Source organism: Ictidomys tridecemlineatus, chromosome 3, assembly GCF_052094955.1.
Source record: "Ictidomys tridecemlineatus isolate mIctTri1 chromosome 3, mIctTri1.hap1, whole genome shotgun sequence".
Lineage (NCBI taxonomy): Eukaryota > Metazoa > Chordata > Mammalia > Rodentia > Sciuridae > Ictidomys > Ictidomys tridecemlineatus.
The window spans coordinates 168,231,193-168,303,281 of record NC_135479.1 but is presented as its reverse complement, the minus strand read 5'-3'; the positions used below and the strand labels follow the sequence as shown (position 1 = coordinate 168,303,281).

At 33.7% G+C, this 72,089-nt stretch overlaps 5 protein-coding genes across 5 annotated transcripts; all 5 read left to right on the top strand.

Annotated features, from left to right (window-relative positions):
• Nucleotides 1-14,376: 14,376 nt before the first annotated feature.
• Nucleotides 14,377-15,309, top strand: LOC101965376 (olfactory receptor 5AC1). The gene has a single exon (XM_005336771.3). The coding sequence runs from the start codon at nucleotides 14,386-14,388 to the stop codon at nucleotides 15,307-15,309; it is 924 nt and encodes a 307-aa protein (XP_005336828.2). The 5' UTR covers nucleotides 14,377-14,385.
• Nucleotides 15,310-33,686: 18,377 nt separating this feature from the next.
• LOC101965670 (olfactory receptor 5H19) lies at nucleotides 33,687-34,616 on the top strand. Its single transcript, XM_005336772.2, has one exon. It carries the CDS (start codon nucleotides 33,690-33,692, stop codon nucleotides 34,614-34,616), a length of 927 nt encoding a protein of 308 aa, XP_005336829.2. The 5' UTR covers nucleotides 33,687-33,689.
• Nucleotides 34,617-43,201: 8,585 nt separating this feature from the next.
• Nucleotides 43,202-44,170, top strand: LOC101965963 (olfactory receptor 5H18). Its single transcript, XM_005336773.2, has one exon. The coding sequence runs from the start codon at nucleotides 43,235-43,237 to the stop codon at nucleotides 44,168-44,170; it is 936 nt and encodes a 311-aa protein (XP_005336830.1). The 5' UTR covers nucleotides 43,202-43,234.
• Nucleotides 44,171-52,524: 8,354 nt separating this feature from the next.
• On the top strand, nucleotides 52,525-53,463 carry LOC101966260 (olfactory receptor 5H8). Its single transcript, XM_005336774.2, has one exon. It carries the CDS (start codon nucleotides 52,534-52,536, stop codon nucleotides 53,461-53,463), a length of 930 nt encoding a protein of 309 aa, XP_005336831.2. The 5' UTR covers nucleotides 52,525-52,533.
• A 7,203-nt stretch (nucleotides 53,464-60,666) lies between these two features.
• LOC101968269 (olfactory receptor 5H17) lies at nucleotides 60,667-61,623 on the top strand. The gene has a single exon (XM_005336778.2). It carries the CDS (start codon nucleotides 60,685-60,687, stop codon nucleotides 61,621-61,623), a length of 939 nt encoding a protein of 312 aa, XP_005336835.2. The 5' UTR covers nucleotides 60,667-60,684.
• The last annotated feature ends 10,466 nt before the right edge of the window (nucleotides 61,624-72,089 follow it).

The following is a 72,089-nucleotide window of genomic DNA, read 5'->3' as shown; positions in this document are numbered from 1 at the left end:
CTGCTAAAGCAAAACAGGCTGCACTGAAATGTGTTTATGTAAATTTCCCCCCATTGATTCTTTTTCACAGTTGTTACACAAACTGGAAAGTTTAAGGAAAATTTGTAAAAGTATCTTTTCATCCTAAAGATTAAAGTCTAGAAAGGGTCCTTTTAATTTATCCTATGAGTGAGCCAACAAACCATTTATTTTAGTATCAATGTTATATGAGGAAATATCAACTTATATCAATATATACTTACTAAAGAAAAGTAATATATTTGACAATAGAGTACAAAAAATACATGTATATTAAAAACTTAATGGGTAAGGAAATCACACTATATGGTAAATTGAAGATTTAAATATAAAAGTTTATATTAAAGATGAAAGTCTGTATTAAGAATATCCATATAACACAACCTCTAAGTACATTTTTTCCTCCTCTTTATTGTCACTAGATTTAAACGTGATAGGTTACAAAGGACTTAAAAACAGCACACTATAGGGACACAGCCACATAAATGTTTATAGCAGCACAATTCACAATAGCTAAACTGTGGAGCCAACCTAGATGCCTTTCAGTAGATGAATGGATTAAAAAATGTGGCATATACACACAATGGGATTTTACTCAGCAATAAAAGAGAATAATATTATGGCATTTACAGGTAAATGGATGGTGCTAGAGAAGATAATGCTGAGTAAAGTTAGCCAAGCTCCAAAAAACAAATGTGGAAGGTTTTCTCTGATATAAGGAGGCTGACTCATAGTGGGGTAGGGAGGAGGAGCATGGGAGGAATAGATGGATTCTAGATAGGGAAGAGGGGTGAGAGGAAAAGGGAAGGGGCAGGGGCTTAGCAAGGATGGTGGAATGTGATTGACATCATTATCCAAAGTACATGTATGAAGACACAAATTGGGTGTCAACAGACTTTATATACAAACAGAGATATGAAAAACTGTGGTATATACATGTAATAAGAATTGTAATGCAAATAAATACATAATAAATACAAAAAAAGGATAGGGTTATATAACATTATATTGCACTTAATTTATTGGACTTAAATTAGTACAAGTCTGAAGGTGATTATAATGTAGTATGTATTATACACCTTAGAACAACAACTAGGAACATAACTGAAAAATACTTTTAAATCATGATTAATATGAAAATCGTAGAGTAGAAAATATCCACTTAATGTCAAAAAGGCAATAAAGGAGAAACAAAGTTATAAAACCAAAAACAATGTGATGGATACATCAGAACCATTCACCTTAAGACTTGTTAACCACATTAGGAAAAAATGTAGACTATTAAGTATTTTTTTAGATATAATAAATAATATAGGAAGTAATAGGTGAGCTAAGAATATTGATCTCTCTTAAAAGAGCCATTGGAAGCTCTTCAAAAGTAGCAGGTGTGAGAACACTAGGGACCTCAGCAGTATGACATTTTATCAAGATGACATTGGCCCAAATTTGAGGAGGGTAGGAGAAAAAGCTAGACAAACACACACCAATTATCAAAAGCTTATTTTAATACTTTAGCAGGAGATAGAGCTTTCTCGAATTTGAAGATAAGTAGTTGGCTCAATAGACATCAAAAAGAGAAATAATAGTTTTGATGTGGGTTTGAGGGAGAGATCAGTGTAAAAATGATTCTTAGTGTTGTTTCTTTAATTAGCTTGATTGTGCCATTTCACATTGTGCACACATTTCCAAGCATTAAGCTGTATATGATAGTTATATGAAACTTTGATCAATTAAAAAATAAAATGATAAAAATGGGATAGATAAAATGCCATTAATTAAGAATTGGAAGACAGTTAGGATTATATTTGGTGATGTCTTGAAAAGACTCTCAATTTAGCTTTGGGCATATTGGGTTTGATATCACTGAGACTTCATGAGGGACTTTCATGTGGTTGGAAATTGGCAACATCAGGAGCAAAAAGAAAAAAGGGAATGAACATGTCCTAAAAATTGCTCCAGGGCAGTATGTCAAGTTTCCTTCAGAGTAAACCCTCGGGACACAAAGTAGGACTCTAATTGTTACACTTGGGTATGTGGAGTGATTCACTGATAAACCTCCAATGCCTAGTTGAACAAATTTGCAATTATGTTTCAGGGAATCTGTTGGTAACTTTCACTGAGGGAATTCCTGGTTCTGTGTTGTTGGCAGGTGGAGATCTATTAAAAAAATAGTACAATAACTATTATCTCCAAGGAAAATCTTTGCACAAATTACACTGTCTCCTTCCACTAGTCTTCATTTAAGTGAGAAGGCAGTGGTGGATGTCAGAACAGTGATGACCTCATCAGTTTGATGCAGATGAGTCTGCCATTAATGAAGAATACGGCAGAAGGAAATATACATTTCTTTTCCAATTTTATATTCAGAAACAACCAGCTTTCCTTTAGGAAAACTACCATCTCCTCAATATCCCAAAGATATACAGAAACTGTGTGAGATTATGGGAAGCATGTCTAATTTTCATGGCTATAGTTTTGCCTACTTGAGATTGAAATATCTAGGTAAGCATAATTCTGATATCTGAGATTTCAGGACAGACAGTTGTAGACGGTCATTACAAATACTAGATGATTTACTGTTAAGGGGACATGAATATTAAGAATTATTACTCATATTAAACTCAAATTAATAGAACAATGAAACAAATGTACAAAAAGTAATTAAAATGACTTAAAAGTTTCAGAGGTTTTTTTCATACTATAGAACAATTTCTTTGTTAAAGCATGGACAACAAAGGAATGCTGTTCAAACTTCCTTTATTTTTTCATGGAATCATAAGAAGTTTGGATAAAATTATAAATGATAACTTTCCAAATTAAGGGGGAGATAGAAAAGGAGATTGATCTATTATCTATGTATGTATCTATCTAGAAAAAATAAAAAATGCTAAAATAGTCTTCACCTAATTACACAAATTGAAATATCAATAGGGCATTTATAGTTGGAACCAAACTAGTCTGGATCACTAAGGACAACTCCCACTTTGTGAAACTTGAAAGGATATTACGGTGTCTAAAATTAAAGTTTTATTCTAGAGCTTATGAAATGTGTTTGTAGGTTATCTAGTTTAAAATGTTATTAGAGTATTGGTTTAAAAATAATATTTTAAAGTATATATCTTCAAGTGCCTTGGAAACACAACAAAAAGTAAAAAGACTGGCTGATATGTCTCTGATGAAAACGGAACTTATGGGCCCAGGCTATTGAGTTTCCAATCTGAGGCTTCAAGCATTACTTCAGAGTAGATATACAAAACAGACAATTTTAGATATCCTAAAAAGAGGCAATATTTACTGTCATTGATGAAAAATGTTTCATGTTACTAAATTAGAAATTGTTTCCCTCAAATTTAGAGATCTTAAAAATATATATATATATATATATGATTTCATTAGAGACAAGCTACTTCTTTCATTGATTAATGTTGTTGGTTGAATCTTGGATTCTGGTAATCTGATTTTTTTCAATACTCTCCTCATTCTCATCATATTAAATCCCCTAGTGCCTGTATCTTCTTAAGGGTTGTATTTTATTCCTTTATCCTTTAAATAACTTTATTATTTTTTAAGTGGTGCTGAAGATGGAACTTAATGCCTCACACATGCTAGGCCAGCACTGTACCATTGAGGCACAACCCCAATTCTATTCATTTATTTTTTAAAAATAAACTTTATTATGCATATATGAAGTTTACAACATCGTGTTTTGGGGTACATATAAATAATAAAATGGTAAGTAGAGTGAAGCAGATTAACGTGTAACTTCTTACTATTTTTTTCTCTGTGTATATAAAAAGAGCAGGTAAAACCTACATACTCAGTGATTGCTAATACAACACAATTTTATTAACTTTAGTTCTTATATGTTACGTTGGATCTTCTCCTTGCTCACCCAGCATATCTACTATTCTCTGTCCTTTGAACTACATCTCCTCATTTCCTCCCCACCCCTGATGCATGCCCCCAAAGTAATTAATGTAGTCTACTTTATGTATGTGTATTTGAGTTTTTTTTTAAGTTCTACATGTAGGTGAGGTAACACACTATTTTTTTTCAGTGTTTGAATTAATTATTTCACTTAGCACAATTAATGTCCTCTAGTTTCATCCATGTTGTGACAAATGGCAGGTGTGTTTTAGTCAGCTTTCCATTGCTGTGACCAAAATACCTGACTAGAACAACTTGAAGGGGGAAAGGTTGATTTTGGTTCATAGTTTCAGAAGTTCAGTTCATGGTGGGCTTCTGCATCATTCTGGCCAACGTGAGGCAGACAGAACATTAAAACAGAAGAGTGTGGTAGAGGAAACTGCTCAGTTCATGACAGTCAGAAAGCAGAGAGCTTGAGTTCAAGTAGCCAAGGGTAATGTAATACCCAAGGGCATGTCCCCTGTGACCTACTCCTTCCAGCCATTCCTTACCTACCTCCATTAGACCACTGACTAGATTACCATTCTCATAATCTAATCATTTCACTTTTGAATATTCCCGCATTTTCTCAAAAATGAGATTTTGGGAGACACCTCATATTCAAACCATAACCCAAGGTCTCTCTTCTTGTTCTTTTTAAAATCTGAATCACATTCTGGTCTCTCTCTCTCTCTATCTCTCTCTCTCTCTCTCTCACACACACACACACACACACACACACACACACACCCCACACACACATTTTCTTTATTTATTAATCCATTGATGGACATTTAGTTTATTTCCCTCTCTTGGCTACTGTGAATAATTCTGCAATTAACTTGAGAATGGAGATATATTGCCTAGTGGTGATTTATTCTCCTTTGGGTATTTGCCATTGGGTATAATGGTAGTTTTATTTTTAATTTTTTTTTTTTAGGAAAGTTCATACTGTTTCCTAAGGTCATAAATTCCTTCCAGCAGCTGCTCATTCATCAAATGAAAGCCACCAATAGTCATTCACACATCAAATGAGAGCCATCAGGAAGAATTCAATGTCCTCATGTATGATAACTATGCTAACATCAGTAACAATGACTAATGAACCCCAATTCTAGAAACTAGACTACTCATGATGACAAAGGTGGTAATAAATGAGAATAATGCTGTACTATTTGGTCACATCCTTGGTTTGATGAGAAATAACCAAAAGAGAAAATTTACTAAAATAAAATAAATAAAACAACATGGAAACCAAGTCTGTGAATTCTTCCAGCAAACAAAACAAATGAGGGCACATAACTGAAGTTTGATCCAGTTTGACTTTTTAATATAAACGAAATACAGAGGATTTCCTATAAATGCCTCTAAATAATCATAAAGAAAAGTTAAGATTCCTTCTAACAATGGTGCAAGACAATCAATTTTAACCAACCCACTACCATCATCATCCTTAATGCAATGACATATCATTGTAAAGGTTAAATAAATTCCTCATTGTCAGTTTAAAAGCTATCTTGTAATGACATCTTTGAGATTGTCATTGTTGCCTGTTTTGGTTAGTTTTCTAGATCAGGACTTATATTTATGTTTTGTATAAAAATAAACTTATTTTTTATACTTAATTTGACATTACATTTGACAAAAGGCATGAGCAATCTATGAACATGTCCACAGAGAAATAAATATGCCCATTTACTAAGGGAAATTGATGCAAGATTTCCACATCCTAAATTTTTTTATAGAGGTAGTCTTTACAACTCAAAAACAATGTGTAAATCCATACATTTTTTCAGATACAGTTTATTCAATATTTTTTTAAAAATAGTCTATTCTTACAGATTTGGCAAGTAAAAATACCACAGATAAGGCCAGAGCTTGATCATATTTTCCTCTGTTGTTCAAAGGACTTGCAAACTCCTGTGTCCTTTAGCATAGACTTTTTTCAAAATGAGTAGTTCTGTTCAGTCCTATAGGGGCTTCACCACAAGAACTGTGGGGCCTCTAGCTTCTGTCACTGATGTGGTTTATATCTCATTTTTTATGCAATGCCAGGAATTAGTTTCACTCAGAATGGAATGATGGTGATTTCTATTATGTCTCTATTTATTTTACAACTCTGGTATCTGCAAAAACTATTTTATTCCTAACAGTTCATGGTAGACAACCACAAACCTAGCACATTGTAGTGCCTATTATTGTAATTTTCTAGCTCTCCCAGCCTTAATAGAACAATCGAATTAATACAATATCTAATTTGGGATATGTGGCTACTGATTAGGAAAATTTATTGTTTTCAATTCTGATTATGAAAAAGATTCAGAAGCATTTTACATTCATCTGGGATGGACAACAGCAAACACTGATGATCTTGGCAGAGGGCTTTGCAAACTCTTCTGCTGTGTCTTCAGAAAATTTTAGTCCCTGGATATTTTGCATAGCCTCACCTTTGTCAATTATATTTGTCAGATTATTTGGACCATAAAAGTACTTTGTAACCCTTTGTAAAGGTTCTGAGATTCATAGGATGACAGATAAATTTTACAAAATTATACATTGGGAATATTTATTTATAACATGAGGAAAAATTATAAGCTTTTAAAAACTATATTTTTTTAAAAAAATTCTGGGTACCTATAAAAAAACCAACCATGGCTAGATTTATTGTAGGAAAGTCTGGAGATCAGTTTTTGTTCAGATAGTGACTAGATAAGATTTGACACCCTTGCAGAGAGGCTGAGAGTTACTTATTTGTGGGAAGGAGGACAGAATAGGTAAAGGATAAACAGCAAGTAATGTAGTTATCACTAAATAAAATTTCTTTTCTTCCTAGACACACAATCTTGTTGTTTCTAACTGTGGTCCTACGATTGAATTTAGAATTGAAAATTAATGTATTTCATCTGCATTTCTGACTCATTAGCATGTCATAGTCAGAATCCCTTGTGGACTTTCTCCTTTTGACACTAGGATCCAGGATCTGAGGAGGTCTCCCAGACATGAGAAGGGAACTTCAATATGGACCTTGCAGAGCCTTCATGGGCTTCTAAGAAAATTTTAGGATTTTCAGAAAGAGGCAAAAGCAGAGATTTATTTAGGAAGCCAAGGGATACACACCTGAAGGGAAAGAGTGTGTGTGTGTTGCTATCTTGATAGTGATACATGCTTTGGGGATTTCAGGCTCTTCTTTTAAAGGAAACTTTGTAAACTGTGAGCATGAGGGCTTTGTGGGGAAGGTATTGTGGCAGTTTGGTGAACTCAATTCTTTTGATCACAGAGCACAGGATGAGTCACCATGGTCTCCTTGTTCTCAGGATATTTAAGATAATGTATGTAGTCAGTAGAACAATGTTCGGAATATACTCATATCATAGGTCACTAACAACACATTTCCCTGGCTTTAATTGTCCTAAAGATACATTGTACAAGTTAGTAATGCATATAGACATTAATTAATTGAATTCATGTTCCCTTTTTACTTCTTGTTTATCTCTTTTCTATCAATCACTGCTTTTTTTTTCTTTCTGTCCTGTCTCATTTCTAGCTTGATTCAAATGAGAACAGAAATATTGAAGAAAGTCACGTGTGGAGGATGAGAAGATGGAAGGCATCTAGCACTCTGAAGCTCTGAATGGAGGATTGTCTTACCTTTAGGAACACATGATTTAGCTGTGCGTGAAGAAGAACTTACCTTGTACTGTGTCAATTCACTAATATATGGGTGATTGTGGGGACAAATGCATGGAGTACTGCAGACATGGCATATGTTAAGACTGGCAGACTACTCATCTTGAGCTAGGCACTTGAGTGGCAGATCACTTACCCATAGGCACAGCCCTGGGTGTAAGGCCATGTGTTGCAGTCCCTGAGCTTTCTCCATTGGCCTACTTCTCGACTGGTTGCTGCAAGGACAGTTAGCAAGAAATTGTATTGGTGGCTGTCTGTAATCTGCTTAGCTACTACCTGAGTATACATACATGGTAACTGTGCAATAAAATCAGACCTGCTTCCTGCTTGGTCTCTGGAGGTCTAGAATAGTGACAGGTGCAGGAGGAAGAGAGGCAGGAAACCGTACCGCTAGCCTTCATGGTGCAGGAAGAGGTGACCGAAAATGGTTCAAGTGTGCCTTCTACTGACAGGCAAAGGCTATATCCTTCCCTAAGTCAATGGCAACTGCCTCCTTATGAGGCAATGCCAAAGCCAGCAAGGGACTATGACAGCTTAGAAATGATCAGGCCGCTGGACAGGCCCAAGCCATGGTCCCCCAAAAACCTATCGCAAGAGGCCAGATATCCTTTTGAAGATCTGTGTAAGATAAGAGATGAGAAGTAGGGTAAGGGAATATAAGCCTTCCCAGTTAACACAGTCCCCACACCACAGTGCCCTGCCATTTGGTATCCACACACTTTGGGTACCCTGAAAGAATTGAAAAAGGCAGTAAAAGAGGATGGGCCCCAGGGGTCGTTCGAAGAACAAATGCTCAAATCACTCAGTCTTGAATTTAATTGCCCTCAAGACTGGAAGGACCTAGCCAGAGTAGCTCTTGAGCCCACAACATTTTTGAAGTGGAAGGCATTCTTCTATGATGAATGTGAACAGCAGGGGGATCATAACCACACCACAAATGTTAACCGCCCAGCTGAATGCTTGCAGGGAGAGGGAATCTACAGTTCACCTGCAGAACAAGCCACAGGGCTGCCAAATTATTTTGATCAGGTGCAGCTCTGTGCTCTCAGAGCCTGGAGGAAGTTATTAGCTGGGGGAGGTACAGTTTCTATATAAGACCTAAGGCAGACAGCCACTGAGATCTTGCCGCAGTTTATTGACAGAGTAAAAAAGGAAGTAGAAGGAAAGGTCTGTCATGAAGAAGCCAGGGTGGCCTTAGCCAAGAAGTTGATCTGGGACGGTCTATATAAGGAGCATAGAGCAGCAGTGACACCAGTACGAAATGGCACATTGGATGACTGGATTTTGGCCACCCAGGATATAGAGACACAAGCCGCTCAAGCATCTCTGGTTTCAGCCATGGCAGTTGCATAAAATCAGGACTAAGGAGGCTTGCAAACAGCTAGTCAGAGACTGCAAAAATGTGCACTCTTTCTCCCCAATGACCCTTTACCACCTACTGGAGTGAAGCCCAGAGAGTTAAAATCTAATGCTTTACAGAAAATGGATGTCACTCATTATGTATCTTTTCAAAATTTAAAATATGTTCATGTAATCATTGATATCTATTCAGGCTATATAATGGCCACAGTCTCCACAGGAGAAACCACAAAAAAGGTCATCTCCCATCTACATAATGTTTTGAAATTATAGATATTCCCATGTCTATTAAAACTGACATACCTACTTTGCCCATTAGTTTCTCTGTAGTAGATAATGAAACTAGAGAATCCCCACTGTTTTGCTCTTGCCAATGAAACTATCGTCAATAAATATAATAATTCATATCTTGGGCTGTCTCTTACTGACCTTAGAGTTATAGTTAATGGCACCTATAATCATAGACTCCCCCACGGCAAATGTGAGAAACACTTGTTGCCAACATGCCCAAGAAATTTCAAGTGGATTGCAATGATTGGCTTATACAGCATTTAATTAGAATCCCCTGTATCCCTCAGACTCAAGGCATCATAGAAAGAACACACAAGGAATTAAAGACCATGTGACAAAACAGAGAGAGGAAAATATACCAAGTCCCCTCATGATGCCTTGAACAAATCTTATTTACTTTAAATTTTCTTTCAATTTTAAAATTTTCTATGGAAACAACAGCCCATAAACACTGAGGCCCCCTCTACCTATGGTCTCATGGAATGATCCCATAACATGCATGGAATGGCCCAGGGCCCCTCCATAACATGGGTTGAGAGTTTGCATATGTTAACAGGAGCCTCACCCCACTTGGGTGCCTACCAGAAATGTCAAGCCCTGGACCCCCAGGACCACCAACCAAGAAGATGAAGGAACTAACTCTGGAGGAGAAACCTCACAAAGGACTCAACAATACAAATGGACCTCATGTAAAATAATCTGGGGTGATATTAAAGGTCTTGTTGACCAAGCCACCAGAATGACTCCTTTGCCTAGTGGCAACCTCATTCCTGGGCCTATTGTGTGTAGCACTCACTGCTAACAGTGAAGCCTCCCATCAGGTAAGTTGGACCCTTGTCACTAGATCACCCCTTTTGGCCATAGCTAATTGGAAGCGGCTTTACCTAAGCTCTTCTCTAATAACTCCAACCTATTGATCCTGAGTTATACATCCAGGAGGTGACAGTACCCTGGAATACTGACATCCCCATACCTACTCTGCTCATTAGTTTCTCTGTTGTAGATAAAGAAACCTAGTATATAGACAGTCCCCTCTATTTTGTTCCTGACAATGAAAATATTGTCAATAAATATAAAATTCATATCTTGGGCTATCTCTCACTGACCTTAGAGTTATAGTTAATGGCACCTATAGACACAGACTCCCCAATGGCAAATGCAAGAAACACTTGTTACCAACATGCCCAACATCACTTTTTGGAAAGCCCCCTTCAGATAATGATAGCATCCTGTGGAATCAGTGTGTCACAGCCATACCTTATCTCCTTAATAAGAGGAATTTCTCTGGGGGAGAACAACATCTATGCACCTCGGTGGGTGCAGCCCCCTGGAAAGTAAGGAATGTGCCCCAAAACCACATGGGCTACTTCACTATCTGCTACATGGCACAAGCCATTACCAATTGTTATGTAGGAAATCACTAATGGCATGATGAATATCACAACAATATTGCTGGCTACTAAACCCATCAAATGGGCAACAGCCAGCTAGATAAATGGATTGAAACTGATTCCAGATGCTGACAATGGACTTGTCTTTATCCAGAATTATACCCATACCCACTATAACCAAGCTTGTGTTACACCACTCTTTACTATGCTAATAATCAACAATACTGATGGCATAAATATCACTCATACAGAGATCTGTTGTGCAGTCAATACATACTGCTGGCTCATAAATTATCTAACCCCTGCTATAAAAGCTAAACATATATTTATCCTCAGAGTGCCCCGAGCAATCTGGTTTCCAGAGAACCTGTCCAAAGAGTAGAGAAGTCCATGGGACATGGAGATGAAGAATCTTTTGAATGAGATCCTGCACCAAACCAGGTGTGCACTTAGCCTCATCATCACTGGGATTATTGCCCTGGTAGCCGCCATTGCTGCCACAGTCATTGCTGCTGCTTCGCTCAGAGTATCCAGACTGCTCAGAATGTAAACAACTTGTCTACTGCCATGGCAGAAGACTTTGCCATTCAAAATGACTTAAATAAAATGTCCTGAACCACTATTTTAGTTATTCAGCAAGAACTAGACCTCTACCAGGAACAATTAGATATTCTGTTTATGTTGCAAAGGCTCACTTGTGACCCTGAATTTTGTAGTATTTGTGTAACCCAATATGCTATATCTGAAAATGTAATCTTACACTTCTCCAATTTTTCTCAGATTATTAAGGGTGCTTGGGATGCAAACTATGTTATGACTATGCATAACCTTACTAAGGCAATTGTCAAGATCAGTGAGACTAAGGTATCTATCTTGACAACCTCTTCCTTCTTCCAGAGACTAACTAACATTGGAAAAACCTGATATCCAAATTAACATCCTTATAAGGCTATTACCTTGGTCCTACTATTTATAATAGTGAGAATTTTTTCTTGTGTTGTGAGATGCTTATGTAATCATGTGAAGACCACCAAACAAAAAACATCAATGCTGGCTGAAGTCCTTGCAGCACAATTATAGCAGGGAGATGTGGGGACAAGTGCATGGAATACTGCATACATGGCATATGTTAAGGGTGTCTGAGTGGCAGGCCACTCCCCTCATGCTAGGTGCATGATCGGCAGATCACTTACCCCATAGGCAAAGCCCTGGGCATGAGGCCTGTGTTGCAGTTCCTGTGCTTGCTTCATGGCCCACTCCTCAATTTGTTGCTCTATGGATAGTTGGCAAGAAATTGTATTAGTGGATGCCTGTAATCTGCTCAGCTACGCGAGTATATATACATAGTAATTGTGCAATAAAATGAGACCTGCTTCCAGATTGGGCTCCCAAGGTCTTGAATAGCGACTTAGGAGCCACACTGTCCTCTACTCTGTTCCGTGGACCTTCTTATTGGACAAGAGAGAGTCCACTCAGGGCAGGTGATGATCTCTCTAATTAGTTAGCATTAGAGTAAATAGTCTACATATACAATACCCCAAACCCTCGAACTATGAATGGGAAATTATTGGTTATATTTTTAAGAATAGGGACAAGGATATTAAGGCTTAAGAATTTTAACCATTATCCCATGTGGAATGATAAATTATTCGTACATTTTAAGTGAAAAGAGCATGCTTATAAATTGTTCGTAAAACAATGCAGTCTGTTTTCAGTGTGGAAAACAGAATTGGACAGTTCTCTCATCACATGTAGATAGTGTTATTGAAAACATATTTAATAAGTCCAGGCAAGAGATGAACAACTATTGGATTGGTAGGTTAGTTTTAGAGACATAAAAATGGCTGGATTTGGGCTCGGGATGTGGCTCAAGCGTAGCACGCTCGCCTGGCATGCGTGCGGCCCGGGTTCAATCCTCAGCACCACACACAAAAAAACAAAGATGTTATGTCTGCCGATAACTAAAAAATAAGTATTAAGATTCTATCTCACTCTCTCTTTAAAAAAATGACTGGATTTAAGACATCTTTAGCAGATAAAACTTACAGGACTTGGTTGAAACAATGAAGTAGAGGTGAAGTTAATATTAGGAAATTTCCATAGTTTATTGCTTGCATAAAGAATTGATGGGTTTCCTATTCCCTGAGATAGGAAATGCTGAAAGAATATCAGGTAAAAAAAGGTCCTAATCTCAGATTTAAAAATGTTAATTCTAAGGAACATTTGCGATTTCTAAATGGAAATTGGTTTATCAGGCACTTTAGTTTGTGATAACTTTAAGAGAAATAATAGAAGTGAAAAAAGCTTATAATAAACTATGTTGAGTGATTATAAGAAAGCCCTTACAGTGAACCCGCAGGACATAATTTGTAATTTTAATTGTTATAGCTAGCTGTGTGGATGATCTGCTGATTAGCTCACAATGCCCAGTAGAACAACTTTAACTTCATCCTACTGGGAATCTCTTATAAACATTCAGGGAATTTCAAAAATTTTTAAAGAATGAGTTTAAAATAGAAGAAAGAAATCCTGTGTCCCTTCAGTTTGGAGTTTTTGCTGAATATTGCTGAACAAATAATACTGCTTCTGTGTATACCGTTGTTACTTTCAGAAAATGAGCACATTTCTAGTTTTCCAGTGTTTTACAGGAATTGGGTGAGAATGTAGATTTTTCACAATTTTCTTCATTATCATTTTGCAATGTGTCTGTCAGAACACAAAATATCTAAGTAAAAAATTAAAATCGTGAGCAAGATTTTTTTTTCAAAATCAGCAATCCAAATCAGAATAGATTAAAGAAAGTAAATACCATTTGAACATTTATGATGCAGTTAAATTTTTTACTGTGTGTAGTTTGCAAAATTGTTTAGGAGTTTTAAAATAAACTGATAGAAAAATGGAAAATGGGAAATTAATTAATAGTAATCAGAAAAATCCAACATATTCAGAGTTTATTTTATAATGTGAAAAGTTTCTTAATGAGATATAGGTTGTGTTGATTGAATCTCACTTATTTGTAACCTTGTAGAATGAAAATTCTGGCTTAAGGTTTGTACAGCTGAGTGCAATAAAAATGTCATAATTTCATGGAATCATAAGAATATTGACTAAAGTCATTCCTTGTGTCTCCTTGCATATAACATGACTCTTGAGAAAAAAATCTATAAAGCTTACTGGTTCTTGGTTGAATGATACATTGTAGGAACTAAAAGCAGGAATATTAATAATTTGGTAATTGGACTTTATGAAGAAAATTGGAGCAGTATATTCAGGGCAAAATCTTTTATGTTTTTTAATTTTTCAACAATTTATTTTGATTTGTTGTGTATATTAGGATTCTCTGTATTTAATGTTAGAATTCTAAAACATTAGTTCCTCATTTATTTTCAATGAAATAAAATAGCATGGTGTCACAATTGTTTCTTATGCTCATTTTTAATTTTTTAGAGAAACAGCCTAAATTTTTATTTTACATTTAGATAAATAATATTTTTAATGTTTTCACACATTAAAATATCTCTTGTTCCCTAAGTATTAAATTATCAGTTTGATAATTCATTGTGGAGAATTGAAAATAGATATAAAATAGACAAAAGTAAAATTTTAAAACTACTAATCAGATGAGAAATATCTCTTAGGAACATATAATCACAAAAACAATCACTATTGTTATGATTCATTTTTGACTGTTCTATTACTTGATCTTACATTTTAGTGATTGTCCAGATCAAATATGGAAGAAGAAAATACGACTCTGGTGACTGAGTTTGTTCTCATGGGACTTACAGACCGTCCAGGGCTGCAGGTGCCCCTGTTCCTGGTGTTTCTTGTGATCTACCTCATCACCATGGTGGGCAACCTTGGCCTGATTGCTCTCATCTGGAAGGACCCCCACCTTCACACCCCCATGTACTTATTTCTCAGCAGTTTAGCCTTGGCTGATGCAAGCACTTCATCTTCTGTGACCCCCAAGATGCTTATCAACTTTTTATCTAAGAATCATAAGATATCCCTAGCTGAGTGCTTAACACAGTTTTATTGTTTTGGCTCCAGTGCTACCACGGAATGTTTCCTTCTGTCAGTGACGGCCTATGACCGCTACGTGGCTATTTGCAATCCCTTGCTGTATCCAGTGATGATGTCCAACAGCCTCTGTAGTCAGCTTATAGGTGCTTCATATTTAGTTGGTTTTCTGCATTCAGCAATTCATGTGGGTTTGTTAGTTAGATTAACTTTCTGCAAGTCCAATATCATATATTATTTCTATTGTGAAATTTTACAACTATTCAAAATTTCTTGTACTGATCCTACAGTTAATATACGTCTGGTTTTAATCTTTTCAGCCATTATACAAATCTTTACTTTTATGACTATTATCATTTCATACTGCTATGTCATCTTTGCTATCCTGAAAAAGAAGAATGAAAGGGGCAGAAGCAAAGCCTTCTCTACCTGTGGGGCCCATCTGCTCTCTGTCTCTTTGTTCTATGGCACGCTCTTCTTGATGTATGTGCACCATGGGTCTGGACCAACTGAGGACAAGGAAAAAATGTATTCTTTATTTTACACAATAATAATTCCCCTGCTAAATCCTTTTATTTATAGCCTGAGGAACAAAGAGGTTATAGGTACCGTAAGAAAAATTATGAAGAAATAAACGTTTGTCACAGAGCTTTCAGACTATTTCTTTCTAGTCTTAAAGGAAACACTCCAGTGCTATGAATTAGCCACTACTCTGCCATTTTAACACACAGTCCATAAACTCTGCATGAACAAAACCAACTTTACATTATGTTTCCTTGGATATGGCCCCAGTGCAAGTTTGGTAATATTGCCCATAAGAAACTTATTTGAAAACATTGTGCTCAATTTTATCTAAGCTTTTAGCTTCGGCCAATTAGTTAGATTACCTAGGGATTTCCATATTTACAAGAAATAATTGGCAATTTTAAACAGTGAAACAGTGAGAAATGTTTATTGAGAAATAATTTTAACTGATGCTGGCATATATATTTACTTATATATTTAAATGAGCATAGCCCACTCTTCTTGATTTGCAAATTAATAAGTCTTTGTGTTTCTCTGCCATGCACAGAAACTCTAGCTGAGTTTTAAAAATGGAATTCTCTTTTTGTTAGCATACATTCTTAGGAAGAAATGTATTGCTTAGTTATAAAAATTAGGAAAAGTTGGATAATAAAAAATTATTGGTGGATCTTTAGAAGAAAATTGGAAGCTGGAATGAATCAAGTATGAAACATCAAAATGATTCATAGATCATCTATACAACTGAATGTATTTTATCAAGAATATGACGTTACATTATATTTATTAATGTATAAATATTAAAATATTTTGTGTAATAAAGGTGGTTTCAGAGATCAGCCTTATGATTGCATTGTTATTCCTATGATTTGAGGTAGGAATTGACTGGGCAGAAAGCAAGGAGACTAGCTAAGAAATAAGAAACAGATTTACTATTAAAGATAGGAATAAAAAACGTGACAATGATTTCTATGTGTGTGTGTAGAGAGAGAGAGAGAGAGAGAGAGAGAGAGAGAGAGAGAGAGAGTAAGATAAAGGGGTGGGGGATTTTTTTCTTTATTAAAATGATCATTTTCCTGAATAGGAAGTAAATTAATGAGTGAGATTTCATTGGCACAATATTATATTTTACTATTATTATATAGAAATAGTTATCTCAGCTTTTTAGTAAAACAGTCATATTTCTTGAGCAATGTATTTTTTCAGCATATTTACTTTGAAAAAATAATAATATCAAATGAAAATTTAGTTTAATTTTTTTGAGGAATGAATGTATGCTTTTGCTTGAGCATTTGTAAAACACTTTAGCTTTTAATAAGTCAACAGTTCCAAGAAAAATACCATGAGATTTATCTAAAGAATAGACATACAATAAATAATTTTTATCATACATCTATCAAAAATGTTTCTTGGAAAAACTCAAATTGTCTACATTGTCTTAAGATTGTTTCCAGTAGGTCTTCAATAACAAAACAAAATAAAAATGTCTTTAAAAATAAACCACATGATTTAATTTGTTGTCTTTTAAATTTCATCTGTATTTGCAGGAAAGTTTCAGCAATATCATATAGTATACATGATTCATTGTGCAAAAGGTAACTAAATCATAATAATCTTAGCATATTCATTATTCTATTTAATATATTATTTTTTATAATTTATTATTAGTATTTTAAAGGTAATTCTTAAATACTTCCAATGATTTATGTCAAAAGCTAAATTTTCTTCATTTACATGGTACAAAATTTTTTAGTCAGAGTACATGAAACAAAAATATTTTTCACTCTTTCTTTAACTTTTAAATTACACATATAATATGTAATTTACCAGGATTATTTTAAACAAAATCTCAGCTATTATAAAATATTATCATGTATGGAAACTGTTATCAATTTAAGTGTAATTTTTTCCTCTACATTGAAATTCCCCCTGAGGAACTAACATTTAGACAACCTTGAAATGGAATTCTCTTTTTGTTAGCATACATTCTTAGGAAGAAATGTATTGCTTAGTTAGAATAATTAGGAAAAGTTGGTTAATAAAAAATATTGGTGGATCTTCAGAAGAAAATTGGAAGCTGGAATGAATCAAGTATGGAACATCAAAATGATAAATAACTGAATCTGACTTAGCTAAGATGAAGAAAATGCATAAAGTAGGATATGACTCATGAGATATTTCCTGGGAACCTGGCAGGTATTATATTATCAATTAAGTGATTGATAACAATGCATAGTAGTCATTTAGTTTTCTGGAATTGGTCTGAACTGATTGCTGATCTGAAATCATCATAGGTATATTGTTACACTTATCAAGATTTTATATGGTATAATGTACTGAATATAGGTGTACTGACAGTGGAGGTCATATATCCCTCTAGATGCAAAGTGATAAACAAATTACTTATGTTAACTCATACTGAGAGACCCTCAATCTTCATGTCTCTGTGCTAATTTGATTTGTACTGATATCAGATTGCATTTAGTGATGGGGCATAGGAAGGTACCTTTGGGTATCCAAGCCTTACAGTGCTGCTACTTTCCTATGTGGTGTTCTTGCTCAAAGCTACATATACCTGGATAATATACTTGGCTAAATAGACATTGGGTGAGTCTATCACTTCTTGTGAGTTTGGTTGTCACAGAACACTTTAAATCTATGACTATAGTCTTATGAAGTAACTAATGTGCTAAAGGATAAGAAAAGAGAATCTTTAAGATTGATACTGGTTTGACTTTGTTTCAGTTGAGACTTTTTTTAGGCAAATTATGGGGGGCAAATATTATGAATGAAATTTAGGTAATATAGCTTCAAACCTGTAGGATTAAGCAAAGTAAATTAATAAAGGCAAACAGGAAAAATGGCTAAAAACATTGTTTAATCTTTATAATAGCATTATCAGAATAGGAACCCTATTAGGAAAATCCAAATAAATAAATTTGACTTAGCTAAGATGAAGAAAATGCATAAAGTAGGATATGACCCATGAGATATTTCCTGGGAACCTGACAGATATAATATTTATCAATTAAGTGAAAGGCAACACATTTGCTGTCCAATGGTGGGAGAACAGGGCCCAATGACCTAGAAAGTAGAGATTTCAGATAAATAATTAGGGCATCTTGCCATCAGATGAACACTGGAAACTTGATGAGTTTTTGCTAACCTAGATACTGTGACTGCATGATCAATGGAGTAACATTGTAACTGGGAGTCAATTAAGTCTAATGGAGGGAATTGTATGGCCTGAAAACTATGAACTTTAGTATGTATTCTCATTCTAAATAATGACACACAATGGTTAAAGTAGAAATTTAACAGGCTTACGCTAAAAAGAGTGCCTGCCTAATTGATTCATCTAAGGGTTGATGAATAATCCCTGCAGAGGTAGTAGAAATGTTCTAAATGAAGATACTTTAGATTTAATATATATAAAACATAGATTTATTCTTGATGGTAAATGACTAATATGAACTATAATGAATTTAATGGCAAGGTAAGCTCATCATGCTTGGTGGCATTACATAGTCTTCCTTTTAGAAGAACAGAGCATTATATAGACAGCCATGACAAACTTGTTAATAATCTAATATTCCTGAGTCTCAATGATGGAATAAAATATCTGTGCTATTAAAAAAAGAAAAAGTCTAGCTGTATAGTCTAGACATGTGGAATTTCTTATGGCTAATAAAATTAGGAAGAAATAGAAATAAATTGATGAAGTTATATATAAAATATGGTGGTGACTTATTATTTAGAAGGTGGAAAAGTCCTGGCAGTTCATTCAATTGTACTTGCCTCCTTGTAAAGACTCTTTTGTTTATTTATTTCTGTTTAATATGTCCAAAGGTACTGGTAAAATAAAGCAGGTAAAAAAGATATACAAGAGGCTTCTAGTTAAGGCAGCAGAATGAAAATTTCACAGTCTGCCTGCAGTACTTCAGCAGGGAAATTCAAAGTATGACTGATCAAACTTGAATTGCTTTGAGGTGATGAAAGTTTTCTGATGTTATAGAAACTGAAACACAATACATGTTACTATGGTTTGGATGTTGTTTGAGGATTCCCCAAGGGTCCACTGTGATTGGGAGGTTTGATAATCAGAGTTGTAGTACTGGAAAATGCTGTAATATATGTAATGCTGTAATGATGTTTAAAGTTGTAGATGATAATTTTAATGGTAGAATAATGGCAGTTAATTTAGTTTGTTGTGGAGAGATTTGAGGCAGTTTGTTTATCATTAATAAAAACAAGTATTTTTTGCTTATCTTTATTTGTATATATTGTTAATTGATTTATAAGAGAAATGGTAGAAATCAAGGGAAAGGGAAAATGTGTAACATGACATAACAGAGAATTGTCCATCAAGAGCCATGTGAAAAGCAATTGGTGCTAAAAAAAATTGTTAATGTAGTTTGATAGTAGGAGAAAAACTGTAAGTATGGGAGAAGTAATATTGTTTTTTTTTTTTAAATAAGTAAGGCATAAAACATGAATATTTGTGTCTGTTAAAGATAAAATTTTAGTATGACCATTAACAATTAATTGAGTATACATATCAGCAAAAGGCAAAATATTATGGACTGAAAGTGAGGAGAATATAAGTATTTTAATACATATAATTTTGATTATAAATAGTAATTATTATTGTAAAAGTATACGTTTTTTTAACAAAAACTACTGATGGTAATGGCATATTAGATATTGAAAGTTGATTTATCATTATTGTTGACAATTTTTCTTAATTTTTTGTAATGTCTGTTTTAAGGAGGGAGTTAAATAAACAATGGAGGCAGAGACCTATCAGTTTTTTAACAATGGAAAAAAAAAGAGAAAGCAGTTAGGCATCAGCTGTAATTTTTAATTTATTTATTTAAGAAGTCATGCTTATGAAGAGCAATCTTATTTATGTTAATTTATTTTAACTGTAAAAAATAAAAATATTAGAAAAATGTAAATGATAGCATTAATTTTTTGTGTTTAAAAAATTTAGAAGCAGGGGCTGGGAATGTGGCTCAAGAGGTAGCGCGCTCGCCTGGCATGCGTGCGGCCCGGGTTCGATCCTCAGCACCACATACAAACAACGATGTTGTGTCCGCGGAGAACTAAAAAATAAATATTAAAAATTCTCTCTCTCTCTCTCCCTCTCCCTCTTCTCTCTCTCTCTCTCTCTCTCTCCCCTCTCTCACTAAAAAAAAAAAAAAAAAAATTTAGAAGCAATGGATATCATATTACATTTTAGACATTTTTTTAAGACTTTGGCCACCTAGAAAAATTTGTGGAAAAAAAAAATGAGTTAGAATTTTAAAGACATTTATATTAGTTGATTTGAATTAAACTATTTGGATTTATATATTTATTTAAATGTTAATTGATGAGTGTTTATTTGTTTAAATGTCAATTTGATATTAAGTATATAAAGTATAGACACAAGATAGGCCTATATAATTGGAAATGTTAGGCATAAAATTTAATAGTCATGATGAATACTGAAATTAAATGTTTTAAAAAGCTGGATATTTTTGTCTCTAATGGTTATTAGATTTATTTTTAACATCATCATGTTTATGTCTTTCTAGGGATTTATTAAAATAAATTTTTAAATGTATTTAAGAGTTGACTTTGGAGAATGAATAAACATGAATGATGATTTGTTGTGATTGGAAAGGGTAGCATATGGTAGCCACAGGGAACTTTTGGACACTTGTTCATTTTTGTTTCCTACCATAAGAGATAGTACTGTAACATCAGTACCAGTATCCAATAGCCTTGTAATTGGCTATTTATTTAAACAAGGAGTTAATTTAGGTCTATCTTTAGTAATTGGTAAACATGTTTCAATGACAGTAGAGTCAAACCTTGTATTTCCCTTTTATTTAAAGGTTATTGAGTTGAAACATAGGGAATCACAATCAACTGAGCAATAGAAGATTTTTTGGGGTAGGCTGGAAAAACAGATTTCCCCTCCTTTTTTCCTGGGTTGGTAGGTCACAAATTTTTAAATACAGTAAAAGGTAATTGCTATATTTTAGTTGGCTAGCAGGAATTTGTTTAATAGGACAAACAGCTGAAGTATATATTTATTTCCTCCTGCATTTGTCATTCACACTTAGTCAAAGGAGATTTAATTGGATGTGGCAGAGGTGGGGGAGGAGAGTGCTGTGAAGGCAGAGGGAATGCCTCCAAAACACAGACTGTCACAGCTGTTGTTAAGGAAGGGGACATTTGAGAGGTTTTAGAAATAGCATTTTGACAAGGATCAAGGATAATATCTTGGATGAAGAATGAAGGATTGAAAACATACAATAAGCAGAATAAAGGAAATATAGTTTCTTATCAATTTTATCTGATGGCTTGAAATGGGTCTTGACTATACTAGTTATATGTTAATGTTTGGACTTTATTATCCTGTGACTGAAATAAGGGGCTGTGGATTAGTGGATGTGTATTAGTAGGACACATTTCAATGGATTAAGGTGTTCATCTTATAATTAATACAATATCCTGGGCAATAAAGCCTAATATGTAGACATATTATATCCCTCAATACTAAGAAAGTAATGGTTTAAGTGCTTGAATTGACAATTTAAGTAGCTCATAATAAAAACAGTTTAGCTGTCTTGACTTGAGATACAGAGGAAGAAATAGAAAAATGGTCCATATTACTTATACTTATTAATGCTGTTGTTTCTTTAATATTTGAGGTATAAAGATATATGTACAAAAACTGCAGTGGACATTGGCATATCTATCATCCTTTTTTCCATTATTAAGAATGACTTGAAATTTTTGTAGATGTTGAGTAGATGCATTCAAATGTGTAAGAAAAATTTTCAAAGGTAAATCTACTTTTCATCCATTTAATCTGTTTCCACAAATATTATATAAACTGGGATATTTAAGGAAAGTTTTCCAAAGTATCCTTTCATCTTGAGAATTAATGTCTACATTTTAAAAAATTAGATGTATAAGTTAGACAACAAATCCTTTATTTCAGCATCAATGTGGAATTGAGATTGAAATAATGCTAATCACAGTACATCCCGACATCATACTTAATATTTAATGACAACTATATTCATAATGTTGTTGTTTGAAAAACAGATGTTTCAATTTCATTGAACTTCCACATATTAAAATGTTATGGTCATTAAATATATCTCATTTAACAAATTTTTACATACCCTATAGTTGCAGAGATTTTATCTAGTGTTTTCTTCTAGATATTTTAGTGTTTTACTTTTAACATTTAGTTCTAAGGATTATTTCAATTTATTTATATGTATATCATGAATAAGAGTTGCAGTTAATTTTTTCAATATAGTTAGCCAGTTTTTCTAGTAGTATTTATTGAAAATACTGTTTTCTCATTGAATCAAACTAGTAGTGACTGAAAAATCAACTGCCCATATGTATCATTCAGAATTCTCTAGAAAAAATGGAAACCAAAAAGGGAGGTATTTTAAGGAGCTCACTTTAACCATTATTGGGACCATGTGTTCAAAATCTAGAAGGCAGGACTACAGGTTGAGAGCTCAAGGCTGTTTGAATTTTTTGAACTTATTTCATTTTTGCAAAATTGTTTGACATTATTTGATCTGTCTACTTACCGAACTATATGTATATCTGAATATACAAACTTTCTACCAAAAATTTATATTGGATTTCATTGATTATGTCAACTAATTTGGGGTAATTTGAAATCTCTAGAAATAGTAAGTTTTTCATATGTAAATACGATACATAACTTATTTAGAAGTGAATAATTCCCTTAAGCAATGCTTTGCGGCTTTTAGTATGTACCTCTGGCACACATCTTTCTGAATACACACCTGAGAATACCATGTTTTTATGCAACTGTCTATGGTGTTTTGTATTAATTTGATTTTCTAATATTTGTGCCAAAAATTTATAATACATATTTATAAGTTGACTGTAGTTTGTTTATTCATTTTATGTATTTCATAACTACAATTAAAATTCTATATTCATGAGTCTTAATCGTGTATGTATAAAAATAGTTCTATTCTGTCCTTTCCAATCTGCAGGCATTACATTTTTCCCCCTTGCCTTAGTGCACTGACTAAGGCCACCAGTATCATCCTGCCTAAAAATAGTGATAATTGTTATCTCTGTTTAGTTCTCATTCTCAACTAGTGGGGGAGAGGGATTGGCATCAGGGACAAGGACTGAGGTATCAGCAAGAACTTTAGCACCTCAAATGGGACCTGAGAGCAGCCCCTGCTCCAGCTTTTCTCCAAGGAACCACACTTCCATGCTGAGGATTCAAGGTGCTGGTGAAACTGTTAGGAGCCAACTGTAGGAGAGTTAGGAGATAGGTGAGTTTGCCTCGGGTTGAACCAGAGAAGCTCTTCCTCTGAGTAAAGGGATAGATGGAGAGATCCTCCCAGCATATGCTGAAACTCCTTGCTTCAGGGAACTCCCCATTTCTCTCCCTAAATGGTACAGGTTGCTCCATCATGGTCCACTTTGAGAAAAAGGAATCTGACCTCAGTAAAGTCATGACTCCCTTGGCCATTTGGTAAGTCCTCAAGTGTGCAGGCCAAGACCCTTGATTCCACACATCCGATTCTTCTTTGTGGGAACTTCTGGTCCCTCTTTCTGAGGACATCTGTGATGCCACTGGTATAGGAGTCAATGGGACTTGAAAACCTAGGGATATTTACTCCCTTTTGGTCTGTTCCCCCTTTCCATCTGTTTGCTGGCCTTGGGCTTGGGATTTCCCTCTGGTTGTCTGTTTTGTTGTATCTGTTACTGTAAGACACGGCCAGTAGGTAGTCTTTTGGGAAAGATCTTGGCTAGTCAATTTAAAGGTTCCCATCTGTTGGCCATGTTTAGGGGCTTCTCTCTGATTGTCTCTCTGTGTTTCTGTTAGTACAATCTTGCAATTAGAGTTGGTCTGTCAGAGGTACAGTGAGTTGAATAAAGAGCCAACTATAGGTATAAGTCTGTATAAGATAATTTTAACTGTAATGATCTGGCTTTTAAACAGGTTTCTGTATTATTGTACAATCTTGCAGTTGGAATTGATATATCAAACATAAAATAAGTGGAAGAAATTTGTACATGTGGGTCTGTCTGTTTTAAAGTGTCCTGTCACCTATGGTTTTAATGATCTTTTTTGTCTGTTTTTTGTCTGTTACTGGACCTTTAAGACATGGGCCATGCTGCATTGATTTTTTTAAATTAATATTTTTAGATGTAGATGGATATAATATCATTATTTTGTTTCTTTATTTTTATGTGGGGCTTAGGATCAAACCCAGTGTTCTGCCACTGAGCCTCAGCCCCAGCCCCATGCTGCCCTGATCTTACCAGTAGTCTAAACCATTTACTGTAACACCATCTGGGATTTGAATGGTTTTTATGAATTATTATACAATCTTGAGGTTGAAGTTGGTCTGTCAGGGGTAAAGTATATGAAAAAGAATCTGCCTGTACAGGCATTTATGCAGTTTCACGATAAGAGGTCCCAACAGGCAGGAACTAATTTGAAGTTGCCAAAAGGCACTGCCTCTTGTGTTTAAGGATATTAGAACACCAGAAGAAAGAGTTTTTATCAATGTTTTGTACCCAGCATGGCACTAGCAGCACTCTTTGCCAGCCTGGTCCCAGGCAGACACAGATGAACTCCCTGTGGGCAAAGGACACCAGCCCTAAACTGGGAAAATTCCAGAAAACCTGCCTGGGCTGTAGAAAAATGGCCAAAGAGAACTTGGCTTCTGCCCTGCCCTCTAGCCCTTTTTGCCTCTGGAGGATAGAGTGTGCTAGCAACAAAGGATCTGGCAGTAGGTTTCAGCACTGTTAGTTTATGACCTGGGGAAAGGAATAGTCTCCCCTTTTAAGATCTGACGGGTCGTCCCATTTTGCAAGGGGATATTCATCACTGGGGCAAAGCAGTTATTGCTATAATAGTATCCCATCAAACTAAATACCTGGGTAGACCGACAGAATAAATAACTACACCCAGAAAAGAAAAAGACAGAAACTAAGGCCAATCCCTGTATTGTAGGCAGTCTCTGAAAAGGGATCTTCAAGGAAGCCTAAAAAGGAAGAAAAGGGCCTCCTCCATTGAATATCAATATGCATAGTATAAGAAAAAGGCTCCAAAGCAGCCCCTGGGTACAATTGTCAGTGAAGAATTCACTTAAAGTTGATGGCATTGAGATAATGATAATGGAGACAGGTCAGGCTCAAAAATATCCTCTGCTCTAACACCTTTATTGTAACTTGGGAGAAAAAAGATTAAGGCAGAGTTTTTTGTATATGCTGGATTGTGCAACCCTCACCTGGGATGAAATTTGTTGTGTAAATAAAATGCACAGATAACATTCATAAGGTTGATTTCAGAATATGAATTTAAGGAAGAGTTTAAAGCTAGAAAAGAAAGTTATATGCATGAAAATATTTTAGTGTGAAAAATCAGAAGGTAAAAGAAATACTTCTGGAAAAGAAAATATTTTGTCTGATAAAGTGATATTCTTGTGATAAAATGAAATATGAATGAGGACAAACCTAAGGATGTAAGTTGTGAATGTCTAAGTTGCAGAAGGTTTGTGGAAGGCGAATCTTAAAGAATTTGTGTTTGTGATTAAATTGGCTACAATTAGCCTAGTCAAAGTTATTTGGACATTAATTTACTGATATGAAGCAAACTTAGAAACATTGATCTGCTCTTATCTATGGATATTTTCTAGTATTTGTTAGGTTTTATTACTTGGGAAAACTAAATCTTAAAGGAACTGGGGTCTGTACTTGTTTTAAAGTCTTAAATGACTGCTTTGTAACTGGTTAAACAACCAACAGTTATTTAGGTTATAACAGTTATTTAGATTATAACTGGTTAAACAAACAATAGTTATTTAGGTTGTAATAATCCAAAATATAAGTGACTAATTATGTGTATGTATCTGAAAACTATCTGTCTAAGCCTCATCCAAGTGTTATATAAAAGTTTATAAATGAAAGTTTACGCAATTTACAGGCAATATAACCAATAAGTGCTCTCTTTTATACATTGTATCTCATGTAGAAGGGCCACACTGTTGTCTGAAGACCTGTCTTATATCTGCTTGCTTTGACTAAGTCAATTTCTATGATTAGCATTGTTTTCTAAATATGTAAGAGATTTAAGGCTATACTTTTATTTTTGTTAATCCATGCAGACCTATGATTATTACCATATGCTCTGCATTCTAAATTGTACTGTAAAAGTTCAACTTAGTTAAATGTAAAACTTAGAAGAGCATTTTGCCAAGTTGGTTCCCTTAATTGTCCATGCCCCACCTGATAGAGAATAAGACTTTGGGTTACTTCCCCCAACTTCATCCCCCTCAGCAGGAAGCAATTCAGAGATATCATCACCCATTTACCATAGAAGTGGAATGTAGAAATTGACAGTGGGGAACTGTAATAGCAGTCAACTTTATTCTTTGAATATAGCACTTGCTGCTCTGCCTCTGCAACTTATTTTTTAAATGGACATGCTTCTTTCTCTTCTGATCTTCCTGCTCCTCCCTAGTCTCTCTCACTTCTTAATCTCAAGGGAAACAGAATTACCTTTCTTCCTCATTTTAGATAGATTTATCTGTCCTTGATTGCAAACACACCATAGAAATGAAAAAATCCAGACTTTGGGGATGGTACCAGAAGATCTCAGAAATGACTACTTCCCAAATTAACAAGTGAATTACAACTCCAACAAAGAACATGTGGAATGTAGCCTTTGAATCACCTCTTTAAAAGCCTGTGCCTGCTGATGGCCAGATTCACAGCCTCTGGGACAGGAGTCCCCTGTGTTTCTTCATTGCTAGCAAGGCAATAAACCTTCTTTTCCTTTTTCTCAAAACTGTGTCCTCATTATTGAATTGGCATTGGGGACAAGGACTGAGCTTTCAGCAACAAGAAAACTTCATGACCATGGGTACTTATGATAGATTAACGATTCTTATAAGAAGAAATACCAGAAAACTTGCTCTTTTTTTTTTTTTTTTTTTTGGTCTGCCATGGGAAGACACAGTGAGAAGGCAAGCCAGAAAAAGTCCCTCCTTAGATCTTCACCATAAGACTTCTGGCCTTGAGACTGAGAAAATAAATTTCTGTTATTTAAGTCGTCCATCTATGCTATTTTGTTGTGTAAGGAAAAGCAAAAGGAGACATTGAAACAAGATGCAGAGGCAGGGAAGATGACAAAATGGCAGAGAGGCCAAACTGCCAACTTTTATTTATATCAGTAGGTTACTTTATGTCATTAGTGCCATAACTACATTATTGTTTGGTGTTCCTTATTCTCAGGAGCTAAGTATTTGAGATGAAGGTCCAGGTGGATAAAGCTATAACACAGAGCCTCTTCACAAAAAAAACATTACCATGAGCAACTATATATTGCACCTCTATTAGTTATATAACTAGCTTTTAGGAGAAACTGCCAAGCATTCTAAGTATGGGAAACAAAGTGCCAGTTACCCACACCCCCAGGAGTTTGCTCACCAGAGGAAGGCTTCCCTGTATATTTCCATTGTTGTGTTTTATTTGTCCCACTCTTATTTGATTCATTTTACTCTTCTGTTGCATGTTTTTGTATTGTTTATTAAGAATTCAATTTTGGCTGGGCATGGTGGTACATGTCTGTAATTCTAGCAGCTGGGGAGTTTGAGTTCAAAGCCAGTCTCAGCAATTTAGCAAGGTCCTGAGCAATTCAGAGAGACCCTGTCTCAAAATAAATAAGGGCTGGGGATGTAGCTCAGTGGTTAAGTGCACCTGGGTGCAGTCTGGTTGGTACAAAAAAAAAAATCAATTTTACCTCTAGTATCAGTTTATTAGTTAAACCTATTTTTTAAATATTTGCTCTAAGTCTAGAGTATGCAGTTTTAATTTATAACAAATTTACCTGAAAATAATAAAAATTTCTGTATGTGTTATGTAAGAACTTTCCAACAGTATACTTCTCTCCATTTTGTCTCTTTTGCAAAATTTGCAATTACTATTACTTGTGCTTCAAAGAGTCAGTTCTTTGTAAAGACACTAGAAACTGAGAAAATAACACCTTTTGTATTTAGTCACATCTTTACTCCTTTTCTTTTACAAATATATATATATATATATATATATATATATAAACTGGGGATTGAACTCAGGGGCACTCAACCACTGAGTCACATCCCCAGCTCTATTTTGTATTTTATTTAGAGACAGAGTCTCACTGAGTTGTTTAGTACCTCGTAGTTACTGAGGCTGGCTCTGAATTTGCCATCCTCTTATGTCAGCCTCCTGAGCTGCTGGGATTGCAGGCATGCATCACTGCACTGGACTTTCCCTTAATTTTTGAAACACATTTTCACTTAGTCTTCTAGAATCACAGTTTCTTTTTCCTTTCAGCCATTAAATGTTTTTTTTTTAAATTATTTTATGACTTGGAAATTCCTGACAAGCTATCTACTATTCTTATTTTTGTTCCTCGGTGTAGTATGTGGGTTTTATTTTTGTCCTGAGTACAGTATTTTTCTTTTTAAAAGATTTGTTCTAATGAGTCATATATGACAGTCGAATTCACTTTGACATTTCACACATAAAGGGAGTATAATTTAGGGTGATAATGTTTAACTCATTCTATTATCTTCCTATCCTCAAACCCCCTCCCCTCCCTTCCTTCCTTTCTACCTAATTGGATACTGTATTTTTTCAATCAGATATTTGAATATGATGTGCCTTGGTATAGTTTTGTTTGTATTTACCTTGGGTGGGGCTATTGACCTTCTTTGATCTCTTAATTTATATTTATCAAAAAATTGGGCCATTATTTCTTCAACAATATTTTTGGCTATTACCTTCCTTCTGGGACACTAACTACACATAATTAAATAAATTAGAGTCTCTATCAATTTCCTTTCAAACATTTAAAAAATTTAGTGAATTAATTTATAGCCTGATGAGTATAGTTAATAATATTGTATTATGCTGGAAATTTGTGAAGAGTATAAATCTCATGTGTTGTCAGAAAGCACATCAAAAAGGTAAACCAGCCAAGTGATAAGACTGATATGTTCATTTGCTTGACTGTAGTAATCATCTATGTATATTAAGCATTACATACTATGACTTAAATATATGCAATTCTTATTGAAAACCAAAGAGTTAAAATTAATTAATTCATTTAAATAAAGATCAAATGGAATTTATCCAGACTGGAAATGTAGACACAATTACATGTTTTAAAGATTGATATGATTGCGCAAAGATAAATCCAATGGAAACTACAAAAAAAACCAAAAAACATTGTAACTAGTAAATAAATTTAGCAGTTCTCCAGAATGTAAAAATCAATATTTAAAAATCAACTGTATTTACATACCAGTAATAAAGTCAGAAATATAAATTTAAAACACTATATGCAATACTTATGAGAATTTATAAAAACAGTGATAAATCTGATAAAAGTTGTGCAAAACCTATACAGTGAAAAAAAATTAAAAAAAAAGACTTCTGTGAGAAATTAAATTAAAGACCAAAATTAATAGAAAAATATTTAGTGTTTTGGTCAGAAGAATTAATATTGAAAAACATGTCAGTTTTCCTCTAAGGTAAGTATAGATTAATGAAATCACAATCAAAATCACATTTTGCTTTCTTTCAGAATTGACAAGATGATTCTAATATTCTCATGGAAATGCAAGGGATGATAAATTGTCAAATAACTTTTAAAAAGTAAAAAAAAGTTAGAGGTACAATATTATCTGATTCTAAGACAAGGTAGAACTTCAATATCAAGACAGTGTATAAATCTTATAATACAGACAAATGTCCAAATCCACAGTGCCCAGTAGAACAACTTTACTTGTCCTATAGGGAATACTGGTACTCTTAGGGGAAATTCAGATCTTCATGCTTTTTAGTTCTAGAAAAAGCACATAATTATTCAACTGGTTGATACATGTGTCCATAGCAAACTTATATAAACAACATTTTACTGAGACTGGAAAGTTAAACCTCCAAAATCAATCAACTGCTACTTTTGTTATTATCAATCCTGTACTACTGTGTTTTTTTCTGCTTTAGAAAGTCCAAAATATTTTAAGGATCTCTGAAATTTCTTTGAAAATATTATGGGTAAGAAGGAAAGAATTTTTATAGTATATACTATTATTTATACAGAAAGTTAAATTAAAATACTGTTTAATTTATAATAATTTTAAATTTGGATTCCAACATAGCTGATGTAAAGGAATATTTAAAATGAATTATCTATATATTTTATTATTGTCATTATATATGGTAAGAAAAATAAGATGAAAAATAATTTAACTTGAATTCTTCCCCTTAGTGATGCTTTCTTATCTTTTTAAACTTACTATCATCATCATAACTTTTAACTTCTGAACTAGAATGGTAAGCAATTTAAAACTGAGTTTTAGTACATAATAAATAACGATTATTATATAAACAATTTCTCTGATTCCAATAAAAGACTATTCTTTTAATTAATCATATTTTCTGATCAAATTTAAGATCTGTCACTTAAATCTTTACTCCTCTGAGCCTCCATCCTCTTCTGACAATACCTAAAAAATCTGTAGAAAATATCCCTCCCCTACATTTTGTTGCATTTATGACTTCATTAAGTTCCCACAAAAAAAAAACTTATTTGAGAATTTTCAATTACTTTGTGACTTGGGACTATACAGAAGTAAAACTGTTTCATACAAAAATTCATTTAACAACTGGAAATACTGGTGTTATATATATTGCCAATATACATAATTTAGTCTTTGTCTGAATTTTATTATGCCAAGAAACCAAACCAAACCAAAAACAACTGGAGAAGAAATGTTTTTTTTCAAATAAAATCAGCAAGTTTTCTAGAGAAATTTGTTCTAATTGTCAGAATAATGAAAATAAAGTAACATTTAAATATTAAAAGAAAAATCAGGCCATGATATCAACAACAAAAAATTTATGAAGTAAAATTGAAAATCAAAATATGTTTTCAAAGGCATATTCAATAGCAAACTGACTGATTTGTGGGAAAGCCTCGAAGACTCTCATTTAGTTTCTGGCCCTCTTCCTCTGGTACTTCCTCTATCCCTGTGCTTTGACTTGTGTTTCTATGTCTTTGTTATACTCTGCCTATTTCTTTCCCTCCTTTTTGTTTTTCCTTCACCCACTCAAATTTCACTTTTTACTTCTTCTGTTCTTTTTCTCTCTTGAGTCCTTCCTCACCTCTCCTGTCACTTGTTTACTCTTTTATTTGAAAATTTTTATTAGGATGTGTCCTACAAGAAAAAAGATCACAGTGGACAGTAGACAAATGCCTACTGTCCTCCATATTTCTCTAAACACTTTCTATTTCCCTTCACTGTAGTGCCATGTTTCCCACTTATTTCTTATTATTTTCTGACCTCAACAGTATCACAGATAAGAATCTGGTCTCATCAAAGCCACTAACATTTTTGAAAATTTCAACACTTAGTGACCCCCACTGATTCCTGGTCCTTCTAGAACATTTAATTTGGCATTTGGTTCTGTACATCATTCTGTCATTCTTAGTATTTTTCTCTCTTTAAGATAACATCTTTCAATGTCCAGTTATACTCTGCTCAGTGTCCCTTTCTTGTCTCTCCTTGGCCTCACAGTGAAGCTAGCCTGGAATTTTGATTGGCACCAGGAAATAATTTTATTGAATGGAAACTGATGCTAACATAGAAACGCTACGGAGATTGGAGTAATCAGATAGAAAAATGGGCAGGAGCAGAAAAGGCAATGCGGTCAACCAATAGCCAAAATTATGTTCTGATGCACTAGTTCAATGAGGGTTGTAACTGCTGCTGAACTTCAGATACCGCGGCTCACACTATCACTGCCATCTTGGTGAATGAAGGATACTTTTCGTGGAGTCTTAATATTGCTACCTTGGCTACCTATGCTACTAAAATTATTTTTACTGTGTGAAACTTTGTCTGATTCTGTTCGTATTTCAAGCCCAACCTGGCTCTGGTGGATTTACTTGGATGAAACTAGGCCAAGCTCCTTGGATGTACATGTGAGGTAAATGGAAAAGTGACTTTCTAGTTTCTTGCCTTCTATATTGCCACAGTCTGACACCAAGACTATATGACAGAAAAGGTACTGAATGTGGACCTTGTAGTAAATGCTTTCCATCCCCTTTTTATAATAGTATAATATATAATAATGTAAGTTCCTTAATGTCTTCCTAGTCTTTATTCTCTTTTCTTTGTGTATACATGAACGCATAGGCCATTCATAACACTGCCTTCCAATTACTCCAATGACATCCACATCATTATCATTATTAAGTGTTGATAGATTCAATACTACTTTGGACATACCACTTGCATGTTCACCATTTTGCTCATGCATCAAAGTTCTCAATCTCAATTTTTAATGACCATCTACACATCTCATTAAATGATTTGTCTTTCCTCTACTGACCTCCCATTCACAGGTGCTATGACACTGCATACTAGTAACTCTATATTATACATTCTTTTTTTTAATAATTATTTTTTAGTTGTAGTTGGACACAATACCTTTATTTATTTATTTTTATGTGGTGCTAAGGATTGAACCCAGGGCTGCATACATGCTAGGTGAGCGCTCTACTGCTGAGCCAGAATCCAGCCATTTATGAATTCTTTTTAATCTATCTCTTTGTGCTCATCACTCTCAATATCATATCACACATGGTCTGATCACTTCAGATGCATTTAAATCACCTGGGGATTGTTTTTAAAAATGCAAATGATTTTAAACTACTTAATTAATTTTTTCTAATAATATCTCACAGTCTGTTTTTTTTGTACAAATATCCCCAGACATTTCTGATAAATGATTGGGTCTGAAAAACTGATGCCAGTTTGTGCTCCCAGAAACTCATCTTCTCAACTGCCATAAGATATTTTAAAAATTATTTTAAATATATTTTTAATGCTGCTTCCTAATTTAAAATTTCAGCGCCTAAAAAGTTTTTGCTTTATCTCAGTTGAATAATATCTGTATTGTTGCATTTAATTCTTTTCAAAATTCAGGTCTTCTAAGTATCTTTTCCCTGGACCTTGCACCTGTGACCCACACACAGCATTTTCCTATCACATTAACAGTGTCTCCCCAAATTTAACATTGCTTTTTTTTTTTTTGTGGTGCTGGGGATTGAACCCAGGTCTTTGTGCATGTGAAGCAAGCACTCTACCAACTGAGGTATATCTCCAATCCAACATTTTTATAAGATCTCTTGTTTTTAAAATCTGTTAATTTATTCCAATTTAAATAGAAATAATCAAGTTTATTGTATCTCTTCAATCTGTGATATAATTTCCCTTACATTAATATTAAATAAAATTGAAAGGGCATTCTGATAAGTGCATGGGTTTTATTCTACTGCTCCAATTTTCACATTCTAAAATTGTGAATGCTTTCTTATAATACTATATTTCATTTTAGGGGACATCCACTGAGAATATGGAAAAGGACAATGCAACTTCACTGACAGTATTTGTTCTCACAGGACTTATACACCAACCACAGTGGAAACTCCCCCTGTTCCTGCTGTTCTTGGTGATATTCCTCATCACCCTTGTGGGGAACCTTGGGTTGATTACTCTCATCTGGAAAGACCCCCAGCTTCACATCCCCATGTACTTATTTCTTGGGAGTTTAGCCTTTGTGGATGCATCTATATCTTCCACAGTGATTCCAAAGATGCTGGTCAACTTTTTAGCTAAGAATAAATTCATTTCTCTGTCTGAATGCATGGTACAATTCTTTTCCTTTAATATCAGTGCAACCACAGAATGTTTTCTCCTGGCAGCAATGGCTTATGATCGCTATGCAGCCATATGCAAACCTTTACTCTATCCAGTAATAATGACCAACAGACTATGTATAAATCTGTTAGTCTTGTCATTTGTAGGTGGACTTCTTCACGCATTCATTCATGAAGGATTTTTATTCAGATTAACCTTCTGTAATTCCAACATAATACATCACTTTTATTGTGATATTATATCATTGTTCAAGATTTCCTGCACTGATCCTTCAATTAATTATCTAATTGTTTTTATTTTCTCTGGTTCAATTCAAGTTTTTACTATTTTGACAATTCTGGTCTCTTACACACTTCTTCTCTTCACAATCTTAAAAAAGTCAGCCAGAGGCATAAGAAAGGCTTTCTCCACCTGTGGAGCCCATCTCTTATCAGTGTCTCTGTACTATGGTCCTCTTCTCTTCATGTATGTGCACCCTGCATCTCCACAAGTAGAGGATCAAGATATGATGGTCTCTCTATTTTATACTATCATAATTCCTCTATTGAATCCAATTATATATAGTTTAAGGAATAAGCAAGTCATAGATTCAGTGACAAAAATTTTAAAAAGGAATGTTTAGATCTCATAATACTCTTTTTGTTGAACAGTGGCAAAAATGTTCAAGTTGAATGTGGTTGTATTTTGGTCAGTGTTCAAAGATTTTTGCACTTATAATTGAGTTAGCCTTTTAATAAAGTATAAGTAACTAATAAACTCCATAAAACATTTGCTTATGTCTTTCAAAAGCATGCAAGGATTTTTATCAAATGTTATAACTTACTAAAATAATTTCAGATAAGAACACTTTATAGGTTTAATTGTTTTTTTTTTTCACTGTGGCTTCAGATGCATTAACTGTTAAAATAGTGTAATTCCTATGAGAAGAAGTTAATACGATGTCTTTGCTCTGAATGCAGTTGTGTAACTTAGAGACATATTACATGAGCTCTGTGTAAGAGGTAGGTTGGTATTTCAGTTAACAAATCCCTGGAATATGGGTATCTATCAAATCTTCTTTCAGTCCATCCTTTTGGGAAATAGTGAATTTCATTCCTGTAGCAACTTAACTTACACACCATATGGAAAAATAAACAGAACTGGGAATGCAACGACAAAATTATGACAGCAAAGGCATGGCTCAGTGTGCTTGCGTGAGTTGAGGGAAGAGGCCAATTACCTCTCACAATCTATGATGCATTCTGAGGCCATTTCTAGTTGCATTCTTGTGTTGTCTTACCATCTAAAAAGCTTCACTAATTCAGAAAACAAGATTACATTGAAGAATTGGATTAAGAAGAACATGAAGAGAAGAAATCAGCGGGCAATGGTTCAATTATCCTAGAATTAAAAACAATGAAGCTATTAAGATAAAGTAGTAACACATAAAAATTGTTGATGAAATATATAATGGAAAAAGAGGAGCTTTAAGTATATATTTCCAAAGGTCAAATAATAAAAACATGATATTATGTCAGATTTCCAAGTGGATTTCTGAGAAAGATGTGAAAACGAGCTAGCATTTGTATGTTTTATGCTGGAAAACTTCTTGATCATTGGCTTCCTACTCCATGGTTTGTGTGTAATGAGTAATCCATCTTCAGCCTCACTCCTGCCTTTCCCCTCAGCACCTAAATTTCATACACATTCCTATTGATATTACTGAATCCCTCATCTAAAAACTGTTTCCTAGCATGTTTGCAAAACTCTGGTTGTCTATCTCCTTCATCCTGTTGGCCCTCTTTTCCCTATGAAACACTGTTGCTGGATGAGTCTTCATAAAGGAAACTCTGATTACATCATATTTCTTCATTAACTTTTAATTTATTGTCATTACTACTAGATTATATGCATAGATTACTACCAGATTATATGCATATATGGGTACATGTATCTGGATCTGCATATATACCATGCATATGTTTATGTGAATGTACAGCCTATATGCTATACTTTCTCACTCTGCATTTGCTTGTCTTGGCATGATTTTAGAATTTTCTAATAAAACCTGGTTTAACTTTTAAGTCTCTTCCTTACAATTCTCCAAGTGGAATTCATGTTGTTTTCAAAATGAGTTATTGTGATACTTTTGGATCTGCCTTACTCTCTCAGGTACGTGCTTTCAATCATAAAGACCTCTCTATAGAGAATGTCCTCCATTACCCACCCACCCCCATTGTCACCATCTTAATTTACAGATAAAATGGTATACTTCCTCCAACATCTAATTAAAATGTGACTCCAGATAATTTCAAAAAGGATAGGAAAACTAACATATTTGAAGCATTTAATAGCTTATGTATTCTTTCTTAGGTCACACTTTGCCATACATTATACTTATTTTATGGCCAGTAAGGTTTTACAGGTTACAGTTTAATGTCCTACTACTCTTTTTCATTTTTTGCTGTGTATAGTACTGGTTTACACATACAAACCTCTAATTTGTTTTGTGTGAAATCGACATGAATCTGTTAACAAAAACAACATAGAATTTAATAAAGTGTATCATCTTTTAAAATCGTAACATGAGCTCAGAGAGATTATCTGATTTGAAAGGCTTTTGCATATAGACTGACCTTGAGTTTTTTCATGGCAGTCAAAAGCATCTTGTACATCAACAGATATTTTCTCACTAAAAGTAGATATTTAAATAGACTATGATAAAATATCATGAAGAAGATATTCAATATTTTTTTAACTTTATTTATTTATTTTTATGTTGTGCTGATGATTGAACCCAGTGCCTTACACGTGCCTGACAGAGTATTCTACCACTGAATCACAACCCTAGACCCAAAATATTCAAACTTAAGGATTAAATGATACAAAACATGAAATTTTCTTTCCTTCCTTCTTTCCTTCTTTCCTTCCTTTCTTCCTTCTTTCTTTCTATGTGGTACTAGGGATTGAACCCAGGAGTGCTTTAACCATGGAGGCACATCTCCAGCCCTTTTTACATTTTATTTTAGAGACAAACTCTAAGTTGCTTAGAGCCTCATTAAGTTGCTGAGGCTGGCTTTCAACTTATGATTCTCCTGCCTCAGCCTCTTGAGCTGCTGGTATTACAGGTGTGTGCCACCATACCCCACACATACAGTGATTTTAAAAATATATTATTATTCTATTATTCTGGAATAATAAAAATATATTATTATTCTATTATTCTAGGCCACAGATTATAGCAGATCATCTGCCCTCTTTTTGTTCCCCTGATGGATGCCCCATGAAGTTCCAGAAACAGTGTAAATATATTATGTTCTGTTATTTTCTTTTCTTTACAGAAATCCTGCAATTTTACTTATATCTACAGTTTGTTGATTTCCCTTGCTGCATAATATGCCTATTGAACTAATGGATTTTTAAAAAATTAACTTTATGGTATTTGTTTTATTTTTTAGTGTTATGACCCAAAGAATAGATTGATAATATAAACAGCTGGCATCTATTTATTTTGCCATAATAAAGTTTTTTTGGCATATTAATGATTTCTTCTTCATTAAGTATTCTTTAATGCATAAGGAAATATAAAAGATATATTTAAAATATAAAAGATACATTACATGATGAAAGATAATTTATCATATTAAGGATGATATCATATAGGGAAGTTCATCCAGGTGACTTAAAAACTGTTCATGTTAGATTTAACCACCACATGGGAATAATGTAGCACAGTAGAAATATTTTATATTATAAAAGCATGTTAATTTCTTAACCTGGAGATTTAAAAGAATTCATGGTTTCTCTCACTTTGTATTACATGTGTGTATGTGTGTGTGTATGTGTGTATAATTTTTTTCAAAAGTTTATAAAACTTTCTATTTTTCAGGAGATTGCTGACAAAGTAATTCTAGACTATACTCAAAGAAACAACATGATTTGGATTTTGGTAAAAATAAACAATCAAAACCAGAACACTATTTGAGCATTAGCCACAACAGAATATTCAGTATGTGTTTATGTATGTGTCAAAAACTCTCAAGGTAGGCTTTCTTAGCTTTTCCTTTGGGTTCTTTGAAAACAGTGGTTGACTATTGACTGAACTATCCTTCTTTCCCTCCCCTCTATGTTCCCTACTTTATGGTAAACATGATTCTGTTCTCTATTTCTATGATAAACTTTTTTAGATTCCACTTATGAGTGAGATCATTAAGTGTTTGTCTTTGTGCCTGACTTATTTAATTTCACACAACGTCTTCCAGGTCCATTCATATTGTTACAAATGACAGGACTTTATTTTTATGAATATTATTTAATTGTATAGATATCTTTTTAAAATTTATTTCTTACATACATGACAATAGTGGAATGCATTACATTCATAGTTATCCATTCACAGCACAATTTTTTGTAACTCTGTATATAAAGTATGTTCACTCCAAGTTGTGCCATTATACATGAGCTCTGTCTCTTTTTCTTTTTTTGCATTACAATTCTTAATACCTTTATACCACAATTTATCATATCTCTGTTTGTATATGAGGTATGTTGACAGCAAATTCACATCTTCATACATGTATTTTGTATAATGATGACTGTCTCCTTACACCATCCTTGCTATTCCCCTTCTCCCTCCCTTTTTCTCCCACCTCTATTCCTTATCTAGAGGTAATCTTCCTCCCATGCTCTCCCTTCCTACCCCACTTTGAGTCACCCCCCTTATATCAGAGAAAACATTCAGCATTTGATTTTTTGGGATTGGCTAACTTTACTTAGCATAATCTTCTCTAATGCCATCCATTTCCCTGCAAATGCCATGATTTATTCTTTTTTGGTGCTGAGTAATATTCCATTGTGTATAAATGCCACATTTCTTAAAATCCATTCATCCACTGAAGGACATCTAGGTTGGCTACACAGTTTAGCTATTGTGAATTTTGCTGCTATACACATTGATGTGGCTGCGTCCTGTAGTATGCTGTTTTTAGATCCTTTGGGTATAGTCCGAGAAGAGGAATAGCCGGGTCAAATGGTGGTTCCATTCTAGCTTTCCAAGGAATCTCCATACTGCTTTCCAAATTGGCTGCACTAATTGGCAGTCCCACCAGCAGTGTATGAGTGTACCTTTTATGAATGGTACTGGGAAAACTGGAAATCCATATGCAACACAATGAAATTGAACCCCTATCTCTCACCATGCACAAAAGTTAACTAAAAATGGACCAAGGATCTAGGAATTAAACCAGAGACTCTGCATCTGCTAGAAGAAAAAGTAGGCCCTAAACTTCATCACATGGGGCTTGATCCCAACTTCCTTAATAAGATGCCTATAGCACAAGAATTAAAACCAAGAATCAATAAATGGGATGGATTCAAACTAAAAAGTTTTTTTTTTCTCAGCAAAAGAAATAATCTGTGAGATGAACAGGGAGCCTACATCCTGGGAACAAATTTTTACCCCCTCACACATCAGATAAAGCTTTAATCTCTAGGGTATACAAAGAGCTCAATAAGATAAGCACGAAAGAAACAAATAATCCAATCGATAAACGGGCCAAGAACCTAAACAGACACTTTTTCAGAAGAGGATATACAATCAATCAACAAATATACAAAAAAGTGCTCATCATCTCTAGCACTCAGAGAAATGCAAATCAAAACTACTCTAAGATACCATCTCACTCCAGTAAAAATGGCAGCCATTATGAAGATATCTTTATATATATATATATATATATATATATATATACATATATACATATCCATATACGTCATATATATGTGTATATATATTACATTTTCTTTATATATTCATCTATTGATGGTGGTAGAACTGATGATTCCTGAGCCCTATACTGGAACTAATTAAACAGAATCTTCATTTAAAAAATATCTTCAAGAAATTTATAGATGTTGAAGTTTAGGCAACAGACATTTAGCCTCCTTCCCAAAATAAAAACCTTTGTTTTTATTTTATTTTATTTATTTTTTTTTGTACTGGAGATTGAACCCTGGGGCGCTTGATCACTGAACCACATCTCTACCACTCACTTTTTAAAGCATTTTAATTAAAGACAGGGTCTCTGTAAGTTGCTTACTGCCTTTCTAATTTGCTGAGTCTGACATTAAACTCAGGATCCTCCTGCCTCAGCCTCCAGAGATTCTGGGATTACAGTAGTGCACCACCATGCCTACCTATTCTTTGTTCTTTCCCTTGAACCTTGTCCAGTAAAATTTCTCACCAGATTTCGATTTAAAGTGGGGTAGGTTGGTATATGTTTGGAACCTATAGCTACAATTTGTATGACAACTTTACTTTGGATTGGCTCCTAAAGGGAATTTGGATCATTGATCTTATTAAAATCATGTTATTATTAGCTCAGTTAAGATCATAATATCATATTGTCAAATTTAGTTTATAAACTGAAGTTTTCATAAACCTGTCAGTAGTATCTCCCATGGTAGAAGACAGTGGCATAAAATAAAATTTCAGTTGTTCAAACTAGAGTTGCCTATGGTGACTCAATGTTTATAAATTCTAAAGTCTGCAGTTCCCCTGTGGAGTGACCTGGGTTTCATACACAATCCAAATCCACAATGCCCAATTGAAAATCTTTACTTTGTCCTACAGAGACTCTTCAGTCACTCCTGGGGAATTGCAGTTCTCCAGGTCTGTTTCTCCAGACAAAACCATAAAGTTATACAACTTGTTGACTCTTGCGTTCAAAGCAAAATTATATAAGCAATAATTTCCTTCACTTGGAAAATGGAGCTTTGAAAATGAATCCATGTGCAAAGAATTGTTACCTGTATTCTTGTCACTTGTGTGCTAGTATGAAATAATTCTACTTTTGAAAATCTGACACTTTTGAAGGATCTCCATAATTTCTTAGAAGATACTGGTAAAAGATAAATTGTTTTATAATGTTAATTATTATTTGTAAAGAAGGTTTGAGATTTATAAGTTTAAGGTTTATGAACTTAATAAGTTAAAATTTGGTTTCCAGAATTCAGAAATTGCCATGGGTGCACGGTAAATAAAAAATTAGTAGTCAGATTTAATTTTTATGTCATATCTGGATAAACAAAATATAGCTGTAAGATAAATTAATTGTGGATTGGCTCTTGAAGGACTTCTGCATTATTGCCTTTATTAAAAGCATGTGAACATGTGAATCAAAGCACTGTAGCAATGACTATCTTATTAACCCATCAATAATGACTTTATAAGTTCTGGTGAACTAGAATATTAAAGGAATCAGAACTAAGTTTAGAGATTCAAGGCACATTGATTCTTAGATAAGAAATATTTGTGAAGATTCTTTTACTTTGAGTAATTATATTTTCTGACTATAACTTTTAAGTCCAATTAAGTAAACATGAACTCTTCTCTACTTTCCCCTCTTCTGAAAATATTTATAGGTCTAATATCTATAGTATACAGATCTATTATAAGGAATAATAATGAAGGGTGACACAGAGACAAGGTACAGGTGCAGGGAAGGTAGCAGAGTGGCTCTTTGTCTGAGGGGCCATGTTCATTTACACCAATAGCTTACACTGGCTCAGTAGTACCATAACTACATTATTTTTAGAGTTAGATTCTGCAGTTACAATATACAATGTTAGGAGCTTTGTGGAGGTTGCAAGAAAGTCCACTGAAGTTACTGTCAGGCAGGCAGATCCAGAAGCACCAGAGCTTAGTGAAAGATTGTAGTTATAAAGCAAGCAAGTTCCTTTATTTCCAGGAGTTATGTGCCTATGATCAAGGTTTTTTTTTTTTTTAAAAAAAGTATATTGGTGGAGGAGAATTGATAAAATTGTACTTTTATCAAAACAGCCTTCAATTATCTTCCATATTAATTACTTAAATTGATGGAAACTATTTGGAGGAATTAAGACATAGAAACAAGAACATTGCTATAGTGGCCAGGTATCCCATGTCTTTTACATGGAAGTTTCCCAGCAGCCAGGCATTCCGTACCTTTGCATAGAAATTTCCTAGCCACCAAGCATGCCACAATCTTGAAGTTTATCAGAGAACCCAATACCAAACACAGAACCTCTACAATCTATAAATTAAATATATTCCATTCAAAAATATATATAATGTATATATATTGATCTATAAAATGAATAAGATATATTCAATGATATCATATCACTATATCATATATAGGTCATATATATAGTAAATATACAATATACAAAATATTCATATTATAATAACATAATATTTGGAGATATAAATATTGTAATATATGTACAATTGAATATTTATAGAAGTATACATATCTTTCTTTAAATATTTTTTATATATAGCAATAGTAATTGCATAAATGTGCAAGTACATCAGGAATATGCAGAGCAGAACATGTCCCCATTTACTTGTCAAGTATGCATGATTTGGAAAGTACCCATGTAAAACTCAACTTGAAAATTATCAATTATTCTGTAATTTGTGGTTCCATGGAAGGAAATTCATTCCATATATAATTTTACTTTTATAGTAAAAGTAAAAAATAAAATAAAAGAAGTAAAAGTAAGTACAGTTATTGACACATATTCTTTATATTTTCTATGCCTGAATCTGGCCTTTGGTTCATTTTATTCTTCTAAAATAAACTGATGGAGAAGAAAGTGCTCTCAAATGAAACCAGAAAGATTTCTAGGGAAATTTAGTTCTAGTTGCTGTATTAAGTATAGTTTAAACATTTAAATATAGAAAGAAATTTTAGGCAGTGTAAATATATTTATGAACAAGATAAAATTTAAAGTCAGTCTCCTAATAATAAATGAATGCCATAGAAAATACACTTTGAAAATAAAAGACGGGTCCTGCAGTCCTTGACGATCTGTAAGTCCAGTGAGAACAAATTCTCAGATACTATTTTCACACTGAATATGTGACTAAGTCCTAGTGACTACATTCTGACAACTTTGAAATTTATTTATTATCTACATCACTCCCAGTGTCTTGTCACACACCAACTGATCATTCTATGTGCACTTAATCACCTCGGGAACATTTTCAGAGTAGATTATTTCATCGTATTTTTTATAATTGAAGTAAAGATATTTGTTTCTATTTCTTAATTTTTTCAAATAGTTTCCATCAATTTGAGTAATTAACATGAAATAAAATTAAAAGGCTGTTTTGATGAAAGTATAGTTTTATCAACTCTCTTCTGCTAATATACAATTTAAAATCCTAGTGATTTTTTTCTTTACATTTATTTCATTTTATTTCAGGGTACATCTATGGAGGACATGGAAAAGAAAAATGTGACGTTGCTGACTGAATTTGTTCTCACAGGACTTACAGATCGCCAAGGACTGAAGGTCCCATTGTTCTTGCTGTTCTTGATGATATACCTCATCACCATTGTGGGGAATCTTGGTCTGATTGCTCTCATCTGGAATGACCCTCACCTTCACATCCCCATGTACTTGTTCCTGGGGAGTTTAGCATTTGTAGATGCTTGGATATCATCCACTGTGACCCCCAATATGTTGGTCAACTTGTTAGCCAAGAGCAAATCAATATCCCTCTCTGAATGCATGATACAATTTTTTGCCTTTGCATTTGGTGGAACTACAGAATGCTTTCTCTTAGGAACAATGGCTTATGATCGCTATGTAGCAATATGCAAACCATTGCTTTATCCAGTAATTATGACTAATAGACTATGTATCCGACTATTAGTCTTATCATTTGTAGGTGGCTTTCTTCATTCCCTAATTCATGAAGGCTTTTTATTCAGATTAACCTTTTGTAATTCTAACATAATACATCACTTTTATTGTGACATTATACCATTGTTTAAGATTTCCTGTACTGACCCTTCTATTAATTTTCTAATGGTATTTATTTTGTCTGGCTCAATTCAAGTATTCACCATTGTGATTGTTCTGGTTTCTTATACACTAGTTCTCTTTACAATTTTAAAAAAGAAGTCTGTCAAAGGCATGAGGAAAGCATTCTCCACCTGTGGAGCCCATCTCTTATCTGTGTCTTTATACTATGGTCCTCTTCTCTTCATGTATGTTCTCCCTGCATCTCAACAAGCAGATAATGGTATGATGGACTCTTTATTTTACACAGTCATAATCCCTGTATTAAATCCAATTATCTACAGCCTGAGAAATAAGCAAGTCATGGATTCACTGACAAAAATACTGAAGAAAAATATTTAGATCTTATAGCAATATCTCTTTTTCCTTTACAACAAAACTCACAGAATTTTTCCAGTGTCTTTGTTTTGGAAAATGTTCCAAGCTTTTTGTAATCATAATTGTCTTGCTTTTATTTTATTCTCATTAAATAAATCTCTCAAGTATTTTAATGTCTTAAGGTGAGATCCCTAATAAAATCCTTAAAATAGTGGTATTTTAATTTGAAAACATTCAAAGAGTTTTAATCAAACTTTCATCCCATACTAAATGCTAAATAATTAAGTCAGGAAACAAATGAGAATATTTTACTAACTTATGTGTTCTTCGTGTGACCTTATTAATTCATTAAGTACTAAAATAGCATAATTTAGTTCCGAATGTCTTAAGTAGATATTTAATACAGTTGATAGTGCTGTATAGGTTGGTGATTCATTTCACAGTTGTTCTATTTTGTTGTCAGGTTTGTGTTGAGCAGATGAAAATCTCAGAAAATCTACTGGTCCTACATAATTCCTTTTTGTTAGTTTATTGAGAATTAGTGAATCTTTACCTTGTATAAAGTCAACTAATATATCTCATGGAGAGATAAATAGAAATTAGAATGTAATTATTAAAAAAGTTTGACAGTGAAGGCAGCAATTCTAAAAGGATGCTCTTAGCTCAGTCTGTTTTATGAGAAAGAAGATGAGTCTATCTTTGTTCATGATGTCTTTAAAGGCATTTTGCAGCCTTATCTGTAGGATACCAAGCAATGTGAAAAGGTTTATTAATTCAGAAAGCTAACATATGAGACTGAAGGATAAAGAGTATAGATGTAGAAATGAAAAGTGTTAGGATGTGAAGAAAATTGTGTCAGCCTTCTAGAAATTAAAAAGAAAAAAATAAAGCAAGCAAGAAAATTAACTAGGCAACATCTCAAAATTGTTAACATGTATTACCAAAAACCAGTGGCTTTATATGTGTATTATCAAAGGCCAGATAAAGTGAAGAAGATATAATGTTGTAGTGCCCAGTGTGTATCTGGGAAAGACATGAAAACGAGTTAGCTTGAATGTTTAGGGGCCTGAAAAGTCCTTACTCTTTAGCTTCCTCAGAATCCATACTCTTTATAATGAGTGTGAGTGAGTCATTTTCATTTCCATCTGTCTGTCCTCTTTTTTTTCTTTTTTTTTTTTTGTACTAGAGATTGAACCCAGCAGGACTTAACTACTGAGCCACATCCCAAGCTCCCCTCCCCTTTTGTTTTTATACAGGGTTTCACTAAATTGCTTAGCGCCTCTCTAAATTGCTGAAGCTGACTTTGAACTTGTGATCCTCCTGGCTCAGCCTCCTGAGCCACTCTGTTTTTCCTCTTACTACTGAAATTCCATACACATTCCTACTGACACCAATCAGGATTTCATTTTAAAAACTATTTACCTGTGTGTTTTGCAAAATTCTAGTTACTTATTGCCTTCATTTGGCTTATACCTTCTTTCCCAAATGCTGCAGCCAGATAAGTCTTACTATACATAAGATTAAATTTCATCCTTCTTTAGCACATTTTGGTAAATTACCTTGCTACTAGATTACATACATATATGGTATATAAATCTAGATCTCAATGCATATACATGATTATAAATATGTAGGTATGTAGATTTCTTCTTGTGAATGTATATATTGTATGTATGCATGTATTCTTTAACCTGTGTTTGCTCACCCTGAATTTTGTGATATTTTCTCCAAAATAACCTTGTCATAACTCTGGCATCACTTTCTCTAAAATTCTAAGGCAATCTATGTTATAACCAAAATGTGTTACTGAAAGCCTCTGGACGAACTTTACTTTCTCTTCTATATGCTTTTGTTCATACGGTTATCTCCAGAGAAAATTCCTTGCTGTTTCAATATTCCGCTAATTAATTTACAATTGAAATGGTATTCTTTCCTAGGGTCTACCTCAAATGTTATATCTTCTATAAAAACATGGTTGTTCCACTCAAATTGACCTAACAAGTATATATAAAATAGTTGACAGTGTTGTCCATAAAAAATTTCCAGGTTACCTTGAAGAAGAATAGATTTTACTTCTTGTTCCCTGAATCAATCTGCACAAATGCATGATACAATGGTCTTGTATAATATCTTATACAAGGAAAAGATAATCAATGTACCAAATATTTGCCCATAATATATCTTACAAAAGATTTGTATATAGGTAGGATGCATGACAAGCTCTCAACATACAAAGCAAATTTAATAACTCAATTAAAAATAGAAAAAGATGCAAAGGGAAGACTCATTGAAGAAGGACACCAAAAACTGCTTAACATAATTAGACATCTAGTACATGCAAGTAAAAGCCACTGTGATATCACAATTTTCTTATTAAAATCAATTCAGATCAAGATATTAAAAAGATCCCTGATCTTTTTAGTGAAAAATAGGCAACAAAGTGACTTAAGAAATAATTATGCACTTTTTAAGGGAGAAGTCACTTTTATGTGAAATTATGGTTAGGATAATCACTACCTAATTAAGCACATCAAATTGTTTACTCCACCTTTCTTCAGGGTATTCACGGTGAATCCATTTTTATATATGCCATTTCATTGTCAACATATTTCCTTTTCCACTGGAAAAATTCTAAGGAATTAAGATAATTGATTAATGAGTCTTTCCCAAAATATGGCCTTTCTTCTTCCACTTATCAGTGAAGGTGAAGTTAAAACAACAATATGAATTAACTGTGAGGCTATTTACATACACTATTCAAATACAAAATCTAAAAGCTAATACAATTAAATCATGATTATTTTCCTGAACAAATGTTTATTTACAAGTTCTGTTAATACTCAAAGGGAAAACCTGGGCATGTGACTCTGTAAAAACTCCTCAAAAGTTTTTCTCTAAATTAGAGTAAACAGCAAAAACCCTTTCCTAGCAATCTCAGCCCCATGTAATCTTATGTGCACTGCCTCCCAGGGCCATATTTGATCTCTCCCTGAATGAACAGGAACCTCTAATAATCACCTGCCTGTTCCAAGTGTCCACAGTCATAACTGTGTAGGAAATAAATGACTCTTGAACCCCAGTTTTTAATAGTTATACTTTTAAAAACAGAATCTGCATTTTAGCAAGGTCTTCATGAAATTTATAGGCATTGAAACAGAAGTGTATGCTACCTCCCATAGAGATCTCTTGTCTTTTCTCTTCATTTGCTCCTACCTTTGACCTTAGCTTAGTAAAATTTCTCATTAGTTTCAGGCTTAAACTAATTGGATAGGGTACATGTGAAAATGAGCTAGTTTTCATAATGATGATTTTATTATTTTCTGATTCTTGAATGGAATTTAGATTTTTGGCCATATTAAAATCACATGTTCATTAGATCTTATGAAGTCATACAAATCAGTACACTCAGAACAAAATGTATATAGACTAGACTTTTTCTCAACATGTCAGAAGTTCTATTTGGGGTGCATTGTGGTGGCAAACAGTATAATACCCATTGTTAGAGCTAAAACTTTCTGTAGTGATGTAATGTTTATAATTCCAGTCTGTAATACCCTGAGGAACAATTTTAGCTTCTCTGTAGCATGTCCAAACATACAATACACAATGAAAAGACTCACTGTGTCCTAAAGGAAATTCTCAGGTTCTCTTGGGCATTTAGTTTTCCACTCCTTCCTCATCAGCCAAAAGCACATAGGTGTGCAATTGGTGGACTCTTTCTTAAAGCACACATTTATATACATAGGGTGGCTCAACTTGGAAAATCAAACCTCCAAGATGAATTGGTATCCCAAGAATTGCTACCTATATTTTTGTAGTTTTTATATTGCAATTGTATTTTTTCTGTTTTTCTTACTTTACACAGCCTAAACTTTAAGGATCTCCACAATTTCATTCAAGGCATGGATAAGACAGAAATTATTTCTGTAATATTCATTATTTTTCACATGAAAAGTTTAAAATTTTGTTAATTTATAATAATTTGTATTTGAACTTACAAAATGCCCAAAAGGTAAGTGAGAATTGAATACTATTAGTGAATCATCTGTGTATTTACTCTGTTTTCATGACTTGATAAACAAAAGAGCTAGCTGAATGACTGATTTGTTCCTCCTAATGATGTTTTATTACCTTGTTAACCTAACTCTAAAAACTTTAAAGGATATATTTTGATGAATCAGAACAATAATTTAAAACTGGGTTTAAAGATTCAATCATAATTTTTTTTTATAAGTCTTGGTTAATTTTGACAAGAAGATTCATTCTTTAAGGAAACATATACTCTGATTAAAAAATTCAAGTTATCAGTTGAACATTAGCTCCTCTGTTCTTTCACTCATTTTCCAAAATATATATATTAAATATGAACGTACACAAACACAGTACATATCTTATATATGTACATGTTTGAAATCAGAAAATATGAATCAAATGTCCATGTTGTGCTCTCTATCCAGGATTTATGACCTAAAAAAGTATCCACACATAAACATACTTGAGAATTTCCAATTATTTTGTGATTTGAGATTGCACAGAACAAAGTCCACCCAAAATTAAAATATATTGACCACTGAAATTATTGGTATTGATCATTTATACAGCCAGCTTCAGCTTGAAACCTTGACTCTACATTATCTACTAAAAGATGATTGTTGGAGATGAAAATGTGCTCAAAGTAAATCTGCTAGGCAAGACAATTACAAACTAGGTTAATGTATAAGTAGAGGCCATTTTATTCAGGCACAGTGGATTTCCTAATTAGGAGATGCAGGATCAATTAAAAAAAAAAACCCAAGCCAGTAATCCACTGGAGACAAAGGGAGACAGTCTTATATAACATTAAAATGTGATAAGGTACATACAGCTGAACCATTCTTCAAAATACAAAGATTAAGTAAGTTCAGCTGTTTGGTAAATGACACAAATTAGGGTTATCATAAATTGTGTAGGTCCTTTGAAATGTCCAGGTCAGGGACAAGATGGCCACTCTGTTCTTAATCCTTATAGGATATTGGGAAAATCTCCCTCCTGGCACATTCAATTTTCATCATGGTATCTGTGAGACAACCCACCCTCTATCCACAAATTTCTAAGTTTGGAAAACAATATTTACCTATCTTTGACCACCCAGCTAAAGAAAATTAAAAGGATATAGAAGCAATGTGCAGAGGTAAAATGGCAGAATAGCAGAATGGCAGAAAAGCAGAAAAGCCCCTTGTCCAAGCAGCCAGCTTTATTTATATCAATAGGTTACATTAGGTCACTGTAGCACAGCATTGTTTATTGTGTCATTAGGCAGGTTACAGAGTTAGCAACATTTCTAGCTTATTCTTTACTTACTTATTATAGTTGCAAATGGGTAATGTTAGGAGTTTTGTGTGGCTCTCAAGGAAGTTCATTGTTTAAAGTTACTGTTATGTGGACAGGTTCAGGCCCAGTGGAGCTTGGTGAAACATTGTGGTTGTCTAACAGGAGTGTTTCTTTATTCCCAGGAGCTGAATGCCTGAGACCAAGGATGAGGCTGATAAGACTGTAGCACAGAGCCTCCCATGCAGGTCATTGCCACAGCAGTTAGGCATTGCATATGTATTAGTTACCTTACTAGTTCCTGGGGGAAACTGCAGAATATTCTAAGGGTGGAAAACAAGGTGCCTATTACCCCCCAGGGAGTTTGCTCACCAGAAGAATGCTGTCCTGTACATTTTCACAGCCAGAATCTTTATACCTCACAGTCTTTTTATTTTTTATTTTTTTAAATTTTGTACCAGGGATGAAACCCAGGGGTGCACTTAACCATTAAGCCACATCCCTAGCTCTTTTTTATGAGACAGGGTCTTGCTAAGTTATTTGAGGTCTCACTTAAGTTGTGAAAGTTAACTTTGAACTTTTGGTCCTTCTGTCTCAGCATCCTCAGTTGTTGGGATTGCATCAGCCTCCTGAGCTTCTGGGATTAAAGTTATGCACCACTGTGCCTGACCCAGCAGTCATGTTGATTTTTTTTTTTTGTTGTTATCAAAACAAACAAAACTTCTAGTGTAAATCACTTCTAATTACTACAATAACAAAGAAACTTTTAAATAAGAAAACAACTTTTAGGCAGTGCTAGTATATTTAAGAGAAAAATAATTACTAATGAAAATTTAAAAATCAAATCTTTCTTTCATATACAAATTTTATTGGAAATTAAACTTTGAATTGTAACAGTAAATAATTTGCAACTTTTAATGAACTGCAGAGTTAAGATGTTTATTTTCTCTCAAGTCTCTGAAACTTTCTTTTTAATTTTTACTTAGCCTTTCTTTTATTCTTTCTTTATTCCTCTTCTCTGCCTCATATTTCACATACTTATCCATGTATATACTCTTTATTTTCTTCCTATTTCTTTTCTTTTTTTTTCTTTATAAAACTCAAATTTTAAAACGTATCCTTTCCCTTCTCCTTTTCCTGTCTTTTCTTCTCCTTACTATGGAATACTTTCATTGCAAATTCTTACAATATAAATGTTTTGCATTTGTCTATGGCAGTAAACAATGGACAATGCTTCATGTCACTTGTAATCCTTACTGTAGGGCCAGTTGTTTTGCATACAGTCTTTGTTATTCTCTGACCTTTATCTATACCCAACTGGACAACGCCCTTACTAAAGCCACCTCCAATCTCTTATTTTCATAGTCAGGGATCTCTGTTGAATCATTGTCCTAATGGAACAGTTGCTCATCTTCCTCTTTTTATGTCCAATCATGTCAGTCAGTTTTCCTCCTGTTTTTCTGATCACTATGTCAGAACATTGTTTTAGTCTCTCTCTTTTCTCTTTTCATTTGAACTTGACTCTTGGTTACAATAGGAAATGAGTTTATGTATGTATATTGGTGCTCTATCATAAAAAAGCTAGGGAGATTGGAGGAATAAATTGCAAAAACTGGGCATGAACAGAATGAAGTACTGCAATCTATCAGCAGCCAAAATCATTTTCCAACACTGGTTCAATGAAGGCTGCTGTTACTTCTGTAGAACTTTATATAATGTTATAGCTAATGCTTTTAATTCCTTTGTTGAGTGTGGGACACATTTACTGGAGTCTTGATATTCCTACCTTGGCTACAGTTCCAATATTCTCTCTGATCCCTGTTCCTTTTACTATTCTACAAATTCCAAATGTATGATAGATTGGTCTTACTGGCCAAACTTAGGTTTAGTGCCCTTACACTAGGTGCAATAGGCTGGATTGTGAGTTTCTAGTGGTAGAGGGCAAATAGTCTCTGTCAATCATCAAGATTGATGTGGTAGAAAAGAAGATCAGCTGATGAACATCTATAAATGGTACATGAACACTTTATAACCTGATAAATATATGTTTCTTTGCTCTCTATTCCTCTTCCACATGACACACTCTTCAAAGTGTAGGACTTTCAATGACTCCTTTTTCATTATTTTTCCAATGATAGAGGTGTACTATTATTAATTATATGTCACTCAGATTTTTAGAGGATATTTCTTCCAAATATCTAAGAATATGAGTTCTCAATCTCATTTCAAGTCACCATGTGACTACATTATTTTTTACTGACAATTCTCCTTCTAATATGTCTTAGAGTCCTGTTGATTATATATTCTGAACTCTTTTGAATTAATTTCTCTTCCTCCTGATCACTCCTAAAGTCTTATCATACATGGGCAAAGCACTTTCCAGGTATGTGAAGCACCTGGATAGCATTTTAAAAAATAAACAGTCCTAGATCTCATTCTTGAACTACAGAATCCATTTCTATATTAATATCTCATACTCCATATTTTGGTGGTAAACCATCCTAGATATTTCAGATAAATAATCTGGTCTGGGATAATGAGCCAACAGAAATAGCTTCCTGATTAGTATACCTGAATCCTGTTACTTCTGTTGCAGGCTATTTTCTATAAGAATGGTATTTTAAAAAATTTACATGTCTATGTATCTTAAAAGTTTTCAATGCATGCCTATTGCCTGCTAAAGGTAGGTTAAATTTTCTCATGTCTTTGAGGTCGTTTTTTTAGTCCTGCATTTGGAAAGATCTGTTTCCTTGAACCTACATACATATGACAGACTCAGGATTTATCCAACATACTAACTTTTATGCACATAAATTTAGCACATGCTAAATGACTTTCCTTTTTTTCCTAAATCTGTTTATTTCTGGATATTCAATGCACTAAAATTATTGTGTATTCTTATCCTACAATTCTCTCCAAACACTTTCCATAGATTAGAGTGTAACAACCAACTATAAAGTATATGCTTATAAGCGTATGCTTTTTTTCAGTTTATCTCTAATAGTTTCACTTTATAAATACTTCTAGTATATTCCTTTTGCATTTATTGCATTTCATTTCAGGTGATTTCCAATGAAGATATGGAAAAGGACAATGCAACTTTGCTGACAGAGTTTGTTCTCACGGGACTCCCTCATCATCAAGAGTGGCAAATCCCCCTGTTCCTTATTTTCCTTGTGATATACCTCATCACCATGGTGGGGAACCTTGGTCTAATTTCTCTGATCTGGAAGGATGCTCACCTCCACATCCCCATGTACTTTTTTCTTGGTAATTTAGCCTTTGTAGATGCTTGGATATCATCCACAGTGACCCCAAATATGCTGGTCAATATGTTAGTCAAGAGCAACATGATCTCTCTCACTGAATGCAAGATTCAGTTCTTTTCCTTTGCAGTCAGTATAACCACAGAATGTTTTCTCCTGGCAGCAATGGCTTATGATCGATATGCAGCCATATGCCACCCTTTACATTATCCACTGATTATGACCAATAGACTATGCATACATCTAGTAGTTTTGTCATTTGTAGGTGGCTTTCTTCATGCCATACTTCATGAAAGTTTTTTATTGAAATTGACCTTCTGTAATTCCAACATAATACATCACTTTTACTGTGACATTGTAGCATTGCTAAAGATCTCCTGTACTGATCCTTCTATTAATTACCTATTAATTTTTATTTTCTCTGGTTCAGTTCAAGTTTTCAACATTGTGACTATACTCATCTCTTATACGTTTGTTCTCGTTACAATTTTAAAAACGAAGTCTGAGAAGGGTGTAAGAAAAGCCTTCTCCACCTGTGGAGCCCATCTCTTTTCTGTAACTTTATACTATGTCCCCCTTCTCTTCATGTATGTACATCCTGCATCTTCACAAGCAAATGATAAAGATATGATCTTTTCTGTCTTTTACATGGTTATAATTCCTGTGTTAAATCCCATTATCTATAGCCTGAGAAACAAGCAAGTCATAGATTCACTGACAAAAACCTTAAAGGGAAATGTTTAGATCTTATGCTAGAGTGCATTTTCCTTTTACCAAAAACAGTGGCAAACTCTTAAAAGATATTTGGGTATTTTTTAGGTTCATGTCAGATATATTTTGCTATTACAATTGTCTTCTTTTTAAAATGACTCAGTCATTAGTCATTTAAATATTTGTATATGCCCTGTAACAATATATAAGGAATTTAGTTAAGTGCTCAAGCTATACTACAATTAATAAAAAAAATGAAAACATTTTATAGGATTGTGTGGTCTTTAATGTTGTTTTATACATGGAAAAGATCATGTAGATTCTTCTGATGAGGATGTGATTATGATGTCTTTGATACTAATAGAGGTGTATAAACTGGAGACACATATCATATTTCCTCCAGGGTGGGTAGCACTTCTGTGTTTTGTTAAACACAAGCAAATCTCGTGAATTCAGTTACTGCATGTCTGAAGGTTGTTTTTTTTTTAATTGTTTGTATAAATTTTCCGTTGTCCTGTTGGTTTCTTTGCAATTACATGGATTTTGGCTGTTTCCTTCATTTTTATGACTGGAAGAATACATTGGTTTGTACTTCTATCATTTTAAAGATCAGTTTCTCTAATTGGATCCTTAAATGAGAGATAAACAACAATTTCTAAGTACACAGGCAGGGTATACAAACATGTCAAGTCTCGTCTTATTTTGTGAGTATAGAATAGGCATTTGGGATCTCCTACTAATTCTGACTTCCTCAGCAGAGGACCCTTCATGGTCTATGGATTCTTGTGCTCTAGTTTATTGTTTATAATTAATCTCAGTACTTGAAATCTTGAAACTTACAAAAATATTAACACTATTTGATGATCCCATTCTCACTTGTGTTATAAATTTATCCCTATACATCTTTTATACACATCATTTTTATCACTCTAGAGCTTTTGGAAAAGGAATAAAATATGTACTTTGCAAAGCCAAAATTTTGAATATGGTATTATTAATTCCTCAAAAGGAAACTATGAAATCCATATGTACTGTTTAATGAATATTTGATTGTAAAGGATGGTATACATACTTAGTGCGCCCAGTTGCCTGGAGCAGTGCTCATGTTGCATTGAAACCACTCCATGAAATACTAGTAACAAAATGTAAATTTTATTATAAAAGTGAATTACTTCCTTATTGTGGAAATTTAAGATAATTTATAGTATGTGCTCTCTCTATGAATACATTTTAATGCCTTCTTTTTTTTTTCCATAATACCACTGACAAAATTATCTTTAGTTCTAGTAAACTATATCATTAGGACTTAGGTAGGAACAAAGATTTTTCAGAAGGAATTTTTAGAGTTCTTTTAAAAATGTGGTTTTCATAAATTATTGGGCATTAGAAACACCTGGAGAGCTTGTGAAAACACAAAAACCAACGTCATCTATTGTCCAATGCAGTAATGTCAATACTCTCAGTTTGAGATCACATTTAGAAGATCATTGTTAAAATGATCAACGAAAGTAAAATTTTTATAATTTAATACATTTAGGGATTGCCATGCTTATAATTCATGAATTGCTTTCCTTTAAAATTGGGAAAAGAACAAAGTCCTTCATCTATCTTCCCAGGTCCTTGGAGGTTTGATGGATGCTGACTTCCCTGGCACCACCTATCTCTTTCTGACTTCTACCTTTGCAGACTAGCCCATTTAGAGTTTTTAGTTTTCCTATTGATCAAGTCCCTCTCATAATCTAGGTCTTAAAATCATGAAAACCATATAGTTAGCAAGCATCCACTGTCATCACCTTGTTATAAACAAAGACCCCAGAGCCCCAACCCAGAACTCCTGAAACAAGTATGCATTTAAAAATATTTATATGAAATTCATTCTCATTTTTGTTTAGGAAGGAAGATATGGGTCAAATCCAATTGTGGTACTTATCTTTTATTTTCTTTAGCTACTCATTCTAACAATTGCCTAATAAGTTTCAGATTAAAGTGGGGAAGCTTGGTATATGTCTGGAATGTAAGCTCCAGTTTGCGTGAGGAGGACCACTTTATTTGAGGTTGGCTCCTGAAGGGAATTCAATTCTTTTTCTTGTTAAAATGTTGTTCTGATGAGTTCAAATGGCACCATACTAATCAAAGCACTCAGAATGATACTTTTTTATAAATAAACTGTAGTTCCATAAACATGTTTTAAGTGTCCTCTGTGGGGTAAAATATAGAATTAAAGTGCATTTTTAAATTAAAATTAGAACTGTTTAAAATCACTTATGTTTATTTCACAGCATTCTTATGCTTGTAGAGCAAACTTAACTTCTCATACTTATCCAACTCCACAGTGCCCAATAGTACAACCTCACTGGTCCTACAGGGAACTCTCTGATACTCTTAGGGGACTTAAAAATCTTCACTCTTTGCATTTGTAGAAAAAAAAGTCACAGAGTTATATAACTAGTTGACTCTTGTGTTCAAGTAAACCTACATAAGTAGAATTTTATTGAGGCTGGGAATTAAACCTCTGAAATGAATGAGCAGGCAAAGAATTGTCATGCTTGTTATTTTCTATTTTGTGCTATTGTCTTTTTTTCCTGCTTTACAAAACCTAATAAATTTTAAGGAACTTTGTACTCTTTCAATTTATCGGTAAGACTAAAATATTTTCTGTAGTTTTAACATTCTTTATAGGAAAGATGAAAAACTGTGTAACTTGTAACAATTTAGATTGGGTTTAAAAGATAACCAAAAACTAGGTCAAAAATGGAAAACAGTGCAATCTCCTTCATATTTAAGTTTATTCTGACCTTTGGAGAAGCAAAAATGCTGTAAGACTGATTTCTTCTCTGTAGTAATACCTTTGTTATCTAGTTAATCTAAAAATAATGACTTTATTTCAAGTTCTGGAACTTTAAATAATTCACATGTAGATTTAAAGTTTCAATTCATACTGATTCTTATGTAAGAAATGTTTCAAACGATTCTAATAAAATGACCCATAGGATTTGATTCATCATGCCTTCTGATTAAAATGTTCAAGATGTCACTTAAATATTAATTCTATGCTGTCACCAGCATGTGATAATATTTTGTTGATAATTTTGTATGTATTTATCAAAAAAGATGATGAAAATGTTCTTTCACTGCTCTTTCCGGCATGTGTGATTTAAGAAATACCTCCACAAAAGTTGAATTTGATCGTGTTGAATTATCAAGTGAAAAGGAATTTCATGGAGAGTATTTTGTTCCAAATAGAGCACACTCGTAGTATAATTATTTATATTGCATTTTCCAGGATCCTGTAGTTGATTACTATATATTTTACTAAAAATGCTTGTGGGGGACCAAAATGCTATCAATTGATAGAAGCAGGATTTCTAGAGAAAGTTTATTTCAGTCACTGTAACAACAAAGATAAAGAAACTTGAAAAGTTTTATTGTGTATATTTGATTTTTACCACATGATGTTTTGATATACATGTATGTAATGAATTGATTGATCAAGTCAAGCAAATTAGCACTCAATCGTATCATAGAGTTACTTTTTTGTAGGTATTGGTGATGAGAATACCTAAAACCAATTCTCTGGTCATATTACTAGTATTTAGTTAAATATTTTTAATCATTAAGTTATAATTCTTGTGATGTGCTCATATTTAAAGATAAAGCAATTTAAAAAAAATGCATTTTGAATTGAAGGAAAAGACAAGATTCCTTTGGTTGACAATTTTTAATTAATTCCAGAGAAAAGATAAATACCCTCACACAAATCTCTGAGCCTTTCCCTTTTATTTCATGTTCACTCATTTCTTGAATACTTCCTTTCTCCTTGACTTTTAAAAAATAATTGATAGCTTTATTTTTTTTTTATTTAAATCGATGCATTATGAGTACACACGATACTGGGATTTTACACAGACGCACATATATCTCAGTTATATTCTGCCTTTTTTCTTCCTTCCTCTTGTTTTCTTTTCACTCACCCTAAATTCTCATTCAACTTGATCTTTTGAAGCTCTCCTCTTCTTCCTTTCTTCTCTTCTTTCTTTTAAAACTTTTATAGAAACAGTCTACAGGAAAATATATTTGCCTGCAGGATGAAAATGCCAACTGTTCTCTAATCACTTAGAATGCAATCCTTCATTTTCTTCACTGTTGTTCTACTTGCTTCCTATGCACTTTAAAATATTCACTGAACTTAATTCTATCACATAACACAAACTTTTCTGACTAAATTTGCGAAAAATTTCTTTTTTGTCACACTCAATTATCTCCTTTAGTTCCTTTTCCTACTAGCTTATTTATTGTGATTTTTTCCCTCAATTCTTCACTATTTTTTCTTGATTATCTTTCTATACTTTATGTTCAAAACTCCCAGATTTCCATTTCTCCCTTACTTCTCAGGTTAGTCTACTTAGTAACTTTTTTCTGTTCCTTTTTTTGTTTCTTCTTCAATTCAGGTTTCTGAGTTGGGAAAAGCAATGAGTTTATATTAAATGAAAATAGGCTAATTGCCAAAAATGGTAGAGATTGGAGCAATTATGTGGAAGAATGGTCAGGAACAGAAGGGCATCAGTCAGACAAACAATAGCAAAGAGCATCTCCCAACACATCTGAACATCTCACTATTACTAGTGTGGACCACAGATGTCAAAACTTACACTGACATTACCATGGCCATAGATGCAGGACGCTTTTGCTGGAGTCTTGATACCTTTGCCTTTGCAACCCATGGACCTTCTTCTCTCCATACTCCAAGTCATATGTGGATTTCACTGGGCAAACCTAGACTGAGTCACCTTTACTAGGGGATAGGGTTATGATAAAGTAGGTTTCTGGCCATTTGGGCTTCTTGCAAATTACCTCTGCCCACCAGAAAAACTCACAGAGTAGGAAAAGGGTTTGGATGTGGGCATCTAATAAGTGATATCTATCCACATTATTACCTCTTTAATATACCTTCCTCTTTATATTTTTTTCTTCCTTGCCTTTTACTTGACTACATTTTCTGATGAGTAGGTTACCTATAACTGTGACTCCAACTACCAGGCCATTACTTCAATTAGTATATAGTAAACCCAGTTCACTAAGTTAATCTCACCTGATGGTTGAGAGGATGCTTCTTCCATGAATTTGTAGATGAACTTATGTTCTTCTTCTTTTTTTTAATGATTGTCTATCTAGATCCCAACTCATTGCTCTCTCCTTCACTAACTATGCTTTAATACTTAAACTGTAATAGAGTCCTGGTGATTCTACATCCTGAATACTTTTGAATATTTTCTTCATTCTTCTAATTACTACATAGGTCATATCACATATAGACTAGGAAATACACTTTATGTTTGCATCATCAGAGGAGTATTTTTAAGGTATAGATTCTTAACAGATTCTTCAATTACTGACTCAGTTTCTGTAATAATGTCTCACAACCTATCTTTTGTAAAGATGCTCATGTAGTTCAATGAGATGTATTATTTTCTTTGGTTTTCCCTGGATAGTAAGTAGTAATAGCTTCCAAATTAGTGTTCCTGGATCCATGGTCTCTTTTGTATGGCTACTTTGTATACTACAAAACATTGAATTTAGAAAATATTTTATGATCTCATTCTACATCTTAAAATATCCTAGTACAAATGCATTGCCAGAAGAATAAAGCTCAAATTGCTTCAGATGACATTCAATTCATTTTATAATCCAGACCATTCATACAGATTTTTTTCTAGATTCTTAACCATGTCCACGACAAAGAATTTCCAACCATATTCAGTACTTCCCAATTGATTTTTTAAAAACTTAGAAGGCCTTTGACATTTTCTGAAACTTTACTTCATGTACATTTATTGAAATGAACTAATTATAATTTTTTTACTATTTTTCATTCTCAAAAAATGATTTTCTTGTATGTGGAAAGGAAAAGTTACTCTTAAAAGTTTATGATTTTTCCTTTTTACGTTGGTTCTTTTTAAATATACAATAGAATATACTATGACATAATTATAAAAGCATGAGATATAATTTGTTCTAATTCAGTCCCCAGTACTTCCTCTTCCTCTCCCTTCCTTTCACACCCTCTTCCTTCCCTTTACCCTATTGATATTTTTACTATTTACTTATAGTTTTTATTTTTAATTAGTATCTTGTGGATGTCCACAATGATGCGATTCACTGTGGCATTCTCTTATATGCACACAGGAAATTTAGATTCATCCCATTGACTTTCCCTATCCTATCGTCTCTCTATTTCTTTCATTCCTCTTTGTTTACTCCTCTTATCTTACTTCTTTTATCCCCCCCCACACCTTATTTTGAACTAACTTCAGAGAAAACATTTAACCTTTTAATTTTGACTTATTTCACTTAGCATAATAGTCTCCAGTTATATCCATTTACCACTAAATGCCATAAAGTCATTGTTCTTTATAGCTGAGTAATACTCCATTGTGTAAATATACCACATTTTCTTTATCCATTCATCTGTTGAGGGGAACTGAACCTAAATACCATAGCTTAACTATTGTGAACTATGCTGCTATAAACATTGCTGTGGGCGAAACACTGTAGAATGCTGATTTTAAGTCCTTTGAAGGTATATTGAGTAGTGAGAGAAAGGAGTCATATTTTGGTTCCATTCCTATTCTTTTGAGGAATCTCCATACAGCTTTCCAGAGTGGTTGTTCTAATTTGCAATCCCACCAAGAATATATGAATGTACCTTTCTCCCCACATCCTCACCAACATTCATTGTTACTTGTATTCTTGATAATTACCATTCTAACTGGAATGAGATGGAATCTCAGCACAGTTTTAATTTGCATTTCTCTAATTGATAGATTATGTTGAATATTTTTTCAAGTATTTCTTGACACTTCATATTTCTTTTTTTGAGAAGGGTCTATTCAGTTCCTTTGCCCATTTATTGATTGGGTGATTTGTATTTTTGGTATTAACTTTTTTGCACTCCTTGTATATCCTGGATATTAATACCCTGAGGAACAGGAACAAAAGATTTTCTCCCTTTCCTAGGTTCTCTCTTTCAGCTGTGAGGAAACTTTTTTTGATGCATACCATTTATTAATTTTTAATTTTACCTCTTTCACTTTAGGAGTCTTGTTAAAAAAGTCAATGTCTGAGCCAATAGGGGAGTGTTGGGGCTACGAGTTCATCTAGACTCCTCTCCAGTTTTCTGATTAAAATCCTATGTGAATGTTTTTGCTTGATTTTCATCTTCATTGAATTTAATTTCAGGCAACATCCAGTGCAGACATGGAAAAAGAAAACACAACTTTGCTGACAGAGTTTGTTCTTACAGGACTTACAAACCAACCACAGTGGAAAATCATCCTGTTCCTGGTGTTCTTTGTGACATACCTCATCACCATGGTGGGGAACCTTGGTCTGATTTCTCTTATCTGGAAAGATCCTCACCTTCACATCCCCATGTACTTTCTACTTGGGCATTTAGCCTTTGTGGATGCTTGGATATCGTCAACAGTGACCCCGAAGATGCTGGTCAATTTCCTAGAAGAGAGCAACATATCTCTTGCTGAATGCATGGTACAGTTTTTTTCATTTGCAAGCAGCGCAACCACAGAGTGTTTCCTCTTGGCAGCAATGGCTTATGATCGCTATGTAGCTATATGTCAACCTCTACTGTATCCTGTGATTATGACCAATAGACTATGCATTTGGCTACTAGTTTTGTCATTTGTAGGTGGCTTTCTTCATGCACTACTTCATGAAAGCTTTTTACTCAGATTAACCTTCTGTAATTCCAACATAGTACATCACTTTTTCTGTGAGGTTATACCATTATTAAAGATTTCTTGTACTGATCCTTCTATCAATCATCTAATGCTTTTTATTTTCTCTGGTTCAGTTCAAGTTTTCAGCATTGTGACTATTCTTATTTCTTATACACTAGTTCTCTTTACAATTTTAAAAAAGAAGTCTGAAAAGGGAATGAGAAAAGCCTTCTCCACCTGTGGAGCCCATCTCTTTTCTGTGACTTTATACTATGTCCCTCTGCTTTTTATGTATGTGCATCCTGCATCTTCACAAGCAGATGATCAAGACATGTTCTTCTCTATAGTTTACACTGTCATCATTCCTGTGTTAAATCCTGTGATATATAGCCTGAGAAACAAGCAGGTCATAGATTCAATAACAAAAATGTTGAAAAGAAATGTTCCAATCTCCTGTTAATACCTGTTATCCTTTTATTAAAATAATCACAAAACAATGGAGTTAAATTGTGGATGTATTCAGAAGTGTTGAAAGATTTTTGTTATTATATTTTTCTAGAATGTTAATTAAGGTTTTGTGTCTACTTTGTTCTTTAAAATATTTTTAGATATTATTCTTAAACATGTAAAGAATTTTATCTACTCTCTAAATTACAGTTGAATAAGAAAAGTATAACACATGTGATAAAATTTATAGTCTTATATGTTGTCACATTATAAATACACTGAATATTAAAATAATGTGATTAATCTCAAGAGGACCTGAATATGACATTTTATACAAGGAGTACTGCTGTAGAGCCTGGGATTTCTCTCACGTTTATTCCACAGTGGTGACAGATTGGTATTTGAATAGTAAAAGAAAATCTCAGCCATCAAATGTACCAGTCATCAAAATGTCTTTCGTTCCAATTTTTATTTTTTATTTTTTTGTAAAATGGCAAATTTTATTTTTTGGAACTTTCTTGCTGTTTTTTTTTCTTCTGGACAATTGGAAGACTCTTCCTAATTCAGAAAAGGTATTGGTTCAGGAATTAAATATGTGTGGTCATAGATAAAAAATAAAAATAGCAGCATAGGAAGGAAATGTTTTCAATCTGCCTAAAAATGTTAAAATGTGCAAAAAAGAAAATTCAATAACATTTAGATTATTTAAACGTGTTGTTCACATAATAGGCTCCAAATGCATACTAGCTAATATGTGATACAGGGTAAGATGATATGGTAGGGTAGTGCCTAGGTCTATCTCTAATGTAAAACTTCTGGGGTGTATTTCCAGATTACCTAAATGAGGATGTTTCTTCCTTCACTGAAACATGTAGCAGTTTGTTTATGTTCTTAGGACAAAACCATCCCTGGCTAAACTTTTTGGGATCCAAAAGCTCTTTGTAGATTACAATTGAGTAGTTCTACTACTTTTTACTTTATTGCAGACATAGCAAAGTGGCTTACACATAAGAATCCTATATAAGTAAATTGTGATTTTTTAAAAAAATCAAAAGGAATCTATAGAAAAATGTATAGAATTCAGAAATATATATCATTCTTTTCCAATCTTGAAGTGATTTCCTGGAAAGTCATGGGCTTGGAATCACTACTCTATGTCAATTCACATTTCTTTACAAATAAAGCATTGTGCACTAAAAATGAAGTTGTTTGTTTTTTTTTATTACCAGGATTGAATCCAGGAATAGACTATGATAAAATTCTAAGAACATTTATTTAGTTATATGTTTGGTTGAAGGGACACAACCCATGGAATTGTTTAAACTAAGTTCAATTGTTCTGTATGTCTGGAATTTCATATCCCAAGATTAGAGAACATCAGTTGGGTTTTTTTGTTTCCTTAAGACATACCAGCAAATCCCAGGAAATGAGAAAAATGCATCACCTTTAAACTTTTTGTTCCATTTCTTCCCAGAGAACCCCATGTCATTGTATATGTGTAGTTTTTTTTAAATTTGTTTTAAATGTTGATAGACCTTTATTTTATTCATCTATTTGTATGCAGTGCTGAGAATCGAACCCAATGCCTTTGACATGCTAGGCAAGCACTCTACCACTGTGCCACAACTCCATCCCCTAATTTGTTTATTTTTAGTGCTGCATAATATTTTCATTGATGGTTTTCTATGAATTCCCTAGGTTTTTGCTTGTACAGGTACTGTTATACCAGAAAAACAAAACTGATAGTATCATCAACTCTATTTCTTCTGCTATCAGTAAGAACTATTACTATGATTTGCTTTTCTTTTGAGAAGAAGGTAGATATTAAAGAATGAATATATGAGAAGGGTGTGTAACCTGTCAAGTCTTCTGTGTTTGGTAGTAAGGGACAAGTGGTTAGGGACCTGTCACCAAGTCAGACTTCCTTTGCAGTATTCTCTGGTACATGTCAGGTCTCCTGATTCCTCTCTTTTTAAATTTATTCCCCCTACTTTATGCCTTCAGAAATTCACTAAAATAACTAGTCCCTGGGTGTGATCCCATTCTCAATTCTGTTGCATATTTGTTCTAATTTTTGTGCACTATTTTTTACATTTCAGTGGAAAGCTGAGAATGAATTAAAATCCACAGTATTCCTACTCCTTGGTTTTGAGAAGAAATTCAATATTTGGCTTTTTGCCTTAAATTATGAAAATACATGCATATAACTTAATAAATATTTAGATTAAAGGATGATATCATTTAGCAAAATTCACCTAGTTGAATGGAATATTGTTGATGTTGAATTAAAATTATTTTATGTATGTTCTGAAAACAAAAGTAAAAATACTTTAATGTGATGATCTATTTATTTCTTGCCTTGGATGTTTAAAATAATTTAGAACTCATCTTTCTATATAAGTACTTTTTTATCATCATACAAAATCTACTAATGTGCAGGAGACCACTGAAAAATTATGCTATAAGGTTAAAAAAAGAATATTTTTAAGAGTTAAGCAAACTCAAGTAGACATCAATCAAAATAGACTTTTCCCCCAAATCTAGATTGTGGACCAGCTATGGCAGAATTGTATTCAGAATTTTATTATATATGTGTATAGGAAAACATACAAAAATCTTGTTTATAATATTTTTAGGAGTTTGTGTGGGATCTTTTTGAAACTTTGAGTCTTAAATATATTTTGTGCAGGGCTGGGGATGTGGCTCAAGCGGTAGCGCGCTCGCCTGGCGTGTGTGCGGCCCGGGTTCGATCCTCAGCACCACATACCAACAAAGATGTTGTGTCCGCCGAGAACTAAAGAAAAAAATAAATATTAAAAATCCTTTCTCTTTCTCTCTCTCTCTCTCTCTCTCTCTCTCTCCTCTCTCACTCTCTCTTTAAAAAAATATATATATTTTGTGCAACAGAATCATGTTGAGAGTTGTGCAAACCCAGAATGATTAACTCCATCACTAAAGTGACTTATTGAGCAATATTTATGTTGTTGAGGTGAGTCCAAACTTAGAATCCTTGTTTTCAATATGCAGATAAGAAAACTTTTCTAATATCAAAATGCATTAATCCTGTCCAAATGTACTTTCCAACACTACATATTCTGTAATACATCAGCATGGTGTAAATATTCTAAGTTTTTACTCCTTTCTTCATATTTTCTTCCATGTTTTGGATAGAGGGATGAAGGATTCAAAAGGACATGTCTTGTTTCAAGGAGGAAATATTGACGGATAATTTTATAATTTTTTTCTTTCAAATTAAGATTGACATCAATGATAGCCAATGACCACATTTCAGTAAATTAAAAAAAAAAGTTATCTTTATCAATTTCAAAAATACTAACTGTCATTGTTGGTCAATGTTTGGAACTGCTTCTCAAAATTTTTATAGAATGTGTGTGTTCCAGTTGCCAAAACTAATATAGTGTTTAATAATTTTGAGAAGGTATTTAGATGTAAGAGTTATATGAGGACAATAACTAACAATTACACCACGGGTTTTCCCTCCAAAATTGAAGAGAAGAAATCAAATGCACTAAATTTAGTGAACATTGCCGTATGTATTAGAGCTGTCTAGAAAAACAGATATTATGTATATGTGTGTGTATGTATGTATGTATGTATGTATGTATGTATCTATCCTCTATATCTGTGTTTGTATGTAACATGTTATCTATTCAGAGGAACCATGGGAGTGGTAGAGCATGAGAGAAAATGATTTATTCTAAGGTATTAAGTTTGAAATTACAGTTTTGTGCAGTTTAGAAGCTGGGGACTCAGAAAAGCAAAAGCCTGAGAACAGTATAGATTTCAGAATAAGTATGAAGGCCTCAGAACCAGGAGGACAGAGGTAAGAGAGGAACTCAAATATACTACACATTGAGATATGTCAGACAGAGAATGAATTAAACCTTCATATGCTTGTAGGCTCAATTCAGACTCTAAATAGAGAGCATGATGGTTCGTACAACAGGAGGAAGGCTAGAGAATGTTTTGGGGAAACTTTGGCTTCTGGAAGCACAGTTTGAGGAGGAAAAGTCAGTTTCAGTTACAGCTGGTGTAATGTTTAGTTGTGGGAATAGGGGTGGAAGCACAGGAGTTTTGTAAGATTCACACAAAAATATTCATCTGACATCTACAAAATTTGTCAATTTGTCACCCATACAAATTTTCTTAAACCATACATATCTCCTAATAAAAAGAATAACAAAGGCATCATTCTATACACCATGATATAACTATACTTCCTACAAAGAAAATATCACAAAAATCTTTCCCAAGAATTACAGCTAAAACATTAGCTGATGTTTATGTTTTCCTTTTGATATCCCACAACTAAAATACTTGATGAACTTTAAAATTACTTAAAAACTATGACATAAAATCAATAAATCTTATATTATGTGAAAAGGAAATGAAAGATGAAAGAAAACAAGATATTATATGCATGCATATATGAAATATGTAAATTTATGAACACAAAATATATATTCATAACAAAGTGTGAAGAATATTTTCATGATAATTGCAATTCTATTTTTTATAACCAGTCGTGGTGATAACTAGTTGGAAATGTTTATTTTGAGCTCATAGTTTCAGAGATTCAGTGCCTGGTGATACGACTACACTCTCTGGGCCAGAAGTAAGTCAAAACATCAGCCGCTCAAATCATGGCAGTTTGTAGAAAGAGACAGAGGGAAGGGGCAGCAGGATGAGATAGAGTCCCCAGACAGAGTTACAGCTCTAGTAATCGAATAATTGGTCCTCTAAACATTCTTGCATTGCCTAATGTGGCCTTCTGGGAGACACCTCAGATCCAAACCACAACATGAGGTTATGTGCTCCATAAAATACTTAAAATATTGCTATGTTTTGGGGGAATGTTCAAAAATTTTAATCATGTTCCTACCAGCTAAATAATAATAGAAAAATATCATTTCATTGGTTTTTGTGTTCTTCATTGTAAATTTATTAATGTATTAAGGGCTAAAATAGTGTAATTCCTTCCTACATTACATAAGTAGGATAATGTTACAGCTCACAGTTCTACCTTGTCTGGGGACTCATATGGTATTTGCTCGGTTGTGTTGGCAGGTTTGTGTGTTGAGAAGATGATAATCACAGAAATATACTAGTCTGTGAGTTTCCTTATCTGCAATTTATTGAGAAAATTTGAATTTACCCCTTGTAGAACTTCAGCTGACATATCACATGGAGAAATACACTGAAGGAGGAAGGTAAATATAAATAAAATAAGATGCTGAAGGCAGGTTTTAACCCTGAGTGCTCAATCTGTTAGAGGCAAGTTTTCTGTTTTGACACTTTAAGGCCTTTTGCAGGTTGAGTTGTATGATATTAGGCGATTTGAAAGCTTCACTAATTTGGGAAGCTAACAAAATGAAAAATTTAGTTAGCATGGATATACAGAAGAAAGGGAAATGGCAAAATAGGAAGAAAATGCTTTAAAGCATCTGGAAAATAAAAAAGAAGCAATTCAGAAAAGGAAATAATTAACATCTCAAAATTTATTAGAATGTATTACTGAAGACAAATAGAATTATTAACAAAGGCCAAATAATGTTAAGAATGTAGGATGTCATAATGTCCAATGGGTATGTGTAAAAGACACGAAAATGAGAAAGCCTGGGCATTTGGGGCTGAAAAAGTCCCTTAAATGCTACCTTTGTCTTACTCTATTCTTTGTAAATATAATGAGTGAGCCATTTTTATTCCCATCTTCCATTTCCTCCTGATACTGAAATTCCATGCACATTACTAGTGATACTAATCACAGTCTCACTCTAAAAGTCACTCATCTCTGTATTTTGCCAAACTATAGTGACTTATCTTGCCTATGTTGCTTATACAAATATTCTTCTCAAACATTGCTGCCAGATAATTTTGCATGTATGATTCTAATTAGTCAGATGCTTCTTAAACAACTTCTAATAAATTGTCTTGCTACTAGGTTATCTCTCTCTCTCTCTCTCTCTCTCTCTCCCTCTCTCTCTCTCTCTCTCTCTATATATATATATATACACACACACACACACACACACACACACACACACACACACATATATATATATATAAACATATACATGGAAATTATATCTAGAATCAAATATATAAATATGAATGTTTGGATTAGTATGTTCGTTCTTGTGAATGTACAGATTGCATGTATGTAGATATTTTCTTAACTTTGCTCACTCTGAATAATGTGATGTCTTTCTAAAATAACCTTGACATACCTCTGTAACCACTTCCTCTAAGGAATACTTGGTTATAGTCCACATGTGTCACTAATAGCCTTCTGGGAAGACTTTGCATACACATTTGTTCATAGTTATCTTCAGAGTGAGTTTCCTGCTACTTCAACAACCCCTAATTAAGTTGAAATTGAAATGGTATTCTTTCCCAAGTTTAATATTCTCAATATTTCCCCTTCAACAAAAATAGTGATGTTCTGCTCAAAATGACCTAAGACATATATATGATACAGCTGACAATGTTTTCTATAGAATTTTTGTATACTGCCAGGAAGAGTAATCACTACTTCTTTCTTACTGGGCTTATTGGTACAGATATGTTGTTCTAATGGTCTCAGGTAATTTCTTCTACAAGAAAAGGAAATCAACATACAGATATTTGCAAATTCCACATCTGATACGATTTATATATATGACAGATATATGACAAATGCTCAACATATATGAAACAAATTTAATAAATCTATTAAAAATGGACAAAGACTTGAAGATATATATTCATGTCGAATAACATCTGTTAATGCAAATTACAGCAAAATAAATGCAAATAAAAGTGAGATATTACATTTTGTCGGTGAAAATTAGTACACTTCAAAAGATTATCCCTTCTGGAGAATACCTGGGCGGCAGCAGCAGCAGAAACAGCAGCACAACAGAAGGAAGCTAGAGAATTTTGGGGGGAAATTTTGGCTTCTGGAAGCACAGTTTGAGGAGGGAAAGTTACTTTCAGTTACAGCTGGTATAAGTTTAGTTGTGGGACTAGGGGTGGGAGTACAAGAGTTTTATAAGATTTAAAGAAAAAGATTGTTTTAAAGAAAAAAAGTTAACATTTTCTTTATTACTTTCTCAAACTAATTATTCTTTTAAAGGTAGGAGGCCCTAGCTCTATAATTCCATCCATAAACTTTAATGCTTTAAAATTATTCTGTTTAAAAGCCCTGTAGTTCCTTCTGATCTATATATCATCAAGTGTCTGAGTTCTTGGTTCTCTTTTGAAATTAACTCCCATGCCCAAAAGGCTATATGGGATCCAAAAACATTATCAGATTTTTCCATGCCTTTTGAGTATCAGGTGAGTTGTGGAGACAACAAAGAAGATGAGATAGTGGAAGACTTGCAAAATGTGGGTGCCAAAAAGGATTTTCACAGGAGAATCCACAATAGCCTTCAGAAATAGGCTTAAGTTGGGGCATGAAGTAGGATTCATACGGGAACAAGAAGGCCTTTCCAGGTCTGACAAACTGCATAAGATGGGGAAAGGATGAACCTAACCTGTTAGGATGAGTCAAGCATTAGTGCTGGGGGGTCTACATAAAGATTAGGAAGCTAGAAGACAGAGTTGAGGTAGGCTTGAATAATGTGGTAAATTTGGACTTAGTCCTCTGGGCAGTGGGTAAAGGTTTTTGAAACAGAATAGCATGAGTAAGATCAGGGATGTCAAAGGAGCAACCCATCAGAGCTGTGAGAGAATGTTCGTTCAGCAATACATCTCTGGTTGGAAATTCAGCTCCTAACATCACATTTCCAAGCATGGAAGGAGACAAGTTTTTCCAGAATACTATGTTGTCCAAATCAAATCAACAGTCCCTTGCAGACTAATTATTTGTATACTATTACTATGGATTTTTTGAGTATTTGGAGGGGCCAAAGAAGCAGGTTATATTTCAGATATAATTTATTAAGAAAATTATATTGCTAGCTTTTTGAGATGACCAAAAGAGTAACTGTCAAAAGTAATATTTTGTATATTGGAAAGGATGTGGGAAAAAGGTACACACTCATACATGATTGGTGGGACTTCAAATTGATGCAACCACTATGGAAAGCAGTATAAAGATTCCTCAGAAAACTTGAAATGGAACCACCATTTTACCCAGCAATCCCACTCATTGGTTTATAGCTAAAGGACTGAAAATCAGCATGCTACAGTAATGCAGTCATGTCAAGGTTTATAGCAGCTCAATTCACAATAGCTAAACTATGTAATCAACCTAGATGATTGGATAAAGAAAATGTGGTTTATACACTCAATGGAATATTAATTAGCTTTAAAGAAAAGTAAAATTATGGTATTTGCCAGAAAATGGATGGAGCTGGAGAATATCATGCTAAGTGAAATAAGCCAACCCCCAAACAACCAAAGGCTGAATGTTTTCTCCAATATGCAGATACTAATTCACCATAAGGCAGGGGGCACTAGAGAATAGCATTACCTTATATTAGGTAGAGGGAAGGGAAGAAAGAGGAAGGAAGGGGATGTGAGGATAAGAAAGATAGTAGAATGAAACAGACATTATTATTTTATGTATATATGTGACTGAATGAGCAGAATGATTCTACAGCATGTACACTCAGAAAAATGAGAAATTATATCCCATTTATGTATATCAAAATGCATAAATACATTCTACTGTCATGTAAAACTAATTAAAACAAAAAATTAATGAAAAAGATTATCCCTTTTGGAAGTAGTAATGTAGAACTTTTGTAGTTGAAAAGATGCAACAAAGTAAGGTAAAAAATGATTGCATACTAGGCATAGTGGTGCATGCCTGGAATCCCAGCAGCTTAAGAGGCCGAGGCAGGAGGATGGCAAGTTTAAAGCCAGCTCAGCAAGAATGAGGCAGTAAGCACTCAGTGAGACTCTGTGAATGAAATAAAAAATAGAGCTGGGGATGTGGATCAGTGATCAAATGCCCCTGAGTTAAATCCTCAGACCCTAAATAAATAAATAAAATAATTACATGCTTTTAAAAGAGACAGTCAATTTCAGTCTCATTTTGATTAGGTTAACAGCTACCTCTATGCCCCATACTGTTAACTTTACCTTTGTGCCATGCATTCACACCATCTCTGCTCTTATATGTGCTGATGATCACTACTTGTTTCTTTTCTACTAGCAAAATTCTAATCTAATTTATTAATAAATATTCCAATAGAAAATATGAACTCCAACATTGAGACTAGAGATTATTAATACAATAACAACAACAATAAATTTTACAGTGTAAATCAATCTAAATTTCACCATAAGTAAACTGCTCAAATAGAATATTTGAGCATGTGGATATCACACTAACAATTTCTCACAATTTTTCTATAAAAGTAAACAATAAAGTCCCCAACTTAGCTTTTTAATCCCTATGTAATCTTACTGCCTCCCTGATAATATCTGTTCTCTCCCTGCCTCACTCTTTTCAGGTTAGTCACATTTACAACTTTTGATGTCTCCACAATCTAGACTACAAAGTCATGTGCCGTGTCAGGGGTCCACAGGCATCACGAGGTTAGAAATAAAGACTCCTAAGCCCTAGCCCATAACTAATGAAACAGAATTTACATTTAAACAAAATCTCTAGGAAATTTATAGGCATTGAAGTTTTTGAAGCAGATTTTATGTTCTGCCTCTTATAGGAGTTCATTGTCTTTCTTCCTCTTTGACTCTCACTCTAACCTTAGCCTATTACCATTTCTCACTAGATTTCTGCTAAAACTGGTAGAGCTATGTTTATGTCTGGAGATTGAGGTACAGTTTCATGTACACAACTTTATTTGGGGTCAGTTCCTGAAGGTAATATAGACATTTTCCCTTATTAAAATTTTACTTTAAGAGAAAAAATAGTGGAGTGAATTATAAGGATATCTTCCTAGCTTCTCTGTGATTTGGATTTAAAACAGAAAAAAAAATTAAAAAGCTAGTCATCAAAATGGGTGTATGAGGGCATAACTTGAAATTCAATATTGGCAGTTAGATACCTGGAGAACTCCAAAGATTCTGGTCTATGCAACAGAGATTGAGAAAGTGCATATAAACTAAGACTATAGCAGTAGAATCACATTATGGCAGAGGGGTAACTTGAAGGAAAATAGAGGAAGATAATAATAGAAGAGTTGGGTGTGGAAACAGCTGCAGAACAGAAAGCAAATCTGAATTTAGCTAATCTGGTACTTCAGAAAAGCTGTATAGCAGACTGGTACTTAGATATGTTCCACATTTCTCAATTAACAAATGGGGTACAGTGTTGGGAATCCTGTGGTTGAGATCATACCTGTGATTGCTATTTTGAAAATATAAGTCTCTGTATTTTTCTTTCCCTGAGGATCATAGCAAACATTACTATGCTATTCCTCCAGAATCTACCATGTGGCTCAGCATAGTGCTAGCAGTAGCCAATGAAGCAGGCACAGAGAAGAAAGCATGTGGCAAAATTTG

Excerpts from the sequence above, each read along its gene's own strand:
- LOC101965376 (XM_005336771.3), top strand. The coding sequence starts at position 14,386 with ATGGAAGAAGAAAATACGACTCTGGTGACTGAGTTTGTTCTCATGGGA.
- LOC101966260 (XM_005336774.2), top strand. The coding sequence starts at position 52,534 with ATGGAAAAGGACAATGCAACTTTGCTGACAGAGTTTGTTCTCACGGGA.
- LOC101965670 (XM_005336772.2), top strand. The coding sequence starts at position 33,690 with ATGGAAAAGGACAATGCAACTTCACTGACAGTATTTGTTCTCACAGGA.
- LOC101965963 (XM_005336773.2), top strand. The coding sequence starts at position 43,235 with ATGGAGGACATGGAAAAGAAAAATGTGACGTTGCTGACTGAATTTGTT.
- LOC101968269 (XM_005336778.2), top strand. The coding sequence starts at position 60,685 with ATGGAAAAAGAAAACACAACTTTGCTGACAGAGTTTGTTCTTACAGGA.